This window comes from Centroberyx affinis, unplaced genomic scaffold (assembly GCF_046629955.1).
Source record: "Centroberyx affinis isolate AG114_WGS23_722 - 3 ecotype Tasmania unplaced genomic scaffold, CSIRO-AGI_Caff_v1 ptg003226l_1, whole genome shotgun sequence".
Classification (NCBI taxonomy): Eukaryota; Metazoa; Chordata; class Actinopteri; order Beryciformes; family Berycidae; genus Centroberyx; species Centroberyx affinis.
In genome coordinates, this window is record NW_027281261.1 from 41,949 (window position 1) to 114,037 (window position 72,089).

The 72,089-nt window shown below is 40.9% G+C and overlaps 5 protein-coding genes across 5 annotated transcripts in view; 3 read left to right on the forward strand and 2 right to left on the reverse strand.

Moving 5' to 3' along the window:
- Positions 1–16,957, forward strand: part of LOC139660151 (disco-interacting protein 2 homolog C) — a gene marked incomplete at its 5' end in the record, with an annotated part of 58,502 nt that extends 41,545 nt beyond the window's left edge. The window contains 7 exons of the mRNA XM_071538217.1: positions 2,194–2,223; positions 5,810–5,871; positions 10,075–10,132; positions 11,871–11,945; positions 12,735–12,909; positions 14,381–14,504; positions 16,705–16,957. Coding sequence (XP_071394318.1) covers positions 2,194–2,223; positions 5,810–5,871; positions 10,075–10,132; positions 11,871–11,945; positions 12,735–12,909; positions 14,381–14,504; positions 16,705–16,957 — 777 coding nt within the window. The remainder of the gene's footprint in view (positions 1–2,193; positions 2,224–5,809; positions 5,872–10,074; positions 10,133–11,870; positions 11,946–12,734; positions 12,910–14,380; positions 14,505–16,704) is intronic.
- An 8,355-nt stretch (positions 16,958–25,312) lies between these two features.
- Positions 25,313–49,784, reverse strand: retreg1 (reticulophagy regulator 1). Its single transcript, XM_071538219.1, has 9 exons — positions 49,588–49,784; positions 47,182–47,288; positions 45,330–45,360; positions 29,568–29,685; positions 28,905–28,989; positions 28,120–28,242; positions 27,607–27,677; positions 26,156–26,279; positions 25,313–25,842 (listed from the first exon to the last, which is right to left on the reverse strand). Exons 1-9 carry the CDS (start codon positions 49,782–49,784, stop codon positions 25,313–25,315), a joined length of 1,386 nt encoding a protein of 461 aa, XP_071394320.1.
- Positions 49,785–54,647: 4,863 nt separating this feature from the next.
- rnf182 (ring finger protein 182) lies at positions 54,648–55,583 on the forward strand. Its single transcript, XM_071538220.1, has one exon. The coding sequence runs from the start codon at positions 54,648–54,650 to the stop codon at positions 55,581–55,583; it is 936 nt and encodes a 311-aa protein (XP_071394321.1).
- An 8,397-nt stretch (positions 55,584–63,980) lies between these two features.
- Positions 63,981–65,638, reverse strand: LOC139660150 (E3 ubiquitin/ISG15 ligase TRIM25-like). The gene is made up of 2 exons (XM_071538215.1): positions 64,927–65,638; positions 63,981–64,133 (listed from the first exon to the last, which is right to left on the reverse strand). The coding sequence occupies exons 1-2, from the start codon at positions 65,610–65,612 to the stop codon at positions 64,097–64,099; spliced, it is 723 nt and encodes a 240-aa protein (XP_071394316.1). The 5' UTR covers positions 65,613–65,638; the 3' UTR covers positions 63,981–64,096.
- Positions 65,639–68,482: 2,844 nt separating this feature from the next.
- Positions 68,483–72,089, forward strand: part of ranbp9 (RAN binding protein 9) — a 33,511-nt gene continuing 29,904 nt past the window's right edge. Inside the window, exon 1 of the mRNA XM_071538214.1 lies at positions 68,483–69,077. Within this exon, the coding sequence (XP_071394315.1) occupies positions 68,861–69,077 (217 nt within the window). The 5' untranslated portion in view covers positions 68,483–68,860. The remainder of the gene's footprint in view (positions 69,078–72,089) is intronic.

The window sequence follows — 72,089 nt, forward strand, 5'->3', positions numbered from 1 at the left end:
GCGTTTACTACTTTAGTTCGGTTCGTTTGGGGCGGTTGAGAGCAATTTGGCACCGAGACGCCTGAAAATACAAGTCTGGGTCCTCTTCCAAGCGAACTCTGGTGCAGTTCATTAGGAGTGAGAATGTAATCCGAACCAACTACAGGAAACCACACCAAGACCAAGACCCAAGGTTTTATGAGTATAAGGAGATGGGTTTTGACATCCAGCAGTTGCTCATATTCAGCTATTTCTTCATGTGTTCTTTCTTAACTGATACGAACACCAGAGAAGGTAAATCACGGTAAAAGAGTGCAGACAAGTCCATCAAGTTTAGCTCAAGTTACAGGGACTGGAATCCGATGTTTGTTTGTTTGTCAGAGAAAACAAACCGTAGGTGTGATCGCACGCTTACTCATGCATCCACTTCCAGTAGTCGTGTTTTCCCCTTCAGTGCGTTACATGGAATTAAATAGCTCGCTCTTGTGGAACCGTTTTTGTTTGCACTCTCCCATGAATTGTGTATTATACCCTGTGTAGCTTGCAAAATTGAAGATGCTCTTTGGAAAATGTGCTCGAGTAGTCTTGGTTAAACTAGATTTCAGTGAACTGTGCTGTTTGTTTGCAGTTGGCTGGAAAATTAGGTAAAGATGTTTATTTCTTATGTTTTACCAGAGCGTCTGCTTGATCCAGGGGGGTGCGTTTGTTTTATTTATCTGAGGGAAACGGATAAGCACAAAATTTTCATTGAGGTCAGGCAGGTAAACACTGTAATAGAATATGCTTTCCAAGAGAGGGAAAGTCTTTGGCGATAAATTGGTGGTTTGGAGGGGCAGTGGACTCACCCCGGCCTGTCTGTGGCCTCAGTGGTTGTGGTTCAGACTTGAATCTGGTGCTTATCCTCTGCAGTTTGGAGTTTTCCAGCTAGTCTATCACTGCTGGAGCGGAAAAAACCACCCAGCTGCAATTTTGGTTACGTTGCATTGGAAGTTTACAAGGTTGTGTATGTGTTGAATGACTTTTGTGACCCCTGGGCGCTTTAAAACCTGTTAAAGCCCCATTGTACAATGTCAAAAATACATGGGCGTCAGTGAAAACATAACCATTCTTTTCTTCCTTCTTTAAAAATACACTTTCTTGCAGATGTGTGGTTTTGGTGAGGCAGCAGCGATATGTTTTTGGGGGACTAGATGACAGGCTCCAGAGAGAAAAGTCCCTTAGTTGCCAGACAGCACAACAAACTAAACCGCAGATCTTTCTCTCTACATAATCATTCTCTCCGCCTGCTGCCTCTCATCCAAACAACCGGCTCTGGAGACGCGGAGCTCTCTCTCTCTCTCTCTCTCTCTCTCTCTCTCTCTCTCTCTCTCTCTCTCTCTCTGTGTGTCTCTGGGGTTCAGCAGCTTGTCATTGCAACACGCAGCGTCATCCGTCCATTTCAGGCTGATCATTGCTCTCACATTCCAGCTATGATTTGCAACCTTCAGTGGATCAAATCAAGTTATTCCCCAAGTTCATATCAAAATGTCATTGAAGTTTGTCCTTTTGGTATTCTTTAAACCCTGTCATTGAATGTACCAATTCAAATTTTTTAGCTTATTTACCTGGAAGTTCAGTAAAGATATCTGCTGGATAATTAAGATCCAAGTTAAGTTACTATCCAATTTTCTATCAAATGTCAATGTATGAATCATTTTATTGATATTTGATAAGATATACAGTATATAAGATGTATCTTCAACCTGAATGAAGAGATTTGCTAAATATTCTTGCTATATTCAACATAGTCGAATCATTTGTGAGCCTGTTGTTGTTGCACAGTAGATTATTTCTAACTGCATGTCTCAAACGCTGAGCCAAAAGAGCCAATTGTGATGAATGTAAAATGACTAATATTCTATGTTGAACTACACCGTAACCTTAAATTAACCAATCGCTTTCTTGTGGCTGAAATTGACAAGACTAATATTTGACTTGACAATCCTTTCAGTTCTGACTGCTTGTTTTATTTCTTTCAGTTTTCCATTTTGACATTTTCTTCCCTCCTTTTCTTCCTTGTGTTTTGCATAACCCCGCCCACATATCTCATACTTGGTTTTGTCTCCGCCCTCCTTCCTCCCTTCCTTCCTTCCTTCCTTCCTCTCCCACCTTGATTTCTTGCTCCTCCTCCTCCTCCTCCTCCTCTTCCTCCTCCACCCCTCTCTGCTGCTGTAGCCTCACAGGCTGGGGAAGCTTGCCGACCAGGTAGGGAACCACCATCTACCCCCCCCCCCCCCGCCCCACCCCCACCCCCACCCCCACCTCCTCTCAGCACATCGCTCATCAGCTGGCCTCCACAGGGTTTAGACTATAACGGTTGAGGGGCAGGAGAGCGGTAGGAGGTTTCAGTACTGTATGAGCAGGGGTGTTCAGTGTGCCATCAAGATCCAAAGACTCTCGAGGTCTTTATCAGTTTGCATTCCTGTGCGATCTTGTGTGTGTGTGTTCGATGTAATATCTAACAGGCAAATTATGATTAAACACAACAAAACAAAAACAAAATGGCAACAGATGACGGAAAAAAAATCCCACTCTCACATTCTTAAGAAGTTCATTCGGCAACTTGGTTAGAGCGTTCTCCACATGGACACAAATAATAATAATAATAATAATAATAATAATGATACATTTTATTTGTATAGCACCTTTCAAAACATAATTACAAAGTGCTTCACAACAGCAAAAATAAAAACAGAAATCAACAAAATGACAATAAAATAAAAGCATTATAAAAAGAACATAAAAGTTAGAATAAACTAAAATAAAGTATACGATAAGATGTTAAAATAGTAAAACAGTAGAATTGAAAGTGTGTCTTTAAAAGAGATTTAAAAGAGGACAAAGATGTGGCTTGCCTGATCTCCTGTATATCGACTTGGCATTCTTGGGATTTGATAATCACCTTAGGTTTTCATTCCAGCCAAACACTACAGCAAATCATTTCACTGATCAGTTCCTCCCTCCTGAAATCAGCTGCTGTAGTGTTTGGCTGGAATGAAAAGCTGAAAAACAGACTCTGGGGTCCTGATGGCACATGATCGAAGACCACTGCTGCATTGTATAGGACTGTACAGGATCTATGGGTGTAGGGCTAGAGGGGAGAGTGTATATAGTGGACAGATAGGGAGAGATATGGTGGGAAATACATTAGGTAGAAAATATCAGGATCACAAAAAAGAGTGTCCATTAGAAATACCAGTTTTGTACCTTGAGTGTAGATGGACAGACAGCAAATTTGTAGACAGTTAATTGATTTTAGACTATATCGAGTTGCAGTGTGCACGTTTTACACCTGGATCACACACAATCTGTAATGCATTTGTGTTCAGACTTATTGAGATGAGACTGACTAGACGTGGCTGTCGGTTGTAGAATTACAACACAAAACTTTCGTTGCAAGTCTGATTCAGTGACGAAATGTTTTCATTACAGAAACTCCCTAGAGAGGTGTAGCAAACATCGGGTGAAAACAACAGCGGTTTTATTGGACACATGCATCATCAGCACAAAAGTAGAAAAAGCCCAAATGCATGCAACACCTTCATTACAACGCAATCAGCGGAATGATGTAGCAGTAACTGATGCTCTCATTGGAAATTAACTTCCACGCGTTCAGTGTGATCCCAGCGTTAGTCTTCCATGTCAAAGCACAGTGTAAAGAGTTTCCTATTAAAAAAATGAAGCAGTACAGAGGAGGTTTGTAGCGCTCGTGTTGTACAAAAGCAATCAAACCTCTATCAGCTAGCATGCGAGGAGTGTAGGTGGGAGCGTTAGTGTGTGATGGTGTGGCTGCACATCGCTAGTAATGAGCACCAAGCACTGCGGTGCACATCTGGGCTCTCAGTAACTAAACCGATGGACCGGGCGCTAAAAGACGGTGCTTTCCTGGAAGCCGCCATCTTTATGCATTTTGTCCCTCGGTTCCATCTTGTCAGGCAAGAGCAATCGATCCCAGAAAAGTCATTGACTACGTTTACATGGACTGCAATAATCAGACTATTGACCTTATATTTTGATTAATCTGTATACATGAGTTGCTTAAAGAATATTCCATCCATATTCCCGTTTACATGCTACAGAGCAGAGTCCGATTAATGACTGAAGACACGCCAACATTACGTCCTGCGTCCGAGTTTCCTTCTGGAATTTAACCTGAAACCCTTTCTGTCATGTTGTTTTCTGTCATGTTGCTGCCGTGGTCGGGACAAAATGTTGGGACTTCTTTTTACCGGTGGCCGTCGTCTTTTCTTATGAAAACAAATGCTGTGAAAACTCAGATAGGACGTCACAATGCAATTAAGGTGTTTACATGTCAATGCACTTCAATAATGCGACTAAGATCAGAATACTCCACATGTCTTAATTCGACTGTTGCTTACTCCGACTATGACCTTATTCGGGTTAAGGTGATCAGAAAATGCTGTTTACATGGCAGTGTCTTATTCAGAGTATTGTCTTAATCGGGTTAATATCGGAATATTGCAGTCCATGTAAACGTGCTCATTGAAACCATTTTAAAACAGTTCCTGATCCCAGGTGTGCTGGAGTGTGTGTGTGTGTGATGCTACCTGCCATCTTGTGCTCTGGGTTGTGGCCTTTCTGACTCAGCCTTCCCAGCATGCCGTTCTGTCTGTGTGCGGTGGTGGGCTCTGCGTACAGTTTCACCACTGAACTACAGTCTGTCTACAGAGAGAGAGAGAGAGAGAGGGAGAGGATGGAGGGATGGTGGAGGAAGAGAGAGGTTGGAACGGGGGTCTTTCTCTCTTTCTTTTTCCTCTATCTCGCTTTTCTTCTAAATTTTCACTCTTACCCACAATCAGGAGTACGATGCTCAACACAGAATTAACTAATTTAGTTGATATCTACAAGACAAAAAGGTCACATTATAGGATATGTAGACCAGACCTGGGTCAAATAATGTTTGCAAATATTTTTCATAGATTATTTTATCCTCCTTATCTAAATTTTACAATCACAAGAAAGTATTTTAAGGCAATTTAGTGTCATTTTCTTTGATTGACAGCCTCCCTGACACTGTCTGAACTGTCTTCAAGTGGTAAGCCCCACCCATCTGGTCCTCCAAGTGGGTTAAAACAAACGCTAAGAAGTATTTGCAAATATTATTTGACCTAGGGCTGATATAGACTGAGAACGTGAATGAGCTTTCTTTGAGCAAGTCTTCATATCACACTGTTATCGGTAGGGTTGAAAACAAAGAAATAAAGCAGTGCTGATATATTTAAGGTGTTTTTGTTTCCTCATCCTCCTCATCATCACCCCTTTCTCCCATCTTTCTTTCACCCGCGCTCACTTTCACTTTCCTTTCCTTTCTTTCCTCTAAAAGATAATTAAAGTTTTGTCGTGGCTTTCTGGTTGCATGTGGATCAGGTGGAATCCGATCTCAGAAAGTTTGGTGGTTCACTTTTTTTTTTTTTTTTATTGTTTTTGGTTCTTGGTTTTTAATCAGTGTTTTTTTTGGTTTTTCCCCTCCAAAAATGTCCCACTGCTGTCGCTCCCACATTGTTCTCTCCACCACTTTCTGAATGTCGTAGAGGAGTCGTGGGTTTGGTTTTTTTGGTCTCTGTCTCAAACCCAAAAGCTTCCTTTCTGCTGTGAAGGGAAAGCTTGTCTCTGTGAGCACTAATGCACGAGCAGCAGCATCCACAGCGCAGTAGTAATAGTAGTAGTAGCAGCTGTAGTAGTAGAAGTAGTTGTTGTAGTACAGTTGTAATACAGCAGTGGTTGTCATGGGACATCGTGTTAACTCTTTGTTGTTGGTGGTGTTCCTCAGGGAACCTCAGGACCGGACCCCACGACGGTGTTTGTTGACATGAGAGCGCTACGGCACGACAGGTAAGTTTAACACAACACACCTCAGACTCCAGAAGTCTTTGATTGATTTGTTAAAGGTTAGATGCGTAATATTTCTGCTTTACTGAAGCATAATATGACTAGTAAATATCAGCAGCAGGTTCCTGAATAGCAGCGAATGAAACAAAGTGAAACAGTCGGCAGAGATTTCTGCATTCAGAAACACAGGAGCGGGCCGAGGCTGAAGGCCCTCCTGCCACACCAAGGTCCATTCAAAAATATGGCAATTTGTTTTTGCCTTAATTATCAGCAAAAAACACACATCTTAAAATATTATTTGAGACTTTATTACTAATCAGTAGGGTGTTCTGGTAAATTCGGCATGTTTATAATCCTCCAAACAGCTTGAATTTGAACAGATCGGCCCAAGTGGTGTTATACACAGACCCTTCAATGTTTCTTCACTAAGGAGTGTATACCAAATCTATCCCACTAGATAATTTTCCAGACAGAGAGAGCCTATATGCCAAAACAAAGGAAGAACAGCAGTTTCTTCTTTTGATTCTTGATCTGTGAGGTGAAATTCATCCTTTCGGATGGAATTTGGGTTTCAGTATCTCTGCTCACAGGCATTTCAATGGGGAAAAACACTTCCTGATCATGATGAGAACCTTGGGTCTTATTGATACAGGCTGCCTGCAGTGCCCGTTAGCAAGGCACTTAAAGGATAAGTCTGGCGATTTTAGACCTGTATATAATTTGGCTCTTACATGCCCACGGACCCACAGAGAACACTGACTCCAGAGTCAGCTGCCTCGTTGCCTCTTGCTGCTAACAATGAGTCCAAGTTTGTCAAAATATTTGTAGGCTCCACAGCGGAGTTGAGAGTAAACGGAAAAGCAAAGTACATCTATTAAAATTAGCTCTGATTTCATGACATAGTTCCGCCATACCTTCAATAATCAGGAAATCACAGAACTATTTTTCTCAGCCGCAGCACAGACCACTGTGGGGTGAAAGGTGGTTCTTGGCGGAGTGATCTAGTTTTGGATAGTCAGGTCAGATTGTAAACAGTAGAGTTTGGTAGAAGGCTGCTGCTGCTTTCTGGGCGGTGGATAGGAATACGTTGGTTGGTCACCATGTGGTTTTCACAGACTGGCTTTTGGAGATATTTTGACCAACAGTTTGGAGCTCGTTGTTTCAACCGACAGCTGACTCTGGAGCCAATACTCGCTGCAGGTCCAAGTACTGCAGGGACAACATAGGTCCAAAATCACAGAACTTATCCTTTAAACCCCTGCTGTAACTGCTCCAGTGCAGCTGCCTGGTGACCAGCAGTAGGAGACTGTGGCTGTACTGAGAGGCTCCCAGGTGTGAATGTTTGGAGGTTTGTGAATGTGAAGCAAGGCATTGCTGACATTGAGCATGGTGCTCAGCAAACTTTCCCAGAATAAATAAAGTCCTTAGTAAAGACGCTTATTCACATGCAAGGCTTGTTCAACAGCTATGAAATGTCGCTCTGGGCTTATAGTCTAAACTTTCAATATAACGAGAAGCTCTGCCAGCTGAAAGTTTCCTAAAGACAATATGACATTTTCAGGCATGTCAACTTGACACCCCAGCTGTCACACTTGCAGCCTTTCCGCTTACTCTAAAACACTTCCACCCTGGGAAAGATGTACTTAAAAACCCATCAAATTCAGTCTGACTCACATTTCATACAGTGCGACACCATAAATAGTAACGAGGAAGCCTCCAGAATTTGTTTTGCCAGAGTTCTGGCTTTCAGAGCAGAGAGTGTGACTCTGTGAACCAGCCGGGGGTCTGAAAAATGCCGCGGGGGCTCAACATTAGTGCCAGTATGCATGTCTTAGGGTGGTGAGGTACTGGCAGTTTCCAGGCGGTGTAGATGGACAGCAGCCCCTGCAACGCCGGGATAGCGAGTGAGACAAAAATGTATTCAAATGTTCCCTGACAAGATGTTCCTGTGGGATTAAAGCAGCGGTACTGAGGCAGCTGCAGCTCAGCTACACACCTGGAAATGTAAAATTTAAACTTGTCAGGCGCTGCTGCCCATCAGACTTGTCCAAAAAGTTTCCCACTACCTTTTCTCTGATTCAGCAGATCATTCTCATTTAGTCATTTAGTCTATTATTCAGTCCTAAAATCGTAATTTTCGTAAAAAATCTGCCAGTGTGGTTAGATAATTTTACTTGTTTCCAATGCAAATTAATTTGTTTCAAGAATTGTGTAGAATCAAGTGTCATTTTCTTGATAGCGGTGCAGTGATCTGCCTTATTCTGACTTGTTTCAACACACTGACACTCATTTCTAGAAAATTCATAAAGTAAGTGAAGCTGCATTGGAAACAAGGCAAGGCAAGTTTATTTATATAGCACATTTCAGCACCAAGACAATTCAAAGTGCTTTACATAAAACATTAAAAGCATCGAGACAAAGTGAATAAGATAAAATTCATATAAAAGAACAAGCAAAATGCATTGCATTAAAAGAATCAAATCAAGTAAAATAGAAAGATATTTTTACTCCCCTAAAGGAAACACAGAATCAAGTGGAGTTATCTCACCTCACTGGCAGGATTTTTGTCTTGGTTTAAGAAAAATAAGATTTGAAGGCTGAATATGAGAGAAAATGATTTGTTAAGATGGACGTTTTTTGCCGTGTGGCCTTTAGCCTGCCTCTGCTCCATAATGCAAAGACATACAACCATCCTGCGGTCATTATTATCATCCTGGAGAAGTCACAGCACATGAAGCAGCGAGGCAGTTGGCCCCGCTGTGTATAAATATAGCCGTGACTGCGCTCCCGGTGCATGATTACATATAATCACTGCTGATTTAAAGCGGCCTGTTTTAAGACACTTTTCTACCAGGGAGGCTTTGTGTTTCTGGTTTGTATTGTGAGGGACGAGTATGGAAATAGATGATGAAAGATCAGTGGCGAGGGTGGTACAGAGGCCCGATGGTCAGAGAGACAGTCCCATAACTGAAAGGTCACAAGCTGGATACCCACGAGAGCCAATATCCTGTTGAAGTGTCCTTTATCAACACACTGAACCCCCCATCTACCCAATTTCCCCTTGGCGATCAATAAAGTTCATCTTATCTTTACTGGTAGAGACAAAAGCACTTATTGCTCTTTTACCCAGTGAAAAGAATTGAATTTGTCACATCTGGTAATAAAGTCTTGGAGACAGATACAGGGCAGCATGCTGGCCTATAGGTTAGAGAGACCGTCCCAAACATCCAGAGGTGGCAGGTTTGATCCCCGTAACGGCCGGTGTGTCCTTGAGCAAAACAACTGAACCCCTTATTCCTCCAGAAGGCGCCAGACTGTCTCAAAGGGAAATACAAAGAAAATAATTCCTATTCACACAGTGTGTAATGTGGCACTTAAATGCTCTAAACTTCTAAAACTCCAAACGGTCAGACCAAATGAGTGAAAATGTTCCCACACACTGTCTGCAAGCTTACTGCCTTGCAAATATTATATACTTGTGGGGTTAATGAAGTGGATAATGTGGCTACTAGTCTGTTTTTATACCTTTTAGCATTACAAAACTATTAATTATCATAATTTTAAGACAATATAATCCTTGTACATGAGCCAAATATGTAAAAGTCAACCTGGATAACATCACTAGAGGATTAAAAAAATAATAAATAATTGTTTACATTGTATAAACAGACAAAACATATGGAAAAGGAAGGAATAAACGAGGGAAGAAATGAGTGAAGGAGCAAAAAAGGGAAGCAGAGAAGCCAGAAAGGAGGAAAGGAGGGGGGGAATGAAGAAGGAAAGGAAGGAAGGAAGGAAGCTGAGAAAGAAAGAGAGAGAAAAAGAAAGAAAGAAAGAAAGGAACAAAGAAAGAACGAGGGAACTAGAGCATCAATTTGGGGGAGAGAGGCCAATCTGTCTTTATGCCTTTTAGCATTACAAAACAATTAATTATCATAATTTTAAGACAATATAAGCCTTTTACATGAGCCATAATATGTAAAAGTCAACCTGACGAACATCACTAGAGGATTAAAACATATTAAATAATTGTTTAGATTGTATAAACAGACAAAACATATATGAGTTTAGATGAGCAGGACATGAGTATGCGTTCTGCTGGCATATTTTTCCTGCTTAGTCCCCGCTCTCTATGTGTATCAATATTAATATTTTGATCAATGACATTTTGATGGCTTGATTAGTAACTATTGGTTTCCTCCACAGGGTGAGACTAGTGGAGAGGGGGTCGCCACACAGCCTGCCACTGATGGAGTCTGGGAAGGTGAGTGTTTTGACACAGAGGCAAATAATTCATTGTTTATACAACTTTCCACTACCATGCCCTAGAAAAATATTGCAAAAACAACTGACTGAGAAAAGAAAGCAATTATTCCATTTTTTTTTTCTTTTAAAAAAAAAAATATATATGATGAATTATGTGTTTAATACTGTCTTGTATGTTGTATTGTTTTTTTAATATGATGAACATGTTTTTAAATACCTGGCTGCAATCAAATGTCCCTTAGTGGGACAATAAAGACTTGACTTGACTTGAAACACAATGATCATAAATGGGTTTAGCTGGTCATTCTTCGCTGTGAAATTTTAAGATAAAAAAGACTAAAGACATGATTTCAAAATATGTTTATATCATCATGAAACATGCTATATATACATATACATATATCACCACTCAGATGAAAAAAACTATATAAAACTATGGAAAACAGCTTTGTTTTTACCCCGATGACTATGTATTTTTAAGGTTATCTCATGGATTTTGAAATGATTTAATAAGACCAAGAACAGAATTTTCTCAACCCATAGAGGAGCATGTAATCCTTCAACTGAAGTTAAAACATGAACATCACCAAAGTTGTAGGTTTTCACATGACAGCAGCGATATGGAGGATGATGTCAGCTCTCACCTACAGTAACCTTAAACCAGTGCTTCCCCCTGAAAACCTCTGGAACTGCATTTAAACCACAAGACATTAAGACTCCATCCAAAGCAATGCCAAATAAATCCTTTCAGGTGGGGTAAGGGCTTCAGTAGTGAGGGCTGGACTCCTGTTTCAGTTCATTTACAGGGGAAACACTGTGTTACACCATCAGCAATCTATAAAGAAGGTTTACAGAGTTAGAAAAATGTAGACAAACTGTACGCAGAGGGAGGTGTCGTCATTTTCCAAGACTAAACTGTTCATTCTTCTTGAATAAATAACTGAATACGGTTTATACGCCACAGCCAATTAACTGCACATTGATTTAAAGTGATGTTGAGTAGTTGTGTGGTTTCCGTGGCAACTGCATATCCGAAAATTGAGGGGTCTAAGTTGATGCATATTTGGCTGGAGGTGCTGGAGAAGTATAGGATCTAAAGCTATGGAGGACTGAGGATCAGCATGAGTCACGCAACAAAATAAATGACATCAACACTGATACTGCTGTCAGAGGAAAGGAGGGAGGAAGGATGGAAGGAAGGAAAGAGGGAAAGAAGGAAAAATGGGAGAAAGGACAGAGGGAAGGAGGGAGACAGGGAAGGGAGTACGGAAGGAAGGATAAAAGAAAGAAACAAGGGAAGGAAACAAGGAAATGAGTAAAAGTGGGAAGGAAGAAGGGAAAAAAGGAGGGAAAACGAGAAGGAAGGAAAAGGAGAAAAATGAAAGGAGGGAAGGGAGAAGGGAATGAAGAAAAGAGGGAATAAAGAAGGAGGTAGGGAGGGAAGGAGGGAAGAACAGAAGGAAGAAGCAAGAAAGGAGGGGAGAAATGAAGAAGGAAAGGAAAGGAAAGAAGGAACAAAGCTGGGAAAGAAAGAAAGAGCGAGGGAGCTAGACTATCAGTTAGGGAGAGAGAGGCCAGTTTAACTCGGCCTGGCTGTAGATCAGTTCCGTATTTGTTTTCTGGGAGTCAGATTGTTATTATATAGATCATATTGATCATATATTGACTGATCATATTGATGTTTATGTTAATGTATTGTGTGGTGAACTGTCTGCTGTGGTGTCTGGTACCAACAGATCCTGCCTGGGGTTCGAATCATCATCGCCAACCCAGAGACCAAGGGACCAATGGGAGAGTCGCATCTGGGCGAGGTTAGAATGAGCACCAACCACTCATCACTTCACACAAGCCCATAATGACAGTGGAGTTTAAAGCGGCACCGGGCAACTTTGCACTTTGGCGACCCCAAGTGGCAGCAGGAGATAACTGAAAGTTTGAAGGACTTCATTACCCAGAAAACGAGGAATGTGACACCAGTAAACTGCACACTTCTCTGTCCAGTTTCAAGTTTTAGGTTTATACGCCATTTCACATAAAAATGCATTTGAATTCTTGATCAAGAGCCTCACGTCATTCAGGCGAAAAAACACACATAAGAGGGTGAAAGAACAAGGACACATAAGAAGCAAAAAAATGATAAAACATATGAACACCAGTACACCATTGTCAACAAGTGCGATAGTTAAAGTAAAGTAAGTAATTAACTTTATTTATATAGCACCTTTTGAGAGCAGAGACGTCACAAAGTGCTTCACAGAGGAAATAAAGCATAAACATACATACAGACATAAAGCACAATAAAAACGGACAAAAAAACCACAACAAAAACAAAAGTAAATAGAAAATTACAAGGCAAGTCTAAACAAATGGGTCTTGAGCTGCTTTCTCTGTAGACACTGTGAACACTTCAATTTTACTCTCATGCCCACAATCATTTTGTGGTGGTGGTTATCACTTTTATATGTTGGATCTCTCTTATATTGGGGCAAAACTCCTACATGTAAATGAAGAAAACACAGAGTGCAGTGGAGCAGAAGTGGACAGCCTCTCCCTGCAGTGTGACGGCTGACACTGTGTGTGTGTGTGTTGTGTGTTTGTAGATCTGGGTGCACAGCGGCCACAACGCCAGCGGATACTTCACGGTGTACGGAGACGAAGCGCTGCAGTCGGACCACTTCAGCTCCAGACTGAGCTTCGGGGACACGCAGACCGTCTGGGCCCGGACCGGCTACCTGGGCTTCCTCCGCAGGACCGAGCTCACCGACGCCAGCGGCGGTAAGCGGAGGGCAGAGAATTTGCCGGACGGGGCCTGATATCGACCTTTAATTAAAATTCTGATATCAGCTAGGAGAGGTGAGGATGTGATTTTACTCAACAGCTTCGGGGATGTCAGTCTGTTCAACCTGCAGTGAAACCTGCCTTAATGAGCTGATAACACACCAAAAAGATTTTCATTAGTATGGCCTTCAGTGGAGAGGTTTAGTGTCACATGATTGACAAAAAATTCAGTTTGAGAGGAATTTCCACCCTGACAAGAACCAAATTCTAGGGGAAACACTAAATCCTTGTAATTTAAAATAAAGAAATTGTATTCAAATTGTCAGATTCAAAGATATTGATTATTGCCAGAAAAACTGAAGCTTACATCCAAAAATATCAGTATTGCGCTTCAGAAACCCATATCCATCTAACCCTAGAGGGGATCAAACATGATTTTTTTGTCTTTTTTTTTTATCTCAAACCATTGGTCAACCATGTCGTCAAAAATCACAATATCTTACAATCCAAGGCTGATCTTTAGTGATACAAGGCCTGCATCCTCTCTTCTTTAACTGCAGGGTAAATAGAAATTCAGAGTGTCTGTCATAGCGTTCATGTAGCTGCACATCGCTGTGAGCAGGACTTGAACCTGGACTTGACATCCACTCCACCATCAGTTCAGGCTCATGTTTAGAGCTGCAACAATTAATCGATTAATCTATTAATCGATCAACTAAATCGATCAACTATTAAATTAAATGCCAAGTAATTTTTTAAGAAAAATACGTCAAAATTCTCTGATTCCAGCTTCTTAAATGTGAATATTTTCTGGTTTCTTTACTCCTCTATGACAGTAAACTGAATATCTTTGGGTTGTGGACAAAACAAGACATTTGAGGACGTCATCTTGGGCTTTGGGAAACACTGATCCACATTTTTCACCATTTTCTGACATTTTATAGACCAAACAACTAATCGAATAATCGAGAAAATAATCAACAGATTAATCGACAATGAAAATAGTCGTTAGTTGCAGCCCTACTCATGTTGGTTGATGGATACAGAATTTCACAGGCCAACTGAAATATTTAGCACCTAAAGTGTTTCTTTTGTTTTGGAATACATAAAATGATAAAGTGCAGGTTAGCTTCCCACCAAAGTGACTAGGAGAGTTGACAGTCACCAGCCACAGTCAAAATATACCAGCTGTAACCAAAGGGCAGACCTAGCTGCAGGTGCTAATGGATTAGAGAGAAAGCACATTCAGACTATATATTTAATTCTCTCCACTTCTAAACAGTAACATTTCTTTCTCTACACTGCCTGTGGTCAAATGTTTGGATCCCCAGTCTGCTGTGAAAGTGTTTGGTCTTCCCCCGGTGTCAAGAAGTTTCAGATTCACTTAAGAGTCACAAGTCAAAGATGTGGCATCAGGTAACCATGCTTGTGTGTGTGTGTGTGTGTGTGTGTGTGTGTGTACCCACAGAGCGACATGACGCCCTGTACGTGGTGGGCGCCCTGGACGAGGCCATGGAGCTGCGGGGGATGCGTTACCACCCCATCGACATCGAGACGTCCGTCATCAGGACGCACAAGAGCATCACAGAGTGGTGAGGAGCTCGACTCACAACGACCTCGCTCGCCACCTTGTTGTCCCACCGGGGGAAATTCAGGTCGCGTTTCGGCCGGGATCCGGGACAGACCGAGACGGCAGACGCCTTCCTTTTGACTTATTTATCTGCTGTAGATGTCTGTGAGCTGAGCCTGATTCACCCCGACAACGTTTCTAACCCTCTGACAGGGCTGAACATGAGAAACTACACAAGATTAAAAAGTCTGTGTGTGTTCAAAAGATAAGTAAGGGATAATGCCCGACGAGGTGTCCATTATCAGGAATTAATGGACGACGGGGAGTCCAGAACCAGGCCAGAAAAAAATGAAGACCTTTAATTTATATTTTCATGCGTTTTGTAATCAAAATCTAAAGTTTTTCTCAAGCCATAACTCAGTTTCCCTGGTAACACCTGAGGGTTTGACTAATACCTGGAACAATCATTACCATCCCATAAGGTTCTTATGCAATGGAAACGTTGTTCACTACTCCAGTAAATAGGACGAACCTTAGATACGACTTGGCAGTGGGAGATATTTCTAGTCCGCTCAGCTCATAGAACCCTTTGGCTCAGCTATGAGCCAGAAAGCTAACGTTATGCTAGCAACATTCAAAGTCAATAACATTGCGTACGGTTGACAAACAGTAAATATAATTTGACAGTATGTTTAACAACAAGACTAGCTAGCTATCCAGCCATGTCATTGTCCCCAAATCAATATCAAGATTTTCACGAACAAATGAATGGAGTAAACGGAGGCTTTGACTGCGTCCCTGTTGCTATGGTTACTCATTTTAGATACAGGCTGATACTACGTAGCCAGCGCATTAATTTAGAACGGTGAACAGACAGTTTCACTAGAACTACTTAGTAGGTGTTCATTATCAGGAATCAATGGACACCCTGCAGCCAATCAGAATCGAGTATTCACCCAGACCATGGTATAATTAACCATAATCAAATGAGAACATGGTGGAGACGATTGGTAGCTTCTATCTCACACCAGTGGTATTGTTAGTGTTTCTCAAAATTGAGACTACATTTCCTAGAAACCCTGTTGCTTCCTGATGCAAAAAACATCTTTTCTTCACATATATTATATACATATATAATATTGTTCACATGTATGTATGTGAACAATATTTTTGTATATTGTATTGTGACATTTGATGTGAAATTTTCATTTAGTAGGTTAAGGTTGAAAAAAATTACATACAAAAATTCCATTACATATGACAATATTTATTTGTTTGACATGTGAAAACATAATTCACATGCAAAGAGACGATAGACAATGCACATGAGAGTTTTCACAGTTTTCACATGTGACTATGTTGTAAGGGAAGTGTTAACATCTTCTGGCGGCTTATGGTCTCTAACCGCTGGATGACCCTGAATACCACATATTCAGTTCAATTCAAATGTATTTGTATAGCACCGCCTCATACAAAAGCAGTTCAAAGTGCTTTACATAAAAACAATAAAACAGCAAAAATATGCAAATAAACAGAAACATCCATGCATACATACACATAAAAACACATATACATACACACATACAAACAAACATTATGTACAAATACAGTGTGTTCATTTAAGAAAATGCTCGAGTGAAAAGGAAGGTCTTTAGTTTGGTTTTGAAAGAGCACAGTGTTGGAGCAAGTCTAAGATCAGTAGGCAAACTGTTCCATTCTTTAGGTGCATAAATACTGAAAGCCATCTCACCAGACTTTGAAAGTGCTCCAGGCACATGGAGGAGATTTCCACCTTGTGACCCAGAGAGATCTGCTGGGGTAATAAACTGACAGCATGTCTGAGATGTACTGTGGAGCCAGACCAGCAAGTGCTTTGTAAACCAACAGAAGGATTTTGAATTGTATTCTGGAAACAACAGGTAGCCAGTGAAGGTTCGGGAGAAGGACTGGAGTTATATGGTCTGATCTTTTTGTCCTGGTGAGAACTTGTGCGGCTGAGTTCTGGATAAATTGTAATCTATGGATTGTTTTGTTTGAAAGACTGGATAAATAGAGAATTGACAAATGCTCATGACAAATGCATGCATGAGTTTCTCTGAGTCAGATTGGGAAAGAAAGCCTCTGATTCTGGAAATGTTTGTAGTCTGATATTGCTTCATAAAAAAAAAAAAAAAAGTGAAATGTGAATTTGAGCGGTACTTCTTCTTCTTCTCTGCCTGCAGCGCGGTGTTCACATGGACCAACCTGCTGGTGGTGGTGGTGGAGCTGGACGGCTCGGAGCAGGAGGCCCTGGACCTGGTCCCGCTGGTCACCAACGTGGTTCTGGAGGAGCACTACCTGATCGTGGGCGTGGTGGTGGTGGTCGACATCGGCGTCATCCCCATCAACTCCCGCGGCGAGAAGCAGCGGATGCACCTGCGCGACGGCTTCCTGGCCGACCAGCTGGACCCCATCTACGTGGCTTACAACATGTAGCGCCCCCCCCCCCCCCCCCGGCTGCCGCTACAGAGGAGGAGGAGGACGAGGGAGTGGAGGGTTGTTTTGGAGGACTGGGACTGGGACGGGACGGGACGGGACGGGACGGGACGGGATGGAACTACATGCAATGACAGCAATGCAACAGTCTGCTCCTGAGACTGAAGGACTGCCGGAGTCCGAGGCAGGGTTTGTGGGACGAGGGGGAGATGTAAAACAAACGCACCCGGGCTTGTGAAGTGCAGCAGACGGTTTACTGACAAGTGTCAATCGTGCGGACGGGAAGCGGTAGAGGACAATCCTAACCTAGCGAAGATTCTTGCTTATTGCTTTTGAACTACGTGTGGCTCACTATATATTTTCATGTTAAGTATTGCTGAAGTTGCTTGTTTTTTGTTTTTGTTTTGTTTTGTTTTTGTTGTTGTTTTTTTTAAAACGTGCCCTCTAAAGAGGTTAGGCTATTTTTTAAAAAGAATATTTACACAAACAAAAAAACTGTGGCAAAAATGATATTTTACGTTTACCGTTTTTATGATATCAACCATTACAAAGTCCGAGATATGTTTTGATACGGGGGAGGGGGGGGGCGGGGGTAAAATCGCAGTTGTCCTTCAACTTTACGAAAAGGTACGATGCGCTTGTTTCATGTTCGTGTTAGCTTGTTTTTTTGTAAACAAGTGTTACGTTTTGTTTTTGTTTTGTTTTTTTAATTCAACGTTTATTTTCTGTACCAACCGTCCCGTCTCCAAGGGAAACCAGTGTGCTAATTTCATAACCGAACAGCTGCAGCCTTGTACTCCAATTTTTTTTTTTTCCATAAAATCAAGCTTCGACTGAAGGAAAACAATACATAAATTCATATCATGTAAGTATGTACAAAAAAAACTGATTTAATTTATTTTGTTTCTCTTTTAGAAGTATATGAGGAGACATTCAAGAATGTTTTGCTCTTGAATATTTGCTAATATAAAAAAAAAAAAAACGAAAAGCATTGTATTATCTTGGGTGAAATAGTATCACATCAAGTATATGGAAAATAGAAATATATGAATATAGTTTATATTAAAGGGGAGACTAGGATTCACCCCCGACGAAGCCGTTTGAGACGCAGCACTTCTCATTTGCATGGAGTCTGGTGCTGCAGACCGAACTGAAGTGTCTGCGTTGTTCAAACTGCATTTAATGAGATGAAGAGTTGGAGGGTTTCATTCCAAACTGCAACATGAAGAGTTCTGTACCAAATCGCTGTATATCCATTTTGGGGGGGAAAAATCATGACCTTAAGTTCATCAGTTAGGATTCAGTCTGTAAAAGTGTTTTTTTTTTTGTTTTTTTTTGTCAACCGAGGACTTAAGTTAAATAATATTCTTTGCTTTAAAGGGGCATTAAGTCATCTTGAGCCTTTAGGCAGCGTTCAGTTCATTCGTTCAGAAGTGTGCGCTGAAGCCACCTGGGTTGCGTTATTTATTATGCGAGTCTCAAAACCTTTTGAAGCATTCTGTACAAATTTCATTGGCTGAAATTTCATGAAGTCCGTTAGCAGATGATGTTAACCTGCGCTCTGTCAAAAGTTCGACTAGTTTAAACTTTTTGGACGGACCGGGTTGTGATATTTTCACGCACTGCGCTCCGTCAATCCATGTCATGTTTCAGCGCATGGGTCTCATTGAAATACATGGGATATTGTCAGTTTTTTGATGTATCACAAATGCTCGTGTGAACGGAGCCTTATTGCCCTCTATTGGTGACCAGTAGGAACTGCAGCAACATTGGTAGAACTTCTCTCCTCCAACACAAGTCTCTGGCACAGCTTCCCACCCAGTGACAGTGAGCTGTAATTAAAATAGATCCAACAGCAACATCTAGTGAAGAGTTAATGTATCACCATGCTAAACACTGGAATAATAAAACTGCTTTTTGTCTTGAGAACGAGGCTTTTGAGTCTTCCCAGCTGAAATGTCTCACGGCATCAGGTGTTCACTTATTGCCCCTTTAACTTTGTTCTGTTAATCCCATGGTGGATATCTCACTTTGGAACAAAACTGTTCATGTATTTTTTTTTTTATCAGGGAAAAAACAGGTTTCCTGATGTTCATTGATCAATACGTCAGAAATGCAGGTATTTGTGTCCTTTTGGCTATTGCTCCTTTGTAAGCAAAGGTCTCAAGATAGCCGATAACGTCAGTAATGCTCAATAGTGAGTTAGTACTTCAATGTAAGCAATCTTCTTGTCAGAGTCAGTGTCATATTTTCTCAATAATGGAATGAAACTCCTCAATTCATTCAAGCCCATCGTCTTCAAGCAGATCAAATATAGCATTTCTGGACTTTTAACACTTCTGCTTGGGGAAAGGTGAACTCCTCAGACGGCAGGTAGGCAGCGGGCGCTAGTGTTGTAAATATAAAAGTCAAGTCCTTCATATTTTTACATGGAGAGATCAATCAGGGCTCATACAGTGATGTCACGACAGGGAGTAAAGACTGCGAGAGGAAGCGTCAGGTGGAGGCGTTTTACCAGAGACCCTTTAACCAATGAGAGAGCGGCGGTGAGGCGGGAGGAGCGGGGGGGGGGGGGGGAACACGACCTGCGATCTGTGAAACGTGATTTGAGGTCGACGCTTCTTGGCCGAGAATGTTCTAGTTTCAACACATGAGGATTTTTTTTTTTGTGTTTGTTTTTTTTTTTTAAAAAGCACTTTCTTCACCGTTTGTTTCTCTCTTTCTTTTATTGGCAAAGTAGGCCTATGTCCCCGATATTTTTTTTTTTTTTAAAGGTTTTAAAAATGTCTTATTTGAGTTGGCATAAGTCTTTCAATTAAATAAATATTTCAATGATTTTGACAATAAAAAATGTGATGTTGGCTTGTTTATTTCCTCAGGCTTTTGGAAATGTTAGATCAAATAGGTATTAAATACGCTTGAAATATGTCATAATTTCATTTTCTATGTGTCCTACTCTTCACACCATGTTAACAGTGTTTCAGATTATACTTCAGATTCACACAAATTTCATATTATACTTTACACAGAGTTCCCACCATGGCCCTAATGTAAAATTCCATAACTTTTCCATGATTTTCTAGGTTTCAGTATAAAATGGGAGAGTTATCTGGGCGTTCAAAACAGTGGATCAAGAGCATCAGACACAAGGAGATGAAGCTGCATCATTTTACATTTTACATCATCAGTTATTGGAGGGAAACATAATGGCTACAAAGGCTTATTATTTAAAATGTAAAAAACAAAGCAGAAAAAAACACAACCTGTATTTTTGAAATATATTTTAATAATATATTTTCTCACATTCCTCACTTCTCCTTCCAACCCCCACAATAATCTTCTTACAATGTTTGTATTTTGTCCTCAGAATTTACCTGTCATGTTTATACTCAATTATAGGCTACTATTTTCATTGAATAGCTCAGTGGTTCTCAACGTGGGGTCCGGGGACCACCAGGGGTCCTTGAGGGGTTCCAGGGGGTCCCCAGCAAATTGATGAATTGTTAAACTTCACCATTACTTAATTTACAAGAAGTTAACACAATTAGAGAATGTAGAAGAATGACTATTTTGATCATAGTTTCACTGTTATCTCTCTACCTACAATACAGATAGTTTTCTGGACAAAATCATATCTAACAACAGAAATATTCTCAGATTTGGGTCCGAGAGACAAAAACTCATCAAATGGGGGTCTGTGGCTCTAATGTGGACTAAAGTAGGGGTCCTTGATATGAAAAAGGTGAGAGAATCACTGGAATAGCTCACTGTGCAATCTTGTAATACACTACTTCAGCCACCAGATGGCACTATCTGCCACTATTTGCCAGCTGGTTTGTGGAAACCTGTGTGGAAAGCAGCTCCAGGCTCTCTGTTTTAGTGGGTGAGTGGGTGATACATGTATGTATTCAGAAGCTTGATATACAGATTCAATAGAAGTTGCTTAAGCAAAACCTCAAAGGAACACAGGAGGTTTATATTAGTGTTAACAAGATCCCAGTGTAGAGGAGTAAAGTGACGGTGAGAGATGAACTGTGACTGTGACCTGCTGTGAAAATTAGCCGAGATTGGCAGAGTGGAGGTGTGATAGAAAAAAAACAAATCAACATGACAGTAAAGACTGAGCTGGATAGCACAATCAGTGAGGAAACGGTGTAATAAAACCAAATGCATTAATGACAAATTAGTTGAATCCAGTGAGAGTTGAAAGTGAGAGCTGTGTAAGAGAACAGACAAAATCAAACACTTTCTACTGCTACTATACGCTTTTATGGTGTTGAGCTGCTGTCAAAAGTTTTTCTAGTCTATTTTTTCAGCTCTCAGACGGTGCTTAATGCCATTGTTCTCTTTCTCGTTTCTGAGACAGTCAAAATGGATTTTAGCAACGTCAAACTTTTGAGCATCTATTTTCCACATGAGGTGGAAAGAGTACTCAAGTAGAAGTACTGCTACTTTCCTGATGTTTTACTTAAGTAGAAGTAAAAGTACCCAGCAAACATTTGCGCAACCTGTTTCAAGGCCAACAAGGATTTCTACCTTTGCCGATATGATATCATAGGGGAATGATGAAGGTTTTTGTTTTTTTTATCTTTAGGAAGTTGTTTTATCATAGTTTATACCACTATTCCATACCCGGGGATGCGCGCAGACTTGCCAAAAATGCGCATAAACAGCGTAAATTTGGGAAAATGGAAAAATCAACTTCGTCAGTCCCTGCCTATGCCAATGCTCAATGCCCATGTGCAGTTCCAGATCGATTGGCCAACCCATTGAGGAGCAAAATGGATGCAGACAGACAGAGTTTTCCTCATTTTATAGTAGGATGGTCTGGGTGAATACTCGATTCTGATTGGCTGATTGGCTGAATCTCGTCCTGTGATTAATTTCTGATAATGGACATCTCGTCTGGCATTATCCTTTACATAACCGAATAAACACTGAAGAAAGTTGTTTTATCTTTTATTCCAGCGTTGCCTTTATTAAGAACTAGTTTTCCTCGCGCATCAACACCACTCAAAGGAATCCCTTCGGCCTCTAATGTAGGCTATGCGCCACCGGTCGGTGTAATCAGTTGGGCATTAGGACGTCGGGGGTGCCAGTTTAAACTTGGCCCAGGTGAGTTAACAAAAGGTACTTTGATTTAAAACAAAAATGTAATTTTGGAAGACATGTTTTCACCGGCAGCAGTCAGTATTTATGAGATGAGATAGAAGCTAAATTGTGTTTTTTTTCGATATAGCTAGCTGGTTTTTGTATTTGCTAGCTGTTTTAACCACAACCACAACCTAATGTTAGCTTGTTACATAGTGTAAAAAGAAACACGCCCATATTCGTGTGGCAAAGCAGTTTTCCCGTGCATCAATCGCATCAATCCTCTGATCATTTGGCTATTTTTAGGACCCCTTCTCTATTTTTCCAGTTTTTATCCATAGGGAGGGGGTTGGTAGCTTTTGATGTAGCTAACGGTAGCTAAATTGACTTAATGTAGCCAACAGATTTCCCGCCGATGTAACGTTCATATCCTGCCATGCTGAATGTGGGCGATCCAGGATGTGACACACTGAAATCAATTTACTGGTTTGTAGTCCGTTTGAGTGGTTGCAGGTTTTGCCACTGGGAAAATGTTTTCTGAAGGAGTTTGGCATGTTAGCTACACTCGTGTTCGCAATAAGCTGGTCTGCAAAATTGTCCTTCAGTGTAGGAGGAAGCCTTGTGTCAACCAGCTAGATCCTTGTAACTTCTATAAAGCTGAAAAGTAAACTGAAAAGAAAACTTGAAGATGCATGAAGTAATCTGTGAATCTTCTATACCTAGACTAATTAAACTGTAATTAAACCTTTAATTATAGCGTCTCCATTAGGCCAATCAGTGTAATCTTTTGTCATGTGAGGAACAGAACGAAAGATGCACTGAGGACAAATCATAAGGACTCCAGTTTTGCGTTTGAATATTTTATTGACATTCTTGAGTTCAGTTACATACAACTACATTTTGCTTATGCATTTTGGTTCCGACTCACAAACGGCTTTTTGAAACGGGTTCAGTGGATTTGTCACTGTAAGGCAAACGCATGGAGGCCGCCATGATATGACAGGATGGCAAATGGTGAATGAATCATTTTACTAATTGAATGACATTATTTTTTTTTAAAAGAGCTTCTCATTAGGGAAGCCTGAATCTGCCTTATACTGTGATTCAGGCAGATGGAACAAGCCTAGTTCCTTGTCTTATACAGTCATTACATGTGAGCTATAAATGAAATGCAGGCACTAAAGTCCTCTTAGGCATTGATGAACAAATAATCCTATCATCATCTTTAGATTTATGTTAATACAAGGCATTACAATATGAATTAAAGAGGATAAGTTATACATTGCAGTGTGTCTTTATCATAAAAACAATGCCTTATAATGTACGAGGCACATTAAAGAAAGTTTAGTCATTTATCTCCATTCATTGAACCCACAGCTGATGCCTGAAACCACAGACTGTCCTAAGTGCATGGTTAAATAATAAAGGTGCAAATGAAAATATGGCATCTTTGTAACATTTTGCTTTCAGTGCACTAAAGCTACATTTTACTTCATTTAAAACTTAGTTTCGTTTCATCCTATGGCATGAAGACCCATAGGAAAGAAATCTTAAGTTGTAAAACGTTGTGGCAAAACGTTTGTTAGCTTTTTATAAATCAGTTCATGATATCTTTCAGTTTCACTACAATCCACTAAATGCGTCGATCTGAATTTTTCCGTGGAACTCATGAAAGAGGTAAAATGTGTTTTTGAGTGTGGGTCTTATGCAAAGCACTGGAAGTAAAACGTTACTTAATGTATTCATGTCTCAAAATGAGATTTCCATGCATAATATTGCGAGACCTGCTGCATGTTGTGATAAAACATCAAGTCCCTCGACTAGCCTACATAATGGTTTCTTGAAAAATAATATACAAAATTTAAAAAAAAGGAAATAATACAAAATATGTTTTCTACTTTGTCATCGTTATAGTTAACTGACCAACCAGTAATTTTGTTTCGAGCAAACAGAATGATTCAATTGCTAAGCAAAGGTGATTGTCATTTGGTTTGATGTCTAGTCAAATAAGGCTGTGGAATTCTGGGTGATGTAGTTGGATGAATAAAATCAGCATCTAAGTGGTTACTGGCAGCGTTCCAGGCCGTCTACATTGCAGCCACCGTGCCTGAAGAGGTTTTTGAAACTACCGCCAATCAGTCATAATACATCAGGTTGAGATCTGGTAGCACGGGTCGGTGCCATCAGCTGCTGCACCCTGCTGGGCTGCAATGTAGGTCACCTGGATTACGGCCGACGTAATTTTGGCAGCAAAACAGGAAAACTCTGCACTAGCTCTACCCAAAATGTCACTTCAGGTGGATGGTAGGAAAAAGGGCATTTGCTGTGGTTACACTTGTCTTTTCAACTTCCATGTTACTAGCTAATGTTGTTGTTGGGCAGAAAACGCATAAAGGCCTAAAGGCAAATTTATGGTTTCTGCGACATGTGCGGCGTTCAGGGTGTTCATGGTGAGATCGCTGTCTCCGCAGAGTGATGCATTTAATGGTAAATGTGGTAGCAGCACTGTGTTCGCAGAGAGCACAGAATCTCCTCCTGGCTCGTGATGCTGTTGCTAATGACAACCGCATCTGTGTCTCTGCGCTACTTTTCACAGCTGCACTACCTTCGCTAGTAACCAGCATAGTAACCATTGACCAATCGTAACCTCTGAACTGACCGCGGTGTTTGTGGAGGCCGCTGCAGTTTCATGAGAGGAGTGCGGAGCTCGGTGCGGACCCTCTGCACATCGCAAAGATCAGAAATGGACTTTTAATCAGCGCGTGCACGCCTGTGTCGTTACTATGACAACCAATGTCATAACAACGGCAAACGAGGATACACACAAATCTGATCTGGTCACTTGTAAATTTAAAATATGGAGAGTCAGCTTTAAGGATCAGATTTTAAAAACATGGGTTTTACCTGCGGTCTGAGTTTTGCATCTGACCACTTAATGCTTCCTGATCAAGTGATAAAAGTTCAATTGAAAAGACAAATATAGACACAGCAATTGCTTTACCATTCTTCAACCAATCTACAAACTATCTGGCTAGGATGATTCTGACGTTACACCAACATCACTTCCACATTTCATAGACTGATCACTTCTCACATGGGTGTTGTTAGCTCTACAGGAAAAAGAAGAATGGAAACGCTGTTTTCTCACAACCCCAACAGTCCTCTCTGAACAGACCCCCCCATCTCCCCCCATCACCCCTCCACTTGTCCTCTGTAACCCGCTGCGTCTCCTCCTGCATCTCGCCCACCGTTCCTCTTCCTCAATCAGTGGCGCCCGAGGAGTTTGGAGAGGAATCCGGCGGAGGGCGGCTTGCTGCTCTCGGCCTGAGCCTCCTCTTTGGCCTGGGCCTTCTCCTCTCCCAGCCCCAGCTCCCCTTCCAGTTGCTCCAGCTCCGACTGGTCCAGCAGCTCAAAGTCCTCCACCTCGCTGTCCGACTCCTCGGCCAGCTCCAGCGGCAGCAGCCTGGAGGATTCTGGGAGTCTCGACCGGCCCGGGTCTTCGCTTGCCGCCGCGAAGCCGACGGCGGCTTCTATTCTCTCCTGGATGGCGGCTGTGACCGCGGCGGCGATGACGTCGCCCGCCATCTGGTTGACCAATTCGAGGGCCTTGTCGGTGGGTTGGTCTTTGTACGGAGGACGTGTATGCTTGGATTTGATTGGCTGCTGTGGATGAGGGGGAGGCGTGGGGAGGCCGATGCTGAGGTCGTCATCGTCGTCGCCGTTGGTCGTTATGCCGTTGTCAAGTGAGGGGAATTCTGGGAGGCCGCCGGTAAATGCTTCTTCTCTGTCGAGGTCTGTGAGGTTGGAGAGAGAAAGCCAGTAAACATTTGGTGGACAGGAAGTGGCCGAGTTCAACATCAACCCAAAACAAGCACAAACAGACCAGTGGAAACAGGGATGTTGTTGAATTTGTTGTATCTTCGACGTTGAATGTAAACATTTAAAGTAGTAGCTGTGTTCGGTTGGGCGTGAGTAAAAACAAATGAATGTGTAGTAATTTTGTACTTTGATTTATGTAGTGCTGATTGTGTGAAAATAAGCACAACATTTTCACAATATAGTACGGCACAGTTAAAATTCATATTTAAACCCCATAGTAACACCTACCCTCTGAGTTCTCAGTCTGTGGCGTATGTCCTTCTGACAGGTTGAATGTGCCGTTGTCCGTCCACGTCACATCGGACACCTCTGTGTCGGATACAGACATTTCCTTACACGCTGTGGAGTCCAGCTGTTGAAGGGAAACAAGATTGAGACGTTAGATGTAGTTTCCAAAATACAGAGAGAGCTGCTCTGGTGTCCAAAATTACCTTTTTGATTCACCTGCCAAGGACTGGTAAACTAAAAAGATTCACCTGCCAAGAATGATTTTATTTTTTACTAGACAAAATAATTAATATATTTTTCTTAGAAATCTCACCCAGCATTTTGCATAAAACCAGGTACTGTGTGTTAATTGAAAAATTGCTCACTCACTTATACAGTGGATCAAGTTTGTGAGTTTGTAATGTAGTGAATGTTTGACTTGACTGATATCAATCCTCAAGTAACTTTAGATGAACATGTAGGCAGCGGAGAAACAGCAGGACATTTTTAAATGCTATCGCTTTGTGCAGAGCCAATGTAACAGGCAGCCAATCAGGAGCCATTGTTTTGCTTTGATTTGATTGGTTCATGGTCAGAGAGAGTGTAGAGAGAGTGGTCATTCAAATGTTATTTTCCCCCAAAATCCAGTGTGGCCGGTGACCCTTATTGATTTTATCTGTCAAAGAGATTTTACCGGCATTTGGCGCTTGACAGGTGTTCATTTTGGACCCTGCTCTGGAGGCAGAAATAATCTCACTGGTGGAGTTAAACCTCAATGGTCAGAGCCAAAAAAAACTGTTTTCCAGAGCGCAAGTTAGCTAACTGGCAAACTTCAACAGCAAAGAAGAAACTCTGGTCAAAATATCAATAGACAAGCATGTAAATCATGCTAAGCTGTGGCCAATTTAGCTCTATGAAACCAACTACACCTCCCCTGCATTGCTGTTTTGATGTGTGCTAATAAGGTGCTAATCAAAACACAGCCAATCAGGAAAGGGGGAAGAGGTTAAATTACATCACCGATCAACAGGAAACTCTCTCCCAAGTCTGATGAGGTGTCACTCAAGTAAATGCAGCTTTGGGATCAATACAGCCAATCAACATTTTTTTGAAATTTCATGAAACAGACTGACCAGCTGAATCCAGGTGAAATCTCTGATTCCATATTGATTTCACCTATTAAATTCACTTTATTTGTGGGTACAAGATGGATTTTCAAGCCTTGAGACTATTGAGACAGTACTAGGAGGATAGTGTTGATATTTTGTACACTCAGTGGATTTAATCAGTCGCTGTGTGTTTGGCTGGAAGGGCATAACATTTACAAAGCATCCTTTGGCGTACAGTTCGGTAAAGGGCTTGATGCAGATGTGGATCATGTGTATTGAATTTCAATACGCATGACTGAGGCATAACTGACTGTGACTGTCAACAGAGGCATAATTAGATTGAGGGGAGATGAGATTCCCAACCTTGGGAAACATGGAAGAGAGGTCAGCCTCGATGCTCTCATTCTCAGTCTGAGCCTGGACGAGTCTCTTCTCTGAAATGGAAAAAAACAGAGATGTTGTTGGATTTGTTTTCTAGTCCAATAGTGAATCTAATACATTTGAAGTGGTAGCTGTAGGTCTGGTTGGGTATGATATAAACAAATTAAGCAAGTATTTGACGGACGGCAATGCGCAGGAGGAGGCCAAGTTCAACATCAACCCTAACAAGGAAGTGATGTGTTTTATGTTCTGGTTTGTTTGGAATAAACTGAAGAAGAAGAACTGGGTAGTTAGCATGAGCAGCGATAGCCACCATGGCTGAACAGAAAGAAAAGAGAAACTGCATCAACAGAAAATCCAAGCTCCGCCCACACTGTTTGATTGACAGGGGATCTCTGGGAAGTGCAGTGCAGAAACACCACAGCAATGAGCGGTTAACACCAAAGATGAAGACACATTACATCTCATATTTGTCACATATTTCTGATAAGTTACCGTGATTCTCTTTGATTTTCTGAAGGAACTCCCCGATGCCGAAGTCCAGCTTCTGCAGAACTGGCTCCAGCCACAACCCAAGATCATGAGATGAGATCAGAGGCCACAGGAAGATGCCCAGCACTGCAGAGCAAGGTCAGGAGAGAAAATAAAAGGGAAGTTATAGGATGTGTGTCCAGAAAAACCACTAACATGCATGTTAGTGGCTTATTGAGTTTACGCTGAGCTACACTATCTTCATGATGTAATTTCATATCATACATCATAGGATGTTGGCATCAAACTGATAGGGTCTTGTAAGGGGGAAACATAAATGTCTACTTTTTTGAAAATATAATTGATTCTTGCTTAAGTTGGTGGTTGTTTGCCTGATGATGATCGCCTACTAGAGATCACAGTTCACCCACCTTATTATTTACCACTACATCACTGCTGCTGACCAAAAGGAAACTGCAAGAAAAACACTGAGGCAAATGTTTCCAAGGTTGCATAGCAGCACAGACAATTAGGGTTTTGTCATTTGGTTCCCATCATAACAAAACCAATTGTCACTATTGACTGTGAGTTTTTCCATTAAAAGTGGTTGTTCAGGCACCGTGGTAACAAATACACAAATGTTACGCAACCATCATTCAGCAGTATTGGATGATATATTAAGCCTTTCATTTGTGGAGCCCAATGTGAAATTTCATTGTATTCAATTGTGGCACGCTAAGAGCATACAAAATCACTGTTCCTCATTGCGATGAAAAGGTCTATTCATGGAAGTTGTTCAGTCGACTCACCGAGAATATAAGAGATAACAATCCCTGGAATGTAGCGTCCTAAGACGGCAAAGAAGGTGCACAAACTGCAAACCAGCAAGCAAAACTAGAATGGAGAGAAAACAAAAAATGAAAATGACACAAAATAATCTGAGATTGATATAGTGCTTCTCCAGTGTCAATGTATTAGAAAACAAGGCAATCTATACAGATCAGTGCTTTTCTCAATAACGTTCTCAATCCATGAATCAATCTTTTTCACATGGTCCCCCTGGTTTTGGAAGTGGCCGTGTGTTTTATTGAATACAGATTTCATCTTATCCTCAACTCTGCATGTTTCCACACATTTGATACGTTGATGCAAATGGTCAAATGGCATGAAATCGCATTTTAAGAATTTCCAAATTTTAAAACAATTTCCAAATTGTAAAACAAATCAATACTGATACTTTTCAAAATTCTGAAAATGCAATTGCGCATCATTTGACCATTTCGTGTCTCTACCAACTGAAAGCATGAAACCATGTAAAATCACCGTCTATGATGAAATCTGTATGCTATGAAATGAATGGCCCAAATACCTCCAGAGAGCAAGACAACCACATGACTTCTCTGTTCAGTTGTGGTTAAGTGAGTGAAGAGTTCAGTCAGTCAGTCTGGAGTCATCGGCCGTCTCTGCCTCACCTTGCCAGGGTTTTGCTGTTTGAAAGACGACGTCTCCTGCAGGAAAAGTCTGAAGGAGTCGCTGAGCTGCGGTCCGATCCCAGACCTGCTCTGCTGGCCAGAGTCGATGATCTCCCAGCTACAGGAAAACAAACACAGAGGCGTCATCAGTCAAGTTCAAAATGAGTCACAATGACAGTATGGCCTATTTAACCAATTACCAGGCTCCAGTTGAACTTTTACTGAACTGAAATAAATGACACAGCACCAACCTCCCCACAGTCAAAATGCCAATGATCGTCTTTATTACAATTTCCAGATAGACAGGTCTTCTAATACCACCAAAATGCATTATTAAATAAATATTACAGAGATAGAGACATAAATATGGATATTATTTTTACCCTCTTCAATTGAAGAGGTTTGTTTGGAGGCTTGAAGTGTTAGGGTTAAAATATAAATAAAATAAATTAAATGCAAAAAAAAACACAAAACAGCGGATTAAACTGGTGGGAGTTGAGAGAATCTGAGAGTTGAGAGAAATGTCATCATCTAAGTCAGGTTTAATCTATATCTATGAAACTGACCCAACACTTAAGTTGGCAAGATCATTATACAGACAGGTGGCAGATGGGCTAAAAGTGCCTTACATGCAAGGGCGCTGCTAGGAATTCCGGGCCACCTGATGAGGTATGAAACATGACCCCCACCCTTTTGCGTCTAACTTAGTACAACATTACATCACCAATTTGAAGACCCCCCTCCAGCTTAGGGGTCCCCTGAAATTATCTCTGCTTTAAACCCCACTAGCAGCCTTCCTGCCTGCTTCACATAAAACAGCTGTAGAAGGCACATGTCTGGCCCGTGTGGAGTTCACGTGCAGCAAAGATATGAGTGTAGGCAATTCAGGATAAGGGCAGACTCATAAATTAAGACGGAGAAGGTGAGCACAAGATTAAAGTCATGCATTTACAAACGGTACAACTGCTGGTCTCACACTGACTGACAGTAAGGGGGCTCCAACATCTCCTCATTTGCATGATGGCATAGGTCAGGTGCTATCAATAGCACCGTGTACAAATTAAACTCTATGTGGGCTATGTGGAAAAAAGGTACACAACCCTGCTCACCGGGTATTTTTAGATGATTGGTAAACCAAATCTAAAGTCTATTTTGTGCGTTTGTTGGCATAGGTGACATTTACACAGGGGACACTGGGGACATGTCTCCATCACTTTTTGAAATGTCCCATTCTGTCCCCACCACTTTTTACACTTCTTTTAAGCGATGCAATCAGCCACAAATCGCATCTCAGCAATGTTTGTTGTTGGTTTCCGTCAAGAGATCTGCCACAGGTAATCTGTGGCTCTTTCAGATAGGCAGTAAGACAACCCCAGCCAATAGGAATACCTTCTGGACTGAGAGCAACTGCCTGACCAGCCAATAGGAATACCTTCTGGATATATAGGAATAGGAATGGATTCAGGGCAAGACAAAGCAACTGCAGCTTTAGCTGGTTTGTGTGAGAAGGAAGTAACAGGAGCCACTGCAGTAACGCAGCAGAGCGAACCTGGTTAGAGATGCCAAAACTTTTCTACTTATTTTGCGTGGATTCCTTAATGGCAATAATGGCACAAATAAATGTATTCCTTAAAGTAAAAATTTTGACAATACAATTATCTCTAACCTGGTGGGATGTCAGGTTACCAAAACTTCAATAAATGTCCAATAAATAAGCTACTTTTGAGTCCATCTGACTTTTGTTTACAAGCCCTGGTTCACTTGTAATTGGGCAGTGTGAACCTAAACATGCAACAAAGGAAACAAAGAAAACAAACTGTAGGTGTGACAGTGGGAAGAGGGCCACAAAAGGGTTTGTCAGATTAAATGACAATGGCTAAATTTAAGTCCAAGTGAGGGTGGAGACCACATGTCTTGTCAAAGCAGCTGTCCGGGACACTAGTGGTGTGAAATCACCATGGAGATCTGGTTACCGCGACAGGTTCCCGCCAGTTAACAGAGCTGTGAGCTTCCAGTGTTTATTGAAAATGGCTGGTCTTGTTCCATAAGGGAGATTTAACATAGCAAAGAGGCAGCAGTCAAATAAATGATGGGAAACACGGTATCTTTCATCAAAAGGGATGTGATTATTACATTTTAAAACTGTCTGTAGGTCTGTATGTGAACAGTTTTGTTCCAAAATGAGATCCACCATTTGAGAAAATCAACTCTGACAAAATGAGTGATAGAAAAACGTGAAAACAAATTACGGTATTTGTTAAAGGACAGTGGGTAACCTGAGTCCTTGTTGACATAATGATAACACTTTTCAAGATGATGATTAACTTCAACTGATGTATTTTTTCCCAAAATGCATCTCTAGTATCTCTAGAGCTCTTCAGTTGTTGATTAGTCTGTAATTGCGTTATGGCCACAAATGTGGCTCTTTTGCAAAGCTGAAACCTTCCATATAAAGCCAAATAACTTTTTTTGTTGTTGTCGGCATTCACCTGGTCAGTTTATTTCAGGGGAAGAGCAGAAAGAGCAATTTAAAAAAAAAATGTTTTGCATACACAGTCCATGAACTATCTGGCAAATGTAGGGATTTAACTGATACCTAACTTATCCAGAGTGACTTACAATCAAACCAAATATCAATTCCTAGATGGCAAACATCAAAGTAGCCATGTAATACATTGAGTGAGCCTCAGGTACTAAAGTGATTTGACCTCAGTGACCCTGGTACGGCACTTTTAAACACCCACTGTGTTGACAGGTGAGCTTCAGGAACACAACGTGGCTCTTAACAACTCTCCACCCATTTAATCTGCTGTTTTCAAAATGACGAGTGAGCAGGTCAGCCTTTACGAGCCGCTTGAAACAAAATCCCCCCATGTGACACTGGGATGACTGACAACTGTATCACCCTTTATAACTTCTGAGCCCACCATTTATGACTCTAGAATCCATTCTAAGGAGCGGACGGCAGGGCGGCCTGGTAGTGAGGGAGGCCGTCCTGTAACTGGAGGCCACAGGTTCAACTCCGGCCAAAGTGTCTGTCAGCAGCCAGGTGTCCTGTCAAAGTGTCCTTGAGTAAAACAACAAACCCCTACCTGTTCATTCCTTGTGAGTCACTCTGGATAAGAGTGCTAGCTAACATGTAATGAGTGTACCAGGTAGAGAACTGACTTTGACAGAAAAACTATGTTATTTACATTTCAGAAAAAGCTTCAATTTACTGTGGTTGTTTGTAACAGATTCCAAATTTATCCCTCTAGCTGGCAGCTCTTAAGGAAAAGTTTTGGCTTTCAAAGTGGCGCAAATTAGCGTTTGTTGGCAGACACTGTTAATGGAAATCCTGTTAAGCGATGCCCTTTTCCCCAAGTTGACTCTCCCGCCCACACACAGCTGTTCAACTCCACATTCACCTTCATCGCACTGACTTGTAAACAGGACAGGAAACTATTTTGTCCACCAGCCACAATGGTTCCAACATCCCAAAATGCAATCCCAAAAAAGTGAATTATCTTACCAGTGTGGGATCATACTGGACATGTATTGAGAATATCTGGTAAGCCTTTGCTTGTCGCACAACACTGTATTGTCTGCTAGAAGTGCTAAGCAGCTGCTCAGCTAACGTCAGATAACGTTATTGTGATGCGCTTTTCATTTCTCCTCACTAGAAGCACTGTAGGCAGCGCTTTTTCCACACAAAAAAGTGCTACATGTGAGCACAGCCTAAGTGTACCGGCCAACTGACCATTCAAGAATGTAGATTTGAATGGGAATGACCGTCCTATCAATTAAAAATCTATTGAGACAAACTAAACAAGCCAAAGCCAAAGTTTACCATCATTATTGCTGATGGCTGGCATCCCACTCTGCTTGGCAAAGCTCCATCCCTATATTTCCCTCCTGAACCTGTTACCCTTTCTCCCCCAGACTCCCCCGCAACCCTACCCCCCCTGATCAATCCTCAGCTAGGTTGCTCGGAACAAGAGCAAGAGGCCAAGGGAAGCTACAGTATCTCACATACACCCCCCCCTCCCTCCCACCCGACCCAAACACCCAGCGTTGTCTCACATAACCCTCGTGACGAAAGGTCAACTCGCTGCTCCCCTCTCGCCTTCCAGGCACATGCTTCCCTAGGAGACGGGTTTCCAGGGAAACTCGACGGACCGAACATGTGACAGCGTTAACGCAAGGCAACCGGTGAGGACCGGAAAGGATACGAGTTTCTCCATTCCACGAAAGACACACCTCTCCTTGGAAAGAGCTGTAAACGTTCTTGGATAACAGACTGAAAGGTGTTTCCAAGTCCCAGATCGATTGGTATGTGGGACAGTGGTTTATTAAAGACGCTGCCTGGGTAAACCTCTTGGCACTGCGGTTTCCCTTTGGAAAAATCAGGGAAGTTCCAGTGCGGAAAGAATCTCTTTTCTCATTAGCAGAATCTCAGAAGCTCCAGAGTTCAACGTTAGATGTTTGCTTTGGACAACAGTTGCTCATATTAAGTGAAAGTTCGGTTCCAAAATTAGATATCCACCATTTGGAAAAAGCTACACCCACTCTTACAAAATGAGTTGGCTGACTGAATCCTTTATATTTTAGAGATACCAAATAATGAACTTGGGGTAATGATTTTTTTTTTTCAAAATTTTGAATTTTCAAATTTCTTCAAATTAAAACAGAGTTTTTACTGATGTATGTAAGACCATAGGAATAAGACAAATTTTGCTTCAGGATGGATTTATTTTCCCTCTGTCTCTCTTACAGCCTCTGTCCTCGGGGATCTTCTACGAATTACGCCTGGATAGTTTTTGGTGTCAAGTTTAATCCAGAAGCATTTGCATGGCTTGTGAGAAATAACTGTTGACCTAATACACACGGGTTGCCAAGCCTGAAATTCTTCAATCCTACTGTCACATGCTGTCTGTGCTCAAAGAGTCTTATAGTGACTATTTCAGAAGTTATTTGCATTGCAAGTGAACAGTACGGATGTTTTTGCTGCCATTCCTTGCATTGTTTGTTCCTGTCTGTATACCAATAAGAGTTTGGATACCAAGAAGAGAATATATCACATTTTAATACTCCAGATCAGTGTAGACCACCGCTCTTGCCTATCTATCTATCCATCCGTCTGTCTGTCCATCCATCCGTGCCTCAATTCATCTACCTGACGATTCTTTTTCACGGGAGTCTGGACACTTCAGTCCTTGAATGTCCTAAGCCGATGGCCTCGTTGACAACAAACACACCAAACGACTAGAGGCAGGGAAAGGGGAGGGGGGGGGGGTTACCATACAAGCAGCTGTTGGACAGCCATCGCATTTCATCCAATCAGTAATCTCTGAAACAACACAGGGAGCAGCGTGTCTGAGCTTCTAACAAGCCCAGTGATGGCGCTTTAAAAATAGAGCGAGACAAACAATGCAAGGAATGGCGTCAAAAACATCCAGGCTGTTCACTTGTGATTGGGGAGACGGTAAATATGTTTACCCTCCTGTCTGTGTGTCCATATGATACAGAAATCTGAACTCCCATGCAGCTAATACCTGTTTACGTTCTGTGTATGAGCAGCTTCACACTGACAGCTGATATCAGTAAAGTAAGAAACCAAAGGCCTAGCTGATCTAGTTTACAGCTAAGTCTACTGCTTAGCAAAAACCATGGAGCCAAAAGCTCCAAGTGATAAGATGCCAATGTTATTTACGCAAATGGAGCAATGATGTGTACTGCTTTCCAAGAAGATCCATGCCATGTTGTTGATGTTGATTTGTTTGGGTTGAAGCTGAGAGTTAATCAAGCCAGAAATCTGGCCATTTTGGTCAAATGTGTGAGCTAACTTCTTCAGATGGGGTAAAAAAAAAATGAGAAGAGGGTCAATCACTGATCAAACAATCAAAACACAAACAACAATGAAAAAGGATTGCATCCCATCTTCTATAGCTTTGTAACTGTTGTCAAAAGAGAAAACAAGCCAGTCTTTTCTAGTTTGTTCAACAGAGCGCACCCAGAGGTGCTGTCGTACCTCAGTCCTGCCCCGCGGTCGTCAGGAGACATCTCGAGAGCTTCGGGTACCTTCGGATGATTTGCTGATGCTACTAAAGGCAGCCTGACGCAGAAGATGGTGATGATGGTAGTTTTTTTTTTTTGAAGGAGGAAGCGAGAGAGAACTAGAAGTGGTCCGTCCCAGCAGCAAAATCTCCAACACAAAGTTAGGGTCAAGCCAAACTCAGGTTTTACGTGCCACACGGTGCGAGAGCAGCTTGTGTTTATCTTCAATGAAGCCCGGGTTTGAGTATTTCAAGCAGGCTCGTCTAAAAATAACCTGGTCACACTACATTCCAACAGGCAGCCATCAGGAGGACAGAGGGACTGGGCGGGGGGGTTTGGGGGCGTTAGAAACACTAGACCCCACCCCACCCCTCGCCCACCCCACCACCTCCCAACGTCCCAAACACACCTCCCGTTGTGGCAGTGACATGGTGTGGATGGATGGGGGGGGGGGGGGGGGGGGGTATGCTTGCCTCATAATCTGTCAGCGATTGACACAGTGTTGTTGTGTCGATGACAGTGTTTCCCACAGGTTGGTAGTTTACTTGGGCGGGAAGGGACAACACATGCTGTTTATTCCTCCATTTTAATAATAATGGACTTGACTGGCCATTACTTGATTAACAGTCATTTCAGTCAATTTTCAGTCGTGTGTTCATACATGGGTACAAGGGTCAGCATCTCATCTTTGTTCAGTACTTAAGTCTCTCGCTCTGTTATAAGCTAATGAGGCTAGCATCAGCTAGCTGATGAGTATACTCCCATCTCATTATCTTATAGTTTGTTTTTTAACAAAGATAACATGCAGCTAATTAGAGCTACACAATTAATCTAAAAAATAAAAAATCGCATATGAACTTCAGTTTCCAAATCTCAAGAGGCTGCAATTATTTTATCAGAGTGGTAGGTGCTGAAAATGAACTCCTAAACATGGTATTCTCGTGCTGAGCTCAATTTCTGGTTTATAAATTAAATTGCACATTGTAAAAAGAACTTTAATTGTATTCAAACAAAGCAAATCTTTTTTTTCTCTTTTTTCAATGTTTCTTGTTGGCTAAAAAATCATAAGTATTGAAAAAGGCCAGTAACTGACTGATAAGATCAAGATAATGAAACCGAGAAAAAATACCACATCTTCATTCATTATCTGCTGTCCATACTGTCTACATTCTGTACCAGTATTGTATATAATCTACTAGTAGTTAGATTCACCATGAGCTGATTGTAAAATGACTATATATGTTCCTATAGATCGGCCAGCAGTCAAGAAATCCAGTTTTATCCCTGAGTTTCTTGTGAAGTCAGTAATCGTTGTTATGTTATTATATTATTTCATATCACTCTTAAAAATAAAGGAAAGGGAACCAATGTGGGAGGGGGGATATTTATCCTCAAGTTGTGTGTGTGTGTGTGCGTCATCAGCATCCCTCCTGTGATGTTGGTTGCTTACGTCATTTTGCCTGCAATATGTCTGCCTCATCTTCTGCCAATGATATTTCTCTTTGAGTACCAGGTTGTATCCGTTACTCTTTCTTCACAGCATGTTGACGGCCTATCAGGATACGAGTACACACGCTTTCTTAGAAGTTGTGCAAACGTGATCTCTCAGGTGCTAGCACCGGTTTGGTTGCTACACAGTTGGTCCATAGTCATATGGTGAACATAAACAAGACAATACTGTCATGTAGTGGTAAATAAAAAGGAGCGTTAACTATGGCCTCCAGTTAGTTTTCCTTTAAAAGACATTACCCTTATATGCCTTACATCAGTTTGTTACTAGTTACTATAATGTATAGTATGAATTGTATTTATAATAAATATTTATGTGAGCCAAAGCTGTGTAAATTGAGTTTAGATAGGTTCACCCACCACTTCATCTTTGATCAAGTTCTGTAATTGTTCACCATAAATATACATATTTTCTGACAAATATATTACAATTTACAATTTCCCATTTGGCAGACGCTTTTATCCAAAGCGACGTACATATGAGATTTTAATACAACACAAGCAAGGATCTAGTCAGGCGAGAACAACAACAGTAAGTGCCATAAGTGCCATATTAACAAATATTTTTAAAAAATATATACGCTTGGCCAATCAGTTTGAACTTCACAACCATGCAAACAATTATTTAAAGCATCTGTGTGTAGTTTGTCTAACTCTATAATAGGAAAGTGTGATTGTGAGCTGATAAAACAAAAAGCACAAGAAGATTTTTACACCATGAGGCTGCCCTCCATATTTTGAATCAGTATGACTTCATCACATCAGTTGACTGTGATGAAACACTCATGGCCGGTTTGTTGGTTTGTTTTCCAACATCCAGCTACTCCAATCAGAGTTCGCCTTCTTAGGCACACCCCCCGCCTTCCCCTGTTTCGAGAGATTTAATTGGCTCAATGCCTTGATGTCACGCCTCTTTGGAATAATCAGTTCCGGCAGTGGGGAAAATAGCTGTGTCATCCTAGCTGCTATACAGATACACACACACACACACACACACACACACACACACACTCACTCACTCACTCCCTCTCTCCCTATTTCTTACTCTCTCTCACTATCTTACGCACGTACACACTCAGTCTCGTCTCTCTAACACACACATATACAACTAAACTCCCTCATACACACATACATAACTCTATGTGTATCTCTCTCTCACTCACACACTCACACAAACTGCTCTCAGGTTTCACAACCTGCTGGTGTTTACTCGAAGCGGACACACCAAATAAACAAAACATACCCGTCACGTTCAACATAACAAATAACTAAGTAGTAATAGTCGAAGATAATAATCACATCATATCTGTGTTTTCATGGATGTGGTTTGGACTAGTATATTAAGATATATCACTTTCCAAAATAATATCTCCACCATCTGAAAAAAAAAAATGGACGCCTACTCTGAAAAATTGGAGGGAGAGAAAGATGTATAAAAAATGTTGGCTTTTATGAAAATTGTATTTTGTATCCTGCTTTGGCAATATTGTTTTTGATAAACAGCGATGTGAGCTAAGTTGTTGAATTGAGGAAGAAAGAGAGAGAGAGTTCACTCGGCCCTCTCTCTACCAGCAGGATTTTACCTGGTCTAGTTCTCATAAACGGCGAGCTGCAGGGATTTCAACCCTGGCATCCGACCTCATTGGAAAAATTCACAGAACAAAGACTGAGTTGTTTGCGGCCATAAGTCCATAAACAATGCAAAAAAAACAACAGCAGGCAGGTATTGGACTCACAGTACACATTTCTACACAGTGCATATGAGGTGAGTTCTGCCGGTCACCTCAGGACAGGTGATCAGAGAAGAAACCACAGGGTCTGAAGAGTCTGGAATTACAGGGAAAAGTAACACCAAGTATTTGTTGTTGTTGCACTTGTTTTGTGCACACCAGTCATCAGGGCGGTCCGACCGCATTCACACCGCGAGCAACACGATCAACAAGTCATCGGAAACTCATTAATTTCCTAAAGCAAAGTAGGGAGAAGTACATTTCTCTACACATGGGGGGAGGAGTGGAATAAAATCTCAAATTAAATTAAATCTGCCCATTCTCTGAATAGTTTTAAAAATCAACTGAAAAAATGGATGCTGAGTAAGTTAGTATAGTGAAACATCTTTTCTAGGACAGTTCTAAGTTTGGACTGGTTTCTGAACTTGTGTGTTTTTTTAAATTATTTTCATGATTGTATAATATTGATGTTTTTATTAGGTGTTTTAGTGTAAAAATGGGATATTAGTAGCATATACAGTTTTTCCTGCCTGATGTTCCTGCCTGCCTCCTAGCCTAGACCTCAGGACCGCAATGGAAATAAGTCATGTGACTTTATTGCGATATCCTGATGAATTTTAGTACTGTATGTACATTTGTATATTGTATTTTAATTTATCGAATACAGTCAATCAATCAATCAATCAATAGAGCTGAGCAAAGCTGACGTGTGGACGCTCAACAAGCTTATCGGTCTCATTGGTCGTTAACAGCCAATCAGATTTCAGTGCTTCTGTGTTTTCCTTAATGACGTGAATTCACTGGCATGTGTAAAACGGGCGAGAAGTTGATGCCAGTGTTTCAAGGCTTCCCAGTTCTTTACAACGTCTGTTTGAAAGACTACAGGAATAAACGTGTCAAAAATGATGCTTATGGGGCGTCCTGGTGGCTCGGTGGCTCTAAGGTGCGAACCATGTAAACACAACATCCTGGATTTGAATCTGGCCCAAGACCTTTGTCGCATGTCATCCCCCTCTCTCTCCCAATCTTTGCTGTCCCAATCTGTCTCTCTCTACTTTAAACTGTCTAATAAAGGTGAAAATACCAAAAAAGAAGAAAAAGAAAAACGATGCTTGGAGAACGACTGCATCAGTTGTTGGGGTCGATGGTAAACTCTGACATATTTTGGGGTTTTTCTGCTTATTTTCGGTTAATGCTACCAAATTACCATTCGCCAGCTTAGCTATGTTAACTCATCAAAACAATGTAACGTTATGAAAGGCAACACCAAAGCCTTTTCAAAACTTTATAGCTGCAGACCGCTACAGAGATGCAATCGGAGCTTCTGGCCCCGCCCACAATCTGTCAGAATAGAGTGACTCATCAGTGCCTTTCATATGATTCAGGATGTTTCGGACATCCTGTGGGCTACAGTGTAGTGCTGCAGCAGAGAGCAAAGTACACACCATGTACTGGAAATGTGAGTTTGAATTCACAGTCTGACTCACAGCCTTTGTCATCCCTTCTCACTCCATTTTTTCCTTTTACTCTCTACTGTATGCTGTCTATTATAAAATAATTAGTGATAATCCACAATAAACTAAATTGATCTAAAATAAAATAAAGTAACTGATCTGACCTCAGCTTTACATCAATCACCTTCATGCCACATGTAGGGATTTAAAGTCGTTTCCCTGATCCCAAACCAGCCCTTACCTTATACCCCACCCAACACACACACACACACACACACACACACACCCTCCCTGTTGGTTCAGACGCCCCAGCTGTCAGCATGCATTCTGGGTCGTGCGATAATCTCCCACAAGCCCTCGCCACGAGAGTTGCCCTGAGCCTGACTCACAATTACCCACAAGACACCTCTGACAGACAACGGCAGATGACAACAACACTATCCCACCCTGCTGGGAGAGAGAGAGTTAGGGGGGGTGAAGAGAAAGAGAGGACAGAGATCAGACAGAGGAGAAAGAGATAGATATACTGTAGGTAGATATGCAGAGAAGCAGACAGATAGATAGATAGATAGATAGATAGATAGATAGATAGATATTAATGTAAGAATTATGTGAAAATTTGGTTCCTCCACCACAAATTGAATTCCGTGACAATAACACAAATTGGACACAAAAATTTCAGTTAAGTTTAGGCAAATAAAACAACTTTGGTTAATGAATACTTTCCACTGTGCCACTTCAATATGGGACTACTTCCTGTTTATAGTCGTGCCTCCTTCACCTAACCATTTTGTGCTGGGAAAACAGAATTTTAACACTTTACCTGCCACCAACATGTAATTTGGTGTTAACTAGTGGTGTTCATTTCACGTATTTGTGTGAGATCCAGGTTTGAATAAGCAGGGAGGCTCCCTCTGATGAGCGTTTACTGCAACTTACAGCAGTGTCAGCCATGATAAGATGGTGACTGGAATATGGAGAGTGGATCATACTGTAGGTGAACTTAACCATTTACATTTAGAAGTTTTTATCCAGTGAGCAGGTATGGGTTCAGTGTTTTGCTCAAGGACACGCTGGCAGGATGCACAGCTATTAATGGACACAGTGTGGCTGCCAAGGCAACCGACTGTGACCTTTCCATTACAGAACAGTCGTAATAATAATAATTATAATAATAAACTTACATTCGTCATTATTTCTTTGACAAATGCATGTTCATGAATGTATCTATGGAAGCGTAATGCATTCACTTGAGAAAAAAATATTTGCCCTGTTTTTCTGAATTAATGACATAATTATCTCAGAATTCTGAGAAAAGTTTTAATGGGAAAAAAAATTCTGCTCTGTTTTTCTGAATTAACGAGATACTGTACCTCAGAATCCTGCGAGGAGCTCTCACCTGCATGGAGTAGCCTACGGTTGCTGCTGCTAATCAGCCTTATTGACCCCTGACCCTCCAACAGTGCTTTATGATTTCAAGTACGGGGTCAATACACATTTGCTTCCATGAAATCAAGCTCTCAAGTAGGAATGAGAGCTTCTCTTGGGATTTTGAGATATCTCATTAATTCAGAAAAACAGAGCAGAATTTTTTTTTTTTCCATGAAAACTTTTCTCAGAATTCTGAGATAATTATCTCGTTAATTCAGAAAAACAGAGCAGAATTTTTTTTTCTCAAGTGAATGCATTACGCTTCTGTATGTATCACATTATTTCTTTAGAAACAAAAGCTCCTTCCCCGCGTAAAAACTTTGATTTGATCAACATTTGATCACATGTTCCACTTCCATTCAGCCTTTCTAATCCCATACATTATAATTATCCTCAGATGGAAACCCAGCCTGAGGTATCTGTGTCTGCATGCCCCCAGCCTCTCTGAGCCGGCCCTGACTTGTGATTCTCCTGTCAGTTATATAACACAGATGTATTGTATCCACGCTGGCGCCCACAAATCTTTCTCACCTCCGTTGAACCCCCACCTGGGCCGCGACACCGGCAGCAGCATCAAGTAACAGATCGCCACCTTTCCAAATGAGGGCAGGAGGCCAGGCGGGCGAACCGAGGGCCGGTTGCAACCCACACGACCCCCCCCCCCCCCCCCATCCTCACCCCCACCCTCCCCCAGCCGCCTACAGTAATCTCTGGACTTACAGAGGAACTGGCGGCTCGAAGGCAAACCAGTCCAGGTCAGCCAAATGGGTCAGGAATTCCCCAGTATGGACGGTACGCACACAAGTTAGCAAGGGTGGAAGCAATAAAGTATATTTACCCTCATTGCTGTAATTGAGTCGCTTTTTTGTGCTTTTGAAGTCTAGTTTTTGCAAGAGTTTTGTGCCCTCTGCCAGCACTGCCCCCAACAACCTATAATGGACTTATGCTCTTATGATCTATGCTCTTGTTTCCTGTGTCCCTCTGTGGGAATTTGTTTGTTTTGGTGACTGGCTCTGTGCCTCCACATGTCTCTGTATTTGCTGGATGTTGTTTTCAACTTTTGTATGTGTACAGGCTGTGGAAACAAATTAGAATTACAATAAAGAATCTATCTGTCATTGATTCTTTTTATGTTTTCTTAAAGAGCAAGTCAACACTAAATCATAGGGCAGAAAATCATTGTTCTACTGCTCTCTATCTGTAAAGCATGTTGCACCTCAATTAGTGATGTCAACAGAGGTCTATTGTATCAGCTGTCAAAAAGGCAAAATACCTGATTAGACATCAGTGATTGAGGTGTGGCCAGAAGTGCAACATGCTTAAAAGTTTCAACCCACAGAGAGCAGTGCAACAATGATTTTAAATTCCATTGCAGAGTACAAATTTTGTAGGCACTGCAACATAAACTGGACAAGTTACAGATAAGTGAAAGGAAACAAGGTAATGAAAGTCAGTGAATGTCCTTGGATCCAAACCCATGGCTTTGGCCTGTTTCGATTTAGAGTTCAATTTACACCAATGTGTTCAACTAAAATAACCTAATTGGAACTCTGTCCTCTCATTCTTTTTGCATTGCATGGGAAAGATCACATTTTATTCCATTCCTTTTTTTTTAAGTAACTGGATAACTTTTACTCTGAGTACATTATAAATTAACTACATTTCACTTTTTAAGTAGATTTTGTATTTCTACCTGACTACAATTTCAGCAAATTAACAGTACTTCTGCTTGATATGTCATAATATTTCCACCCCTGCAATTTAGTTAGTTACTCCAGTGTTATGATCTTGTATCACCCTATAATCAATGTGTTCACTCTGCAAGCAGCTAGCAGAAGCATGTAGGTCTGCATAGGTCTGCTGACTGGTGTCACATTTTTATGGAGGACATTGAAAATGTCAAAGTTGATGCTTGAGGTTAAACTAAAACAATAAATCGTGCGCAAGTTCTAACATCAAGCTAAGATATATTGTGTGATGTTTAAGGCTATGTGGTGGATTCTGAATGTCCATATTGTCACCTGAACAAAGCTTCTCTATTAAACTTAATGAAGACGAGGCTCCACCAAGTGGTAAAAGCTGACATTTGGAGGTTTGGAAAGCTCTAAGTGAAAAACCCCACTGCTCTCACCCAGTAAGAGAAAGTATCCTGGTGTGTAACTCCAGGCAGATCACTCAAGAAACATCGTCCACACTCATAAAATCCTGTGTGGGCTTACTTCATTTCCAAAATTTGCCATTTTTCATTCATGTTATAGACACAAAAGATTAAAAACAACTCACATAATACAGACTTTTCAGTACTTAGGCCATCCTGCAGACTTTTTTTTTAGGATCGTTATATGTTCTGCATGGATAAAAGAATTGAAGGAAAATCTGGAAATTTTCTTCAACCGACATTTCATCCGTCATAGACTCCTATAGACAAGTTATCCACGAATCATCTAACTGAGAACCAGTTGTTTACAAGCCACTGCAGTCTGCCTCTACATTAAATTAAATCAAATCAGAAGTGATTAAGGGATTGCTGAAATTAATTAGTATGTCAGAAACAAGTGTTGACATGATGAAAAAATGCAAAACACACTTGGCTATGCACACATCTATACATCTAACTATTAAACATTTTCTACACTACGTGTGGAGGATGAAATCTTTTTGGAGCTTTGTCAAGATCACAAATATAGCGCTGTACACGGTAAACATGTACACGCTTGTGTATCACAGTATCTGATTCTGCAACATACTACATTGAGACCAGCCACGCAGTGCATGCCACAGTCTCAGTGATTGGATATTAGTGTTGGGATTGGATTAGTTAGCCATGTGTGATCCATCAGCTCTACAGGTCCGTAACACATGATACTGGAAACCATCCAGTCGAGACTCAGAGACGAGACCTTGTACACTCTTACTGTAAAAAGAATCTGTGCGTCTGGTTTGGGTCATCACATTTCTGTTGCTTTTCAACACAACATACTGTATGTCAGCAGTGCATTATTCAAAATACAGAAACCGTTTTAGGTCACAAGTATGTATCAGATTGCCGTTTTAGCTATACATACAATTCTTGGAGGCAGAAATATTCTCATTGGTTGAGTTAAACTTAGGTGGGCGGAGCCAAATAACCAGTTTTTCTGGCTAAGTACAACTAGACTGAAGCGAGGAGGAAGTTAATATTATGAAGCCTAGCGCTCTAAACTAACTGATACAATCTAGCCATACTAAGTTATGAAGGTTAGCTAGTTAGCTAGCTGCTGACCTTCGACCATCATGAATGCCATGGTCATGAATGAATTGAGAACAAAGTCATTGCCATTTATATTTTTTATTTATATTTTTATACATCTTTTATATTATATTTGTATTTTTGAGTTTCTTCGATACCATCCAATTTTGCCACTTCGCTAACTCATGCTATGAAAAAGTTCTTTGGCCTCCGAGAAATATTTGTAGAGCTAAAACTCCAATCTGCAAGAATGTATTTGAGAACATGTGCATTTCCTTTGAATGTCTAAGTGTGTCTACAAGGTATAAGAGGTAACGTGAGGAGTCTGACTATACAATATATATAAACACACACATGCACTTCAAGATCCTACCTTCCAGTCATGCTGCGCCATAAGTGAGCTCCTGTGGAAAAGAGGAACTCTATTATTCATCATCATTAAGTACTAGATGGTCACATACAGCTGGAAAATGCATGCTTGCAAGGCTAATGCAACATGGACATTTTACTTCAGGAGAGGGGACACTTTTAGATTTTAGTTGGTTATTTTTCTTCATAGGACAACATTGTGCAACATTGTGGAGGAAAAGTTGAAACTTTTTTCTTTTTTTTTTTTTTTCATTTTGACAGCTACCTACAGGCTTGCATCTGAGAGTTTCCTATGGCTTCAGTGGTCCAAGTTCAAGTTATATTTTACATGTAAATCTGCACCAGGCAAGATTTTTGTAAAAAAAGACATCTTACTGGACTAAACCACAAAGTGGGGCTGCAACAGATTAGAGCGTCCCATCCTCAATAACTGAGACGCTGTAGATTACAACTACTGATGGCAAATCCACAAAGAGGCAAGCTGCAGCTGCTTTGCATTCTGGTCTCTCTCCTGCTCCTGTGGGTGGAGAAATTGGTCTCTCTTCTTCTTCTACGATGGATTTCTCCCTGTATGATTGTTGAACGTCTCTCGGTGCAAAATGGCGGCTCTAGAAAGAAGAAGCCCTCGCTCTTTGATTCTGAGGGACTGACACCAAAAACCTGACGTTTACTGCTGATGTTTTAGATCGCTGAAACATTTTCTGATATCAAACTCCACTGTAGCTGCTGGAAATATCTGGAGATGACGTCACCTTGTCTATGATTGGCCAGTTATCCATGAATAAGAGAAAGAGGGAGAAATACACCAAACAATAAAATGGACCCAGAAATCCAAGATACATCACCGATAGCCCTTTTACAGTGTTAGAATGTTTTATGATGGGCTTTTCCTTTAACTGACACTCTTATCCAGACTGAGCATCCCCCTCCTGTTAACATAAAGGACAGTACTGGCTGATTATCAAAACCAAGAACGCCAAGTCGATACTCGTGTCCTTGTGGAGAACGTTCTTCCCAGGTTGTCTTGGGGAGAACGATCTTCTCATCAAAGTAAGCACAGAGAAGCTTCCTTGCAATTTGAGGTGGACTGTGTGCTTCACATCGCCCGCGTGATTACTTAAGACACACCTGTTAATTTTCCCAGCTGTTAACCGGCTCTGTAGTGTAGACTACAGCGCTGCTCGCCGTTGTCGCAATGAATCTTGGGGCTTTCAATTCATCCTCTTCAGTCAAGTCACCATCCAGTGCATCCCCGATATTTTGAGGTTGGCAAGGAAACTTCCAGGGTTTCTATCCGTCCTCCATCCTGTCGTTCTTTTGTTTTGGAATCGTACTTCGGCAGTTAGATGTTACGTAAAACGCGTCACGGAGGACACAAGAACGCACAAGAACGCGTATTGATAATCAGCCAGTGTCTTGCCTCATCCTTACGGCTCATACACCGACTCAGCAGCTCCACGGGGCTAACGAGTCGTCATTAGGCTGAGATAATCCCAAACCCTGATCTGGAATCAGAGCCAGCAGTTTGCACAAAGGGCTTAGCTGCTGCTATTGTTGTTGAACTCTAGCTCACTCTAGAATTTAACTCTGCTAGGGTTGACCTTAGCTCACCAGCCATGGATACTAAAGGTATCTCTTTGCCTTAAGGTATACTGATAGTAACTAAAGATATGCTTTATCTGTCATAGATGCAGCCAATGCAAGTGTATAATTGCGAGACGAGCTACGCAGAAATTGAACAATGGATTCGATTTTTGATTTGGATTCGATATCGCACCACAAACGCAGGGACGGAAACGGATGCATCGTCCTACTCCCATCCCCAAGACTTTAATTATTATTTAATAATTCATTACCTGTGGATCTGGACAGAGCGATGTCTCTGGCGGTCAGAGTGACGACCAGCAGAGCCAGCAGGGCGGCCAGCAGAGCGTACGCCCGAAAGGAGCTGAAGGCCACAAACCTGCAGGGACACAAAACCACACCTCACATCTGTATGCCTAGTTTGTCACAGCACACATTTGTGCAGCTTTTCACCACTCACTGCATATTTCATGTTGTGGTCGTATGTTACTCACTATGGCAGGGTTTGGCTGATCTGACTGATATTTGTGCCAATTTTCAGTTTCCTGAAATTTGGACATTGTCATTCTGGAAATTCCCAAACAGTAAAAAGTCAGAAGTATTCAGTGTTTCCCCCATAATTGTCCTCTTGCCAGGGAGGAAAAGCCTCTGAAACAGCATGTAGACCATGGGACACTAAAACTCTCCACTGAAACCCAGACTAATAGTCCAACTACTAATACCACCACCACTACTACTACAACAACAGCATCAAATACTACTACTACTACTAGTACTATTGTAGCTGAAATATTTGATGCTACTTCAGGGAACATGAGAAACCAGGAAGACCAACAATCTCTGCCACTTTCCTCTATGTGTTCAGGAAAAATAATCTCAATTCCAAAATGCTATGTGTCCATTTTGGGGGAAACAAATCCTTCCCTGAGCTTCATCATCCAGTATCTCTATAGGATCCAGTCAGTAAAAGTGTCCTTTTGTCAACAGAGGACTTACCTAGCACTTTCTCTCAAGTGGCGGATGTCTTATTTTGGAATAACAATTGGTGGATGTGTTGTGGCTCTGACCCTTTACCTCCTAACTATTGGTTGCTTGTAATACTGATCTAGGCACTCAAGCTTTTTCTGTTGTTCTGACCCCACTGTGAGTTTCTCGGGCTAAGCGACCCAGCTCAGTGTTTATATTGTAAATGTGGCCGAACCAGCAGACTAGACCTGTTTACAGCCAGTTAGTGAGCGGACCAGAGCCTGTTGTAGAGGAATGCATTAAACAGCTGCTGACCCAAATACAGGAGCTTATACTATTTACCTTAAAGCCTGGGTCCGACTGACAGCAGGTTTACCTTAACCCACCTAAAACCAGTTCACCACCTTTTTTACACTGATATTAATCAGTGTAAATTCATAGTAAACATCATAAGACGTACTATCAAACTGATGCAAATATAGAAGGACAGGGTCTTCTAAGTTAATAAAAGCATAAATTAATGTTTTGGGTTTTTTTTCTGAAAATTATTTTGTTGATACTGGTGGTTGTGATCGCTGACTGGAGGTCGAAGTTTACCCATCATTTTATTTACCACTTTTATTTACCACTTTACCACTTTTATTTACTTGATTACTTATATTTACCAGTATTATTATTCTCTGATCATGAATGCTATATTAGACTAACTGTTTCTTGATGTTGATGAAACAGAATCAAGAGGTCCCGACCATTTTGCTTGAGGAATATTGTATGAAGGAACAGATCCAAAATGCACTAACAGATTACAAAGACCCATCAAATGTTTAGAAACTTCTGCCCTTATAATGAGATGATTATTGGAGAGAGTGGTACTAATCCTATAATCGGATTAATGTTAGAAGGATATGACACAAATATCACAGCAAAAAATAAAAATGCCATAAATTACAGTAAAGTCATAATAATCTCTGTTGAATACCACAGATACACTATAGGATTATTATAGGAATATTTTAGTGATTTTTTTTCGATATTATAGGAATATTATAGTGACACCATAGCAGTTAAAAACACCATTAAGTATGATGAGGTCACTATAAACTCAATATTGGGTACTGCACACACTATAAATCCCTATAGGAATATTATAGTGTTTTTTCATTATTATGAGAATATGAGAATATTATAGTGACACCATAGAGGATAAAAATGCAAGTGAAAGTGCGATAAGGTCACTCTAAACTCACTATTGAGTAGGGAGTAGGCTACCAGTGACACACCATAGGTCCCTATAGGAGTATTATAGTGATACCATAGGAGATAAAAAAGAAAAAAAAAATACCATAAAATAGGATAAGGTCACTATAAACCCATTGTAAGTCCCAATAGCAATGTTATAGGAATATTATTAAGTGATTTCTCAATATTGGAAAACCATTGGAGATTTTAAAAACAAAAGTACAATATTGATCTAAACTACTGGGAACCACAGACACACTATGTCCCTTTTATTATAGTGATACCATAAGGGATAATAAAAAAATATCATAGCAACTCAGTATTTAGCACCACAGACACACTGTAAGTCATTATAGGAATATTATCTTGATTTCTGGGGGGTCAGTAACATCATATTATCATTGTAATTATTATTTACAGGAGCTCAGGCTTATTGAGATGTGACTCCAGTATCCCTGCGTCATGATGCTTACCAGAACACTGTATTGGCTGCAGCGAACAGGGCTGAAGTCCTGCACGGTCTCTTCCAGTTGATAAGGCTGGAGATGCGACACTGCTCCAGGCTTCCCATCATCCCCGGCGGCTTCGCCCCGCGGTCTGCCCGGCTCACCGGCCCCGGCAGCCCGGCAGCAGCCTGCCCGCCGTCGGTTCCTGCGTCCCGGCTATCCATGGAAAAAACGACCGGGGGGCCCTCCGCTCTGCCGCTCCAGACTCCACTGTCAAGCCAACCGGGATATGCAATACCACTTCCTGTCCGGCTTTTCAAAATAATTGCATAACGACCAGTTTTATCATGAGATGAGGCTTTAATGACTTTAAAATGATGCAGCAGCAAATAGTAATAAGAAAAATAGAATATAAATAGGACTAGAGCAAATGGAAGGGTATTTAAACATAATGAAACCTACAATTTCAAAATTAAAATTTATTAAGTGAAACAAGTATGTAAATCAAAGAAAAATGTTACAAATATCAAAATATATATACAGTAGGCCTATACATACATATCTATCAAATGAGAAAAATATGAAGAAAAACAAATTTGCACAGAATATGCAAAATGTGTGTCATATTTGCATGACCAGCATTCACACAAACAGAAAAAAATATCAAACTCTTCACTTTTTTTCAACTTCCAAACCCTGCATGTATAAATAGACTTCACTTTTGGGCACGCATTAGAACAATGACTAATGATTGATGAGATATTAATGTTAGTAAATGTGATAAATGATTAGATGTAGGTCACCAAACTATCAGATCAATATCCTGATGTGATTAGCTATGTTCAGTTTGGCTTCTGAATAAATTTCTGGTGATTTTTGCTTGATCTTTACTTTCTATAAAAAATACAAAGTCAAATTTGGACTCGCTTAGACCAAGAAATGGAGACTGCCACACCTAGTCATGCCCAGTTGACACTCATGAAAATAAACTATATACTTAAGGAGGAATTTGAAATAAATGAAAATGCAATTGTCCTTTATGCCATAATGCTTTTATTTTGAAGACAAAATCGCCAAACTTCCTGTCTCATCCTGTCTAACTCTGTGTAGTTTGACGCAGCTCCAGACAACTGCTGCTTGTTTTGTTGTGGTTGGGATTGTTGACGTCAGGTTTGTGCGTGTGCGTGTGTCTCTCTCAGTGTGCGTGTGTGTGTGTGCGCGCGCGCGTGTGCGTGAAGGGTGGTGATTGTTGGGGTATGACGTCATTATTATGAAGCGCTCGTCTGCTCCCCTCTAAGAAAAATCACTATAATATTCTTATAATATTCCTATCGGGCCTTATCGTGTCTGCGGTGTTCAATAGTGAGTTTATTGTGCTTCGTGGTGTTTTATCTCCTATCTCTATAATATTCCTATAGTATTCCAACTGGGGCTTATAGTTTTGCTATGATATTTGTATAACATCCGTCTAAACTATATTGCAGGAGGACTGTAGCTCTTTACCCGTTCTGGGGTAAGTCATCCTCTGGTTGTGTAGCTGTGTAGTCAAGATGAATGCTCCCTCACCATGTACATACAATGAGTATACACTATATAGTATTGTTACAGTATTATCAAACATTATTTATTCTGTATTATACCATGTGATACTATACTATGTCGTCGGATGCTTCTGTATGATTCCAGGTAGAGCTCTTCTATAGCTAACTTGTTCTCATCATCATGACATCACCCTTTGCATCTCATTACATCTCATTACATCTGGCCTGACGAGACTTTAAAGGACCTGAACTGAAGCTCTTTTCCTTTCCATATGGGAAGAATACTAACTGATGTATTTATACATTACGAATTTACCCACAAACTGTCTTACTCCACCATCAGCAGGTTATGAGGCTGACAATAACATTGTTGCTTGAATCAAAAGTGATATTAGCATATATAATAACAGCATAACAACCTGAGTAACTTTCAGTGTTGACAGTTATTGAATAAAGGTCTTTTTAGCGCTTTATTTGGTTTATTATTTGTTAACAGTTTACACAACACATTAACACTACAGGAGGTTTTGTTTTGAAGTCTATTAAACTTCAAGCTTGTCTTTAGGACTATATAGGGGGGAAAAAAAATTGGTTTCAAAGTTGATATGCACTGTTTGAAAAAAGCAACGCCCACTCTTACAAAATGAGTCATAGGATAGTCATCTACTGATTGTCTTGTCCATTTTTATTGCTTGGATCCTTTTATGTTATTATTTATTTATGTATTTATTTATTTTTTACTATGTTGGCTTCATAATTGCTTCCTCTGGGATAAATACAGTTTTTTTTTAATTGAATTGCTGCTGGGAGATTTGTGATGCAACTGCAAAGCCTCTGCAGTAACACAGTATGACATGATAGACGGGGCAGCAGGAGCTCACAAGCAGTGCAGAAGGAGAGTGTGCTGGCATGCTGATGATACAGTGATGATACAGTGATGATACAGTGATGATACAGTGATGATACAGTGATGATACAGTGATGATACAGTGATGATACAGTGATGATACAGTGGACTGGTGATGGAGTCAGAGTGAGTCCGTCTTGCAGAGTAATGGGGGAAATGTGGACTACAAAGAGATAATGACCCATTTTCCTCCCATTATCCCTGCTGGTCTGTTCTGGCCGGGGATCAAGATCCCAGTTCAGAGACAAACCGTGATCCCAACGATGTCCTGCTCCACTTTCTCGTGAGCAGGCCAGACTTCACTCCATACACACACACACACACACACATCAAATGCTGAATGTACAGGCATGATAAAGGACTTTGAAGTAAATCACACTACCAGTCAAAAGTCTGGACCCACCTGACTGAATGTTCTGTGTTTTTCATTCTCTTAAAGCCATTTTGATCTAAAGGCTTCTGCTTAAATGCTTGAAATTAGTTTCTTAGACAAATATAAATAGTGAAGTTGATCCTATGTATGAATTTCTTTCCAAAGCCTTTTGCCTTTCCATCAAGGCAAAGGGCGGCTACTTTAAAGAATCTAAAATATAAGATAGGTTTGATTTGTTTAACACTTTTTTGGTCGCTGCATAATTCCATTTGTGTTATTTCATAGTTTTGATGTCTTTACTGTTATTCTGAAATGTGGAAAATCGTAAAAATAAAGAAAAATGTGCTGTGTCCAAACTTTTGACTGGTAGTGTATTTTACAAAAAACACTAAACAAATTCAAGAGCGGTTTCTTGACCAGCAGGATGAAGTCAAACTCGATTGATCCTTTATGTGAAGCAGATTTCCACCTCCATCTCTCAAAGATCCGGAGGCTTTTCTTCTTGAAGAAAGCTCCAGTATCCCACTACACACAGTTCAGGATTTGATCATGGCAGCAGTGCAAAGGAGGATTGCACTGTGTGTGTGTGTACGGTCCTGCTGTCCCTGTCCCATGTGTCAGTATGTGCTGTGTAAGCTGTCAAAAACAAATTTCACCAAGACAAATTCCTGTATATTTGCAGTACTTTGCAATGCAAAATATTCTATTTGTAAAGCTCAGATCTTCAGGAGAGAGAAGAGAGTGTTTCCTTCCTTTTTCCTCCATGTTTTCAAAGTCACTGGATTTGCCAGCAGCCTGCAGGAGAGTTTGTCATCTTTCTTTTGACAATCCAGTGTGTTTTACATCCAGAGTTTCTACACAGGGCCGGGAAAGTATTGGAGATGAATTTCATGATTTCCAGGTCTTAAAAAAATATGGAGAAATAATGATGTGTTTGGTTGCAGGTCCGCTGTTAATTCACATATTGTGATATTTGTTGTTGTGAAGAACACACAGACGAGCACACACACACACTCACAAACACAGGCTCAACCACACACACACACACACACACACACACACACACACACAGGCTCAACCACACACACACACTAACACATTCTCATGCAAACATACACACATACTTGCATGTTTGCAGCTCATGTACACACAGTCTGTCATGCTCACACACACACAAATACATACACACACGTATACACAGATACATTCTCATGCAAACATACATGCATGCTCACTCATATGTTTGCAACCACATGTACACACACACATACACACAAATGCACGCACACACACACACATACAAATTCTCAAGTAGACACACATGCTGTATGTTTGCAAGCACATGTACACACACACAAACGCGCACATACACACGCTTAATTGGACACACATACACACAAAATGCACACACAGATATCCTCATGCAAACATGCAAACTCATAAGTGTGCAAGCACATGTCCACACGCACACACACACACACACACATTCTCATGCAAACACACAAATTCATGTTTTCTGATACATATACACTATATACACAGTCACTCTCTCTCACACACACACACACACTCACACACACACACACACACACATTATTAACAGTGTACCAGAAAAGCCAAAGAGGTAATGTCTGTGTGTGTGTGTGTGTGTGTGTGTGTGTGTGTGTGTCCGGGAGGGTGAGCCACTAATTGGACTGAATTTCACTGAGTAACAAAAGAGCAGGCTCGAAAATTCCAGCTCTGGTTTGTACAGGCTCTGCTTTGTTGTCCCTTCGCCTCTGTTTGTTCTCTTCTAATGCTGTGTTAACAGTTATCTCTCTCTCTCTCTCTCTCTCTCTCTCTCTCTCTCTCTCTCTCTCTCTCACCCCCCCCCCCCCCTCTCCCTCTCTCTCTCTCTCTCTCCATGCGGCCCATGAAAGGTTTTTTGCCCGGCACGGAGCACAGTTACCCCAACTGCTCAGAGAGGCAGGCAACCCCCGGGGCCAGAACTCGCTAGCGGCTTCCCACACACTCACACACACACACACACATTCCCAAATCTCTCTCTCTTGCCCTGTCACTCTCTCTCTCTCTCTCTTTCACACACACACACACACACACACACTACAGGAGCAGGTCGGACAACCACGATGAACCCCAGACCTTCTGTGGAGTGGATCTCTGTCACTTTCTCCATCTATGGGAAACTCAGCGCTCAGCCCGGACTGTCGGTTGGATTTTTCTGTTAATCGCAAGAAGGGACGGGATAGTCCTTTGGGATAGGATGATGATTCAGCTGCAGGGCACAGAGGAGGGTGGAGGTGGAGGTGGAGGTGGAGGTGGAGGTGGAGGTGGAGGTGGAGGCGGAGGCGGCAGTGGCATCGTGGACGGGCCGAGCACCGAGGAGCTGGAGTGTAAGATCTGCTACTGTCCGTACAGCCTGGGGAGCCGCAGGCCCAAAGTCCTCGAGTGCTGCCACCGCCTGTGCGCCAAATGCCTGGCCAAGATCCTGGACCTGGGCGAGTCGCCTCCCAACGCCGTGGTGTGCCCGTTCTGCCGCTACGTCACCGGCCTGCCGGGGGAGGCGGCGAGCAGCCTGCCGGACGACTGCAACCTGGTGACGGCGCTGGCCCTCCAGAGCCGGAACCAGAGGAACCTCCACTTCCGCCAGGAGGCGACCGCCGAGCTGCTCCTCAGCCCCAGGCGCCTGAGCTCGCTGATGGGCGGCAACCCCGCGGCGTCCCCTTCCTCCTCCGCCTCCTCCTCCTCCGCCTCCTCCTCCTCCACCGCCACTACCGCCTACTCCTCCATCCGAGGCTCGCCGAACTTCGTGGTCATTACCATCATGGAGCCTCCTCCTCCGCCCGTCTCCGGCCAGGAGCTCCACCTCCACCGGCAGCCGCGTCTCCCTCGCCCCGCGGGGCTTTCCTCGGGCCGGGGCTACCGCTCCTCCAGCCTGGACTCCATGGCCTCCGTCACGCAGCGGTGGACGGTGTGGAACTGCGCGGCGCTCCTGTGCCAGACCTCGGCCCGGGCGCTGGTGTGGGTGCTGGGGCTGCTGTACTTCAGCTCCCTGCCCATGGGGGTTTACCTGCTCATCATGCAGAGGACGACCCTCGGGGTGCTGCTGGTGAGCCTGGTTCCTGCCAGCCTGGTCATGATCATGGTCTACGGGTTCTGCCAGTGTATTTGCCACGAGTTCTGGGACTGCTTGCCGCCATAATGGGACCACATCAGTATGGGATGGTTTGCTTTGAACACGTTTTAGAATGGAGCTCCAGAATTTTCTATTTTCACTAATGGGGATGGGGAAGGGGAGATTGTAACTGACAATGGGAACAGTTACCCAAATGTGGACAAATTGTTCCATTTCTCTCCATTTCCTGGTGTCATGCAATGACTTGAAGATGATGTAAGAGGAGAGCAAGAACAGATTATTTATATTTCAGATGGAATTCACAGTTTGGGGATTTTCAGTGCTTTCCATGTGTTTTGTTAACAGGTAATGTAATTTGTGTGTTGTTTTAGCTAAATAGCAAACTAACCAACTGTACTAGAAGTACCAGACTTAGATAAAACTTAAATGATTAATTTGGTAAATATTATCCAGAATTATTTTGTTGCGAGAAACAGGAAGGAGTTTAAGGTAGTAATCACCCTCTCTGGCACCAGTGGATCTAATGTACTGTGTAACAGTGGTTCTCAACATTTTCGGTTTGTAACCCCCAAACAACCTCTCCTCGCCACAGCACCCGCTCACAGACTCACGAAATTGAAAAATTAATTATTCATGAAATCAATTATTAGTATTATTAATCAGTCTCCTCATGTAGTACCATAGGGTTTCTATTGCTTAAAAAGCTAACAACCCTCTTTTTTTTTTTTCTTCACTGTATTGTATCGCTCTCTATATGGAAAACATCGAAGTAAGATGAATATATTTTGCTATAACTAACATAAATGTGCACACTTTCAAGTTTTTCTAACGCTTTTGTAGTCACAACGAATATCTATGCAAAGAAATGGATTGTATTATTTATCAAATCTCCTAGTTTTTACTTTCCAGTCCCCAAACGGCAGGGAATATGACTTCTGATGGGTAGAACGAACGGCCAAACAATAAGAAATGTATAAATAAAAGAAGATACAGAAAATCCAGATGTCTTGGTTCACACTCAATGGGAATACATTCAAATATTTATTTTGACATTCAGCCAAAAGGAAAGCTTTAACTATGGAAATTGATGTGAATGTTAACATCGTTGCCAGTATATCCCACCAGCTTCATTTGTTTTATAGGCTATATTAAGTTTTAATAGCAGAATTCTAAATGTTAATTTTGAATAATAAGTGCTATGTGATTATTGAGTCATCAATAAGTAAGATTTGATGCTCTAATGTGGCATCACTTTAGAAGCGATGGTCTTAGGTTGCTGAATAACGTCATGACTTATAGCCTACATACTTTTCTGCCAGCAATCATTTTCAGTCTAAGAGAAGTTCCCAGCTTTTTCAGATGCTGGAAATCATTTTGGAATCAAACTCATCATGTAGTGCAGTAGATGCAGAGGAAATGTGGTAATGAGTGAGGGGGCCCCATGCTGCAGGGGGGCCCCATGCTGCATGGGGGCCCCCAAAAACACTCTGCATTCATGGGAACAGAAAGTGATGACTAGCGCCCCTGCTGGCTGCCTTCAGTCCAGAAGAATATCCCCATTCCTTTCCCCTTTGTGTAATGTAAAATATATACACTGCCAGTCAAAAGTTTGAACGCACCACATTTTTCTTTATTTTTACTATTTTCCACGTTTTAGAATAATAGTAAAGACATCACAACTATGAAATAACACAAATGGAATTATGCAGTGACCAAAAAAGTGTTAAACAAATCAAAACTATCTTATATTTTAGATTCTTTGCCTTGATGGAAAGGCAAAAGGATTTGGAAAGAAATTCATACATAGGATCAACTTCACTATTTATATTTGTCTAAGAAACACATTTCAAGCATTTAAGCAGAAGCCTTTAGATCAAAATGGCTTTAAGAGAATGAAAAACACGGTGCATTCAGTCAGGTGGGTCCAAACTTTTGACTGGTAGTGTAGATGTGTGCAACGTTTTAATTCCAAAATTTTACAAATTCATTTTTAATAATAAGTGCTATGTGATTATTTAGCCCATATTTAAGTAAGATTTCATACCATTTCATGATCTTAGGTTGCTGAATAACTTCATAACTCACTTAAATATTTTCATGCCAGCAATTTCTAAGAGAAAAGGGTTTTTCAAAGCTTTTTCATATGTTGGAAGTCAGTCTTGTTCAGTCTTGTTGACAGCAGTGCAGTAGATGTGGAAGAAAATGTGGTAATGAATGAGGGGGCCCCATGCTGCAGGGGGGGCCCCCCAAAAAAAACTCACTGAAGTAATGGGAACAGAAAGTGATGACTAGCGCCCCTGCTGGCTGCCTTCAGTCCAGAAGAAAATCCCCATTCATTTCCCCATTGTGTAATATTAAAAAAATATATATCATAAATGATGTTATGAAGTGAGTATTGATCTCTGCAGGGGAATTCTCCTTTCTCTTGCACAGGGGGGTCAAAGGTCAGATACAGAGCAGCAGTCCTGGAGCTGGTAGGGATTCAGTTTCTGCAGTGGGGGGGTTTGAACCTGGGTCCCTCTCTAGACCCCCTGCTGCTCCAACATGGAGAATTAGCAGTATGAACTTTACCAGACTTTTTTGTTTTTGGCATTTTTGCCTTTATTAGAGACTGGCAGAGAGAGAGGCAGATGACATGCAACAAACGTCCCGGGCCGGATTTGAACCCACTGATCCACCAGGATGCCCCATCACATTTTATTTTTTTATTTTTTTTATTAAACTTTCATTTAACCATGCAAATCAGTTAAGAACAAATTGTTATTTATAATGATGGCCTGGCAATAAGCAAAATGCCTCTTGATGGGGAACTGGAGGAGAGGAGAGAAAAATAGAAATAAAATAAAATAAAATAACAGGCCCTTTACAGATGTTCTAGAAATAATGTAAAAATTAAAATAAATGTTCAAATACAATAATAATAACAGCAAAAATAATAATAGTGCTAGTAATAGTAGAAGTGAATTACAATTTTTTTTTTTATTATTTGTAGAACTTCTGCAATGGTATTATTATCATTATTATTATTATTGTCATTATTTTCATTATTATTATTTTGTATACATACAAATAACAGGGAGAAAAGATAGCAGGAGCCTGTTAAGAATCACAATCAATTAAAGCAGACTGTTTCTAATATGGAAATGGAATCCCAGTCATGTTGAATCAAGGAGGTTTTTACAAATCTACTCTGCAGTGTGTTTGTCAGTGAGCTTTGATGTGGACCAGCAGAGGGCGTCACAGCAGCTCTCCTCCCACAGGGATTCCTCAGATGTGTTGACTTCCTCAAGACTCTCTGGCAAAAACACTCCAGCTGTTTTCCCGCACTGACCAGCTGATAGCCAGTTTCTTGATTGTCTGTGTGAAATCTGAAGTACTGGAAACTACCTGCTGATACGGATCATGACTGTTCATCCTCCGCTGCTTCGCCAGATTCTCTCCTTTTATCTCTCCGTCAATAAAACTCCTGTCTTCGAGTAAAAAGTAACACAAGAAATTGGTGTTGTCAGTTATTTCCTGAGAAAACAAATTCCTGAGATGATGAACATATACCAGAGTGTTGGAGTGAACTGTGTGCTTTACTCTGGACAGTCTGTTAACAAACCTCTCTGCTCTGTCACTGTAACTATGCATGTAGCTGAAACGACCTGCTGAACCCAGACCAGACTGGGACATGGGTGTGGTTTTGGGTTTTGGGTTTTCCACACAGGACAATACAAATGCTGCAAGAATGTTTAGACAAATCATTTGAAAGTCAAATGAATTCTACTTTCTGTTATTACACCATACCTGACGCTGTCTGAAGCAGTGCAAAGTGATTCAGTATATTTACTCAAGTACTGAGGTGCCTTTACTTTACTCAAGTATTTCCATTTTGTGAGACTTTATGCTTTCACTCCTCTACATTTCTCTGACAGCTGAAGTTACTGTAGTTTCTCTGCAGAGTAATGTTGTTAAAATATGAGACGTTATCAAAGTTGAAGGAGGGAAGGAACCAGCGTCTCTAACAGAATCTTTACAGGTTAATGTAAAGAAAATTTAACACAACACTCAAATTGGAGACTGTCCTTAAAGATTAATGCTTTTAATAGATAAGATAAGATAAGATAAGATAAGATAAGATAAGATTGACTTTATTGATCCCATAGGGGACATTCGGGTGTCACAGCAGCAATGTACAGTACAATGGAAGAAAGAACAAAGTACAGGAAGGTAAGAAGGATAATAAAAATAAAAAATAGTGCAGAAAAGATATAAGGCAATATAGATAATTATAACACTATTAAAACTATGAAGATAAACAATATAAAACTATTAAAAAGTGTCTCATGTGTCCAAAGTGTCTGAAGTGGTGTTGAAGTGCTGAGTATCTCAATAATACTCAATAATAATAATAATAACAACTTTATTTGTATAGCAGTTTTCCAAAAACAATGTTTACAAAGTGCTTTACGTACAATAAAACACAAAGGGACAGTGATGTAAACGTACAACAATTAAATAAAATAAAGTTGGATAAAAAGTAAAAGCAAAAAGCAAACAAAAAAAAAACGAGGAGCTTCATTAACTAGTTACTGCAAGTCCTCTCCTGGGCAAAGAAAACATAAAAAGTAGAAATAATGCAAGAAGTACACAGATACAACTAGAAAACAGAGATGCAACTAAACACTGAGAGCATTTTGCATAAAAGTGTGTGTCTAACCGCAAGAACGTCCCCTGCAGAGACAGTCGTAAATAAGTAAATACATTTTTAAAAAAGTAATAAAACGTGAAACACAATTACAGGGAAGGGAAAAATCAAATGAAGTTATACAACTATAAGGACCAATTCACATAAAAGCCTGTCTACAAAAGTGCTTTTAGAAGGGATTTAAAAGTTCCACACCTAACACTCTCAAATATCCCTCTTCCACCACTGCTGAACTGTCCTGTGGTTAAACCCCACCCACCTGGCACTCCAGGCAGGTTAAAACAAACACAGAGACTTATTTTCTAACACTATTCCACTCAGCTCTGGCTTGTGATAAACAGTCCTGGGCCTTCTGTGTGTTTCACAGCGGACCTGATGTCTGAATCGAACAAGTGCTTCCCTACAGGGAGCATAACATCATTTCAGATTCCTTTTTAGTGATGCAATGAACATTCCCACATGTTGGTGCGAGGGACGTTCACAGGCTGAGAACTCCCATCAGCCCCCTCTCTCCTTCCTAACCCACATCAGATCTACTGGAATCTATCGGAAGCGATGGGTTTAAATCGTCCGTAACAGGAAATTATATCCCAGAAGTAATCAGGATAAAAAGGTTTACAAGGACACACAAAAAGACTGGTGGAGTCAAGGTGACGATGATGATGGGGGAGGAAAGAGTATTAAAACATCCTGCTCCAGTAGAAGTACTGTTACTTTGCTGATTTTTGCTTCAGTAGAAGTAAAAGTACTGCTGTAAAAATCTACTTCAGTAAAAGTACAAAGTGTCTGATTTAAAATGTCCTCAGAGTAAAAGTTCCTGAGTTCCTCTTTAGAACAGAGAACGTTGTCAGCTGTGATCTTTTCCATGTGATTCTAAAAGGAGAGAGGACAGAGTTCAGACCAGATTCTTTTCACTGGAAACATTAGAAACGAGAAAATAAAGTGCAGAAACAAAGTAAAGTCAGATTCCTCTTCTCACTGTGAATGGATCCACAGTTTGTCAGTTTACGTCGATCCAGTTTCTGCTGCTGATGGAGAGACACACAATCTGTTCTGTGATGGATGGGATTTAAAATGCAGCTAATTACAATACTTCAGTAAAAATGTACCAAAGTAAAAGTAAAATTACTGACTTGCACAGGTTAACCCAGGGATGGAGAGTGAGTGTCCTCTCTGTGTTTTGAATTAAACTGTTGGACATGATTTACTTAGTATGTTGTTTTCAATGAGGAAGGACAATATTCTTGAATTCATAATGCTACAGAATAGCTTTCCCAGATGAGAGTTCACACACACTCCTCTATAGTTATTACAGGGGTTCAGATTGTCTCCATTTTTAAATATAGGAGTAATCGGTCCCTTGTTCCACATTTCGGGGTATATGCTGCTTTTGTAAGACCAGATTAAATAATTTTAGTGCGGCCATGTAGAGTTTACTGCTGCTGTTAACATTTCTGTCTTTATACCCTAAATACCACACGCTTTTCCATTTTTCATATCTGGAAGTTTGACTTTTAACTCCTCCAGTGTGATTGGACTGTCCAAAGCATTTTGGTGTTTTGTTGCATTTTCTACTGATTTCAGTTTGTCAGTTATGGAAGTCTGATGTGTGTTTAAATCTTAGTATTCTGGATTTTGATATAGATTTGAAAAGTAATTTTTCCAAACATTGCCATGGGGAGTGAGTGGCCTCTCTGTGTTTTTAATGAAACTGTTGTACGTGCTTTTTCATGAATGCCACCGTCTTCTACGCATTTTTAATGTTTTAACTGGTCTTTGTCTTCAGGTCTTCAGTGGGGGAACTTTTATTCTGGGGTCTGTGTACCAGTGGCTGCTGGTGACTCAAAAAACTGGGGAAGAAAACCAACCCACCGTGTCATGTTATTTTACACTAGTTGGCTACTTATCTCTACTTTCTTATGTTCAACAAAAAAAATTAAGCAGGAAAACAATGTCTTACAAGAACTCTTAAAAACAACATAACAAATGTATTCAATCCTGTTGCTTCCAGCTGAACCATTCAGGCCTAATGCAGAAGATAGAGTATTTATCAAGGCGATGTAACAGGGAGTTGTGTGTGTGTGTGTGTGTGTGTGTGTGTGTGTGTGTGTGTGTGTGTGATGGTCCAATAGCTTGGATAGCATGTGCTGGTGTTTTTTTTTTTTCGAATTTGAACCCATATAAGTCCAGTGTGGAAGTTTTTATTTTCCTTTGGTACTCAGTTCAATGTGTAATATTCTGATAGTGGCTTAACTAGCTCATATCATTTGAAGTTTATTCTTCATCACAATATCTGAAATGACAGCTGGTCCACGACTACATAAAGTCTGTGGTCATATGTGTGTCAGGACTGAACAAAACTTTTTCAGACATTTTATGAGATTCCCAAACTCGACCTGGAAATGATCAAATGAATTCTTCCTACTTTTCCAGGCTTTTCAGGCCTGCGGAAGAAACTCTGTTTATTGAGCAAGTGCACAAAGCCAATCTAGCTTCTAAAAAGCAACAGATGATTAAACACTTGGAGGTTGCAAGCTTAGTCCTCCATGACAAAACTGTTTCAGTGAAGAAAGTTGCAAGGATAGAGATTGATTGTCAAATGTTATCCATCCACACTGTCCTTCAGTCTCTCCATCTAAACATTCACTTCATTCATACATTTAACCAGTTACATTAACAACAGGATTGTCCTTCATACTTTCCATCTTCACTAGTGTTTCTTCTTTGGTAACACTGCTGCTTCATTTGACTTTTGATTCCACATCTGCTCTAAACATGAAGACTGCACTTTGTTATGTTTTAGGGGAAATCGTCTCAGTTATACTGTCATATTAGTTTCACATTTTCTCTAGCAGCTTTGATAGACTTCCTGGAAAGAATACAGAAGAAATACTTCATTCATTCTTTGAAAAAAAAAAAAAATTTGCAAACATTCACTTTGTTCACACATCAAATCACTAAAACCTGGTAAAAGACTCTGGTTCAATCTTTCCATCTACATATTCACTTCATCCACACAATCAATCTGTTAAACCAGTATGTCAGCACTGTGGAGGAAAACAATGAATCCTCTCCCTATTGATTATAATAATAATAATGATTACATTTGTAGTTCACTTTTCTTAACATAGTTACAAAGTGTCGGGAACAAAATCAACATATTAACAACTATTCAGCTATAATAAAGTGAAGACTTCTAGTGCTGGCTCCATTAAGGCCCATGCAGTGGAACAGAAACAGCAGAAAATATTACAGCAACAATACAAATATGCAACAAAGATAAGAACTATATAGACCACACAACAGTTTACATTTTCATATGATTAAATGTCTGTTTGGATACTCTCTATTACTGACTGATATAACACAATAGTGATCCAACCTATATCCAGTTCATGAAAACTTTTCCATTGTTTTTCCTCTGCCACACAGGAAGTGATGCGTTTTACATTTCCAGTTTGTTTGGAATAAACAGAAAAAGAAGAACTGGGTAGTTAGCATGAGCAGCGATAGCCACCATGGCTGAACAGACAAAGAAAAGAGAAACTCAAACTGCACCAACAGAAAATCCAAGCTCCGCCCACACTGTTTGATTGACAGGTGATCTGTGGGAAGTGCAATGCAGAAACACCACAGTGAGGCTGAGGGACAAAGATGGAGAATTTTTCTTTTTTTTTTCACACATTGCTGCTTTAATAACTCCTCCATGCCAGGCCCTGGACAGAGGGCCTGGGATGGAGCTTACTCAACTCAGCAGTGGCTCCAGTATAAAGCCAAAATCCAGGATAGAGAGGCTGAGTGAATGTGGTCTGGACTCTGTGGAGGAGAGTCATGGTTTCAGAGACGCTGTAGAAGGACAGAATACCTGCTCTGTGATCCAGGTACACTCCTACTCTGGAGGACAGAGGGCCTGGGATGGGAGTTTCGATATTGTTATGTCTGAATTGATAACTATTGTTGTAACAATATACTGCCCAAGACTTGTCATTGTTTCCAAATTGACATTCACTCGAGGTTCCTGTTCTGCTAATATCCTTACATGAGACTGCTATTGAAACTCTCTTCCCACTCCACTCCACCTCCCAGTAACAACGTCCAGTCAGACCCTCTCTACTCAGGACCTGAAAATTTTTAATGAATCTGTCTGGGTGACTAGAATATAACTGATATTCTGTCACATATGTTGCTTTTCTGTTCCTCTCAGATAATGACAGATGTGTGTGTGCTGTGTTTGGATCCAGTGTGATTTGACGTGAATATTTTAAGAATTCAGCTCTGGTCTTGGGCTCTCTTGGTTGTGGCAGTAAAACATCCACTTCAGTCACTGTCCATGAGATCTTAGGCCATTCCTCTGTAAGAATGCCCTGTAGTTTATCTCTGGCCTCTGACACAGCTGCAGTCACATCCTCAAAGTAGCGCAGAGGACGGATATTGGTGCTGGGTGAGTCTGTAGATACACTGAGATGTGACAGCGAGGGGTAATTGTGTAGAAAATGGGTGTGATCCTCTGTGTGTGAGAGCTGCTCCAGCTCAGCGTCTTTCCTCCTCAGCTCAGCAATCTCCTGCTTCAGCTTCTCCTGAAGTTCTTCGGCCCGACTCGCTTCCGCTTTCTGCTGGGATCTGATCTGCTCCTTCACATCAGAGCTTCTTTTCTCAATGAGACGGACCAGTTCAGTGAAGATCTTCTCACTGTTCTCCACTGCTTTATCAGCAGAGAGATTGATAGCCTTCACCTCCTGCTGAAGCACCTTCACGTCTTTCTCTCTGTCCTGGATTCTCTGCTGGATTTTTTGCCGACTCACCCCGAGCTCTTTCTGCCTCTCAGTCCTTTCTGCTGCAGCTGAGACTGTGTCGTGGCCTTTGTGTTCATCCATGGAGCAGAGATAACAGATAAACTGCTGATCAGTACGGCAGAAAATCTTCATCACCTCATCATGATGAGAGCAGATGTTCTCCTGAAGCTTCTTAGAGGGGTCGACCAGCTTGTGTTTCTTTAATGGAGCTACATCATAGTGAGGCTGGAGGTGCTGCTCACAGTAAGAGGCCAGACACATCAGACAGGACTTGAGGGCTTTCAGCTTTCTCCCAGTGCAGAAATCACAGGCCACATCTCCAGGTCCGGCATAGCAGCGATCAGGAGGAGCAGCTTGGAGTCCTGTCTTCTTCAGTTCCTCCACCAACTCTGCTAACATGGTACTTTTCACCAGGACAGGCCTTGGTGTGAAGGTCTGTCTGCACTGGGGGCAGCTGTGGATTTTCTTCCGATCCTCTTCATCCCAGCAGCTTTTAATACAGCTCATGCAGTAGCTGTGCCCACAGGGAATAGTCACCGGATCCTTCAGTAGATCCACACAGATCGAACAGCAGAATTTTGCTCCGTCCAGCTGAATTCCTTGCTGCGCCATTTCACTTCTCAGTAACAGTGAGTCTGATAGTTTCACTTTCTATCAACAGAAAACAAGTTGTGTTCCGATCCAAACCAAAAATCTGTGTTCCGATCCAAACCAAAAATCTGTCCCTTGTCTTCATGTTCATTTGCTGATCTGCAGTGAATGGGCTTGTCAGCTCCTACGCTTCACAACATGTTGTTCACACCCATCTTTAAACTGACAGATCTGTGAAAGGGGAGGGAACAGGAAATATCTGGTCAGCACGGAACTGGCTGTTTGAGACCAGGAAGAAGAGGGAGGGGTTATCAGGCTTTGCTTTATTTCAGGAAGAGGAGCGGTTTGAAAGAGGCAGTGTGTGTTTAGCTCTCGTTTACAATATGAAGTGAAGATCATGACAAAATACATAAGGAATAGTTAAAATTAGGATCAATCTCTCTGTTCTCTTATTCCCCCCTCACTTTTTTAAGTGCAACATTTTAAAGTAAAGTTCCAAAACCTTCTAAGTGGCTTGTGGAAAATTGAACAGTAAAACTATTTAGAATGGCTCTCTCTCTCTCTCTCTCTCTCTGTGTGTGTGTGTGTGTCTCTCTCTCTCTCTCTCTTCAGTGGTGTAAAAATGTCCTATTCAAGTAGAAGTACTGTTACTTTGCTGATATTTTACTTCAGTAGAAGTAAAAGTACTGGTGTTTTCAAGCACCTTGAGATTTCGTTGTATTTTAAAGTGTGCTATATAAATCAAATTCATTATTATTATTATTATTTGGTGTTAAAATCTACTGCAGTAAAAGTAAAAAGTGTCTGATTTAAAATGTCCTCAGAGTAAAAGTTCCTGAGTTCCTCTTTAGAACAGAGAACGTTGTCAGCTGTGATCTTTTCCATGTGATTCTAAAAGAAGAGAGGACAGAGTTCAAACTAGATTCTTTTAACTGGAAACAATAGAAATGAGAAAATAAAGTGCAGAAACAAAGTAAAGTCAGATTCCTCTTCTCACTGTGAATGGATCCACAGTTTGTCAGTTTACGTCGATCCAGTTTCTGCTGCTGATGGAGAGACACACAATCTGTTCTGTGATGGATGGGATTTAAAATGTAGTGAAGTACAATATTTCAGGGAAAATTTACTCAAGTAAAAGTAAAATTAATGACCTTAAAAAATACTGAAAAAAGTACAAGTGCACAAAAAAGCTACTCAAGTACAGCAACGGGAGTAAATGTAATTGTTACGTCCACCCTTGGTATTTGATTTGCTGAAAAACACTGTAATATACTGTAATATTTCAATAGGGACATAGTCTTGGTACTCAATAGTGAGTTTATGGTATTTGTACTTTATTTGTACTTTATGTTTTATCTCTTATGGTATCACTATAGGATTTTCTGTGGTTTAATCTTTTGAGATATAGCAGCGGTAGGCTATTATATTTTAAAGTTTTGCTGTAATATTTATATAGTATACTTAATTTACTATAGGATTCCTGTAGTTATTTTTCATAAGGTTTATCTCTAATCTGTTTCTTTCTGTCTTCTTCATGACTTTATAATTGGTATAACGCCACTTTTATTTTCTTAATGATCTCATGTCATTTCTGACCTGCTGACTGGTATCCTCAGGCAGGCCAGGCCTATTCAAAATGATTGATTCAATCACTGATCACCGATCAGATCACTAGGCCTGAACAGTCAGCAGCATCGGTCACTTATACAATGTTCACCTATTTGAAATTGCTGATTTTCCTATTATCTCATTAGCATCAATGTTTTTTATTGTAAACTAAACAAGAGATATAGAGGTAAATAAAGAGGAAGGTGAACTACAGTGTGGCCTCCGGTAATGATCAACAGAAGGAAACAACAGCCAATATAAACCAAAATCAATTAGCCTATATTTTCAGAAAAGCATTCATTTATGATTTTATTGTTAAAAGGCCCTATCCTTTACTTATATCAGTTTGATGCCACTTACAGTGCTATGATATATATACCATGAAGTTACAGCATAAAGATTTATGTCACCTAAAAAGTGTCACATTCCCCAACTTATTTCACACTGCATATATTTGATATTTTCCTCATATATTTTCATATTGGACTCATCCTGAAATCATTCATACATTTCTACTAAACATATTCTTGTGTTGAAATAGTCACTTGTGTATGTTTCATATAATCCCAATTTGTTATCTTATTATTTCTATTTTTCTTTATTGTATCCTATTAGTATTTGATGCTGCAACAACCCAGTTTCCCTTATCTTATCTTATAAGGAGTGTAAGTTGAGACTTGAAGAAAAGTGCTGCATAAATAAAGAACTGATAATAATAATAGGCCTAATAATAATAATAATAATAATGGTGATAGGTTAATACTGAACCAAACAATGCCCCGAAATGTGCTCTCTGTCCATGTCTAAACAGTTGTGTTGGCAACATATTGATGAGTTGACTATTCAAAGAAAAGAAAAGAAAAGAAAATGATTTTAGCTGAATTTAGCTGGGTTACCCTGCATTAAATCTCTGGGTAAAGCAAGCACTTTGTAACTGTAAAGAAAGAAACTGTACAAATAAAGTTATGGTGATGATAATGGGAAAGATGATGATGATTATGATGATGATGATGATGATGATAGGGATTATGATAATAATAACGGTGATGATGAAGCCCCTAAATGTCTCTCTCATCGTGTCTAACTATACTGGCAGCCTACTGATGAGTCAGTCCGTGTCCAGTGTTCAGAGTATTGCTGTGCTTTAGGTTTCTTACTGTTCATTCTGTGTATTTACTTCACATTCCCATAGGAAGTGAGTGGAGTTGCTCTGAGCCAATCAGATTTGCGGATAACGCTCGGACAACAAACAAAAGATCGAGGCTAGCCGAGCTCATTATACTTTGTCGATCCGTCTAGCCTGACGTTAGTTGTTACTTTGCTCTAAATATCGACCAGCTCTTCTGTCTTGTAACTACTTTCTTCGGATCCTATGCGCCAGGCAGTGTTGTTTCGGTGGCTCAATTTGCGGCTTTGTGTCAGCTAATGTCAACCTGAGCCATTTTAGCAATCGCTTTGCTCTCGCTGGCAAAGCTAACGCGTTAGCTGGGTTAGCTAGTCGGCTAACCAGCTCTGGCTACTTTCCTGCGACCAGCGAAGCCAGTTAGCCTAGCCTGCTAGCTAGCTAGCTTTGCTATCCCCCTAAAACTTGACACTGACTGACACAAGTGGGTCTGGCTTGTTGCTGACAAGCCATTGTTACTAAAACTCGTTCCGTAGCTATGTCTGGGCAGTCTTCGGGCTGTGGGTTTCTAATGTCGGTTGTTGTTCACGGAGACTCGGCTCTGAACGAGCAGGAAAAGGAGCTCAACCAGCGACTCCGACGGCTTTATCCAGCCGTAAATGAAAACGAGACTCCGCTTCCTCGGTCCTGGAGCCCGAAGGACAAGTTTAGCTACATCGGTCTCTCTCAGAACAATCTTCGTGTGCACTATAAAGGTATGACATAAAGATAAACTTTAGTTTAGCACTTTACTGCCCCATGCTAACGTCAGTGAGCTAAGTTTGCTAACGTTAGTTTAGCTTGACTGTTAGCGGGCTAGCCAGCTGCCGTTGTGGCTAAAAACAAAGTAGGCTAGGCTAGTAGCTTCATCAACAACAAGACAGAGGACATCTTGCAAACCGACCAGCTGGCGAGGTGTATCCCCAGCCAAAATTGACCTACTAGCTTGCTAGCTTGCCTGCTATTTTGCCGTCCAATTTCCCAGCATTATTAACTGTTATCAACAAGCTCTCAGGTGGATAATCTGTCAGACTATCTGACAAAATATGGGAATTTATATTTTGAGGTAAAATCACCATAAAACAAAGTAGAGCTAGAGCTGGTTTGGCTCGATCTGCCAAGTAACATAATCAAGCCGTTCAGCCAAAATGGACTAGGCTAGACAACCCTTATGAAATTTAGCTTTATTTGGTAATTACATACGAAGAATTACATATTGTCAAATATATATTAGCCCAAGTTAATCAACAGAAGTACCAGTCTTTCCCATAAGTAGTTATAGATGACATTATAGCCAGTACTTTGCTACTGAGGGTATAATATCAAGTGCCATGTCTGACACTCGGGTTAGACTAGTTGCTTAGCTCGGCTATCCGGAGGGTTTTTGGTGCAGGCCTACAAGAAAAGGCTAGTGTAAAAAAAGGTGCGACTGTGCTTCCTGGGTGTGTTCTACTATTCTGAGTCTGACTGGCCCTCTTCACACAGTCTTCCTTGTCACAGCTAGAATCTTCTGTCCTTAAAAAACAAATTCACCTGACTGTTTCTTAGCAGGTATGTAAATGTTAAATAACTTAGCATAGCAAGCATACAGAGAGTGGAAACGTTTCAAAGAACCTCTAGTCAGCAAACAGACAACTAGCCTACTTGAGACGGGCAGACTTTCTGACATGTTGCAGTGCTCCACATTATGATTTGCATTTCCACAACAGTTTTAATCAGAGCTGGAATTTCAGGCTATCCGTGATTAACCAGGTTTTAATAGTAAATGTCGTTACAGGCCTTGTCATTTCATAATTGGCTCTATTAAACATTATTAGTCTTTCATTCATTGAATTCTGAATCACACTCAAATAAATGGTCTGTTTTGTCAGTACAGGGAGGAAATGGAATATTATGAAAATAGGTGGCCTCATCTGTCAATATTAATCATTAAATGTGCCATTATCAGAAACAAAAAAATAGCTTTTTTTTTTTTTTCCTTTTCCAAAAACGAAATGTCACTTGTGTCCAAATGCCAAGGCCTATTTTAAGTTTAATGATATAAATAAATAACAAGAACTGTTGGAGTATTGCATTTTGAAACCTTTCATCGGAAAGTGACATTGTGGTTTGCTGTGATGTTGCAGAGCTGCCAGGTGACACCAGTTGAACATGGTCAAATAATCCACATCTCTTTAGAACAGGCCCAGTAAACTAATAAGCCCTCTCCCACCCAAGAACAACTAAAGTGTGTCACTAAAACCTTGAAAAAGTACTTCAACAGCATATGGCAGAATGTAGGAATAATAATAAGATTATTACACACCATAAGCCACATGCTTGTGGTGACACCAACCTGCAAACAAAAAATTAAATAACAAAATTGGGGGGAAAGGTAGTTATGGCAGTAATGTGCCTTAATCCCATGTAAACCCCATATTACTGGAAGTCAAGTGGTAATCATCACACTTCATCATCACTACAAGGATCTCAGAGATTTTAATATTGGGTGTGACTGTCATTCGCCAGCATTTCCCCCACCTGGCTGTTGTATTTGCATGGCATCCATTTTGTCACAGAAACAAATGTGAAATGGAGGTGAAAAGGTTTGTCTTGGTCTACTGGGAAGAAAACACAAATACAAAACAAATGGAAGCCACATCCATTAATTCTCTCAAGATCAGGGTGGGAAATTACTGCCAGCCAAATGCGGGTAGATTTTAGTTTCAGATGGTGAACTCCAGCAGATACATTTGCAGGTAACCAACCATCATTTAGAAAACCTATTCTATTCTCAAAATAGCGTGGCTGCTGATGGATCTGTAGCCCAGCAGGTAGAGCGCTAAGGGCCGATCACACAGGACGCATTTTGAAAGCTGAACAACGCAAGACGCGCTGCACTGCCTTTTTTGTTGAAGACTACAAAGCAGCTGCTGGTGCTAGTTGCATAAAGATAGACCTGGTCTTAGACTTAAATGTGACTTAAAGTCAAACTTGCTATAGACATTTATATTTATCTGTTTCTACTACTTCTTGGTTGTTGTAGATCTCTAATGGGTTGTTTCTGTCTGTAAAGACCGCTCTCTTCTTCAGACTCTTCGCAAAAAACAAAGATTTGGAATCTTGTATGAAACGGCTTCAGTATTTAAACTTTCTACTCTGACAGTTAGGCCGACTCGTTGCCATAACAACAAAGTTCTTAACTCAAGATTAGCCAGAGGGAAGGTGGCTAACATTCCTACCTCAAAATAAGTCAGTTGTAATATTTAAGTAACAGACAGTCTTAATTAGACTAGTCCAGCCTGAGAATCTAAGACCAGTCTAAGGCTTAGACTAGTCTTAAACTAGCTTTATGCAGCTGGTCCCAGAGCAGCATGCTGTGTTTTGTCATGTTGTTGCTAGGCAACCACAGAACCAGCTGACGATAAGCTGTTGTTTATTGAGCTAGCTACAGTAAGGTTAGCATGATTTAGCTAAATTATACAATTATTATAAACAATACAAAAATAATGAGGAAAAAGGTTTCAGAAACCTGGAGTGCAGCTCTAGTTTGGCTCCAGCCTGCTCTTCTGATTATATTGTGGTAACTCCGGTTTGTGAAGTCGTGAAGCTCCAGTTGATCCTCCATGTTTATTGTTTACAAGAGTCACTGCAGAAGCCCCGCCTCTCTGTTGATCCGATTGGACAGTAGAGAAGAAACTGACCATGACTAAGGAAGCTTTTCTGCTCAGAATTGAACTTTTTTCAAC

Bases quoted from the DNA above. Each gene is read 5' to 3' on its own strand.
- retreg1 (XM_071538219.1), bottom strand. From the start codon at position 49,784: ATGGATAGCCGGGACGCAGGAACCGACGGCGGGCAGGCTGCTGCCGGG. The intron at 29,686-45,329 runs GTAGGATCTTGA...GTTTTCCTGTAG, and splicing joins TGGCGCAGCATGACTGGAAG to CTGGGAGATCATCGACTCTG. The intron at 25,843-26,155 runs GTAGGTGTTACT...CCAACCTCACAG, and splicing joins ACAGACTGAGAACTCAGAGG to ACCTCGACAGAGAAGAAGCA.
- rnf182 (XM_071538220.1), top strand. From the start codon at position 54,648: ATGATTCAGCTGCAGGGCACAGAGGAGGGTGGAGGTGGAGGTGGAGGT.
- LOC139660150 (XM_071538215.1), bottom strand. From the start codon at position 65,612: ATGGCGCAGCAAGGAATTCAGCTGGACGGAGCAAAATTCTGCTGTTCG. The intron at 64,134-64,926 runs TCTCTCTGCTGA...CATAACAATATC, and splicing joins CAGGAGGTGAAGGCTATCAA to GAAACTCCCATCCCAGGCCC.